At 43.1% G+C, this 54339-nt stretch overlaps 1 protein-coding gene across 1 annotated transcript; it reads right to left on the bottom strand.

The window, feature by feature from the left end:
- Nucleotides 1-1941: 1941 nt before the first annotated feature.
- Nucleotides 1942-52166, bottom strand: si:dkey-92j12.5 (multiple PDZ domain protein). The gene is made up of 44 exons (XM_061061386.1): nucleotides 51897-52166; nucleotides 51032-51141; nucleotides 49867-50033; nucleotides 48221-48457; nucleotides 47867-47935; nucleotides 47581-47703; nucleotides 47346-47429; nucleotides 46257-46364; nucleotides 46005-46107; nucleotides 45708-45799; nucleotides 45036-45249; nucleotides 44601-44675; nucleotides 43901-43980; nucleotides 43622-43768; nucleotides 41380-41565; nucleotides 41016-41177; nucleotides 40097-40306; nucleotides 38774-38950; nucleotides 36320-36443; nucleotides 32577-32775; nucleotides 26642-26974; nucleotides 24051-24245; nucleotides 23247-23424; nucleotides 21929-22039; nucleotides 21491-21556; nucleotides 20272-20343; nucleotides 19690-19789; nucleotides 17118-17326; nucleotides 16596-16687; nucleotides 16393-16507; nucleotides 15599-15691; nucleotides 13795-13869; nucleotides 13348-13692; nucleotides 12788-12871; nucleotides 12329-12522; nucleotides 9102-9249; nucleotides 8935-9006; nucleotides 8621-8744; nucleotides 8418-8461; nucleotides 8051-8173; nucleotides 6774-6878; nucleotides 6046-6149; nucleotides 5045-5168; nucleotides 1942-3353 (listed from the first exon to the last, which is right to left on the bottom strand). Exons 2-44 carry the CDS (start codon nucleotides 51045-51047, stop codon nucleotides 3207-3209), a joined length of 5826 nt encoding a protein of 1941 aa, XP_060917369.1. The 5' UTR covers nucleotides 51048-51141; nucleotides 51897-52166; the 3' UTR covers nucleotides 1942-3206.
- Between the last annotated feature and the right edge of the window lie 2173 nt (nucleotides 52167-54339).

Raw genomic sequence — 54339 nt, 5'->3', positions numbered from 1 at the left:
AACATTTATACTGTAGGTAACACTCTGGTTAAATGCACACCAACTCTCTTAAAAACTGCCGTCATTGCAGCCTGTCGGCGAGGCAGTCGTTCATCTGGAGAGGGATAAACCGGTATGTGATGGCAGGGTTTCAATAAAGCTTGCAATGTGAACAGATGGCTTTGATTAATGCGGAGGCTCCAGACAGGATCTCCCTAGATGCCTCCTATTTTCATAAATGAGACATTTGTGTGCAAATCTATTGTTTGTCAAGTTGTCACCAGGAAAATCCAGTAATTAAAAGTGAGAGTACTGTGCATTTTGAGAAGACAAAAAAAAACAAAAAAACAAGACCCAGGTGCACACTCTCATTGCATTCTCCTGACTCAGGTTGAACACATTATTGTTCCCACTTTAGGCGTCTTTCTTCAGCTCTCTCTCTCTCTCTCTCTCTCTCTTCGCGATGATTTACTCCTCTAAACTAATCCTCCTCTCCGTTTCTGTCTTGTTGTCACTCTTTAATTCCCAGGCTGGGATTTATTGCCGTCCTGTCATTCCATGATATACTATAAGACGCCCACTTCATCCTGCCACCTTGACTAAACCTGAGTGATCCCGTAAATGTATTCACGTTTGACAAAGACGGAGAGAAAGGAGCGAGCGGGCGAGCAGAGCGAGAGACAAGGAGCACAACCACGACTATAAAACATCTTCAAGGCAAAAAAAAAAAAAAAAAAAAATCAGCTCATTGGTTTGGAACTATAGATGCAAAAATATGCAAAAATAAATTCTTGCATCTATCCTTAAAAATATAACTGCAGGCACAGAAGTCCTTGCTTAACAGCTGAGGAATCTCACATTTTTCTCCAACACTTTTTTCTTTTTTTGTGTGTGTGTGTGTGTGTGTGTGGGGGGGGGGGGGGGGGGGGGGGGGGGGGCGCGGCGAGGGGGGCTGCAACTGTGGGCTATGAAAGTCAAACAATGTGATATCCACTGGCTAATCCTTTTAAGTGCTATTCCAGAGAGACGTCAAGAAGCAACACAGTACAAGAAGGATTTCTGGGTCTGTTGTTATCCCGCACTCAAACACGACCATATTTAAGGTCAATGCTGGGTTTCACGCCGGCTTTATGTGCGGAGGATGAATCATAGGAGTCTGGAGCTAAAAGTTTCTGTATAGAAAACTCTACCAAATTGGACGTTTAATAAGATCACTGACAGTACATACAGTTATACATCATCATTACACAACGCCAAACAAGCAGGTGTGGTTCTTCTTAGGACTACAGAGTACTGACACAAATGAAATAAATAACTGAGGAAAACAGTATAAATGAATGAATATAAAACCGTTATGAGAAGTCTTCTATGTAAAGACTGCAAGTTACACTTTAACAATACTTATTTGAAGTCCTACATCATTTTAAACTAAAGAGAATGAAAACCGATAGATGATAAATCAGTCGCTACAGTGACTGTAATGAGCAGCTGCTATTAACAGATGTCACAACCTGCTTTAACATAAGGTGGTCATCCCCGCTGATTATCATTTACTAACCATGAAAACAGAAGAATATGAGCGTAATGAGAGTTACATAATCTTTCAAAGCAAATGTTCCAAAAACTCGATGCCATACAAAAGATTGGCAGAAGCACTTGGCATGTTTTGGGCAAAACTGCAGACCCTCCAGTGTCCGCTTGAGGCAGCCTCTGGAAGTCCCCGTCACACCCTTCTTGAAATGCCCATTATGACAGCAGAATAAACACGTTACAGCCTGGTTAAGAAAAACAAAATAAACTGTGTTGGTCAGAGTAGCTCTTTTTTTTTTTATTAGTTCACACTCCACAGGGGGGTGAATTTTATTTTATATGATTTGATTAAGGCTAAGAGTTACCGTAAAGACTGGAATATAAGTCGCTCTGGTATGTAAGACGCAGACTGCTTTGTGGGGGGGGGGTTACCCAGAAAAAATAAAAAAGGTTTAAACTGTCTACGTGATGATGTCTATTGTGTTCAGGGATGTCTACAACGTGCAGTTTGTGTACAGCTGTGTCGCTCTTCTACTACCATCTGTTTTCACTTTGTGGAGTTTTCACTCCTGTAAGCTCTCAGCCTGCGGGGACAGTTGTGAAGCACCGTCAGCTCGGTACGCTGCCCGACTCCGCTGGTCACTCGTTGACTTCAATAAAGGAGTGTTTCGATCAAAAGAGCGCTCCACAAGTTTTATTTACTGGATAATATGTCACCGTTTGCTTTAAATGCACGATGGAGTGAGAAAAGATGCTAGAAAATGACGCAGCCAGCCTGGTCTGCGTCGCTATGTATCCCAGCACAGCTCGCAATCCACAATGAAATGGGGATGAAACCTCAATCGAGTCGCCTCACATGCAGTGTGCACTCTCGGTAATGTGTCAGCATTTTATACTGGTAAATTGGTCACACAGGTGTTTACGACACAGCAAACTTTTTAGATGAATGAATAGGTATTAAAAGGGCGTCTGATACACCGGATTTTACGGTTTACATAATTAGGGGCTTGGCTGAATTGACTGACAGGCAGGCGTGCTGTAGCTGTTCACCACGAGGCCTAAAGCCCGCCTCAGCTCCGCTACTCTTTATTTGCATCTAGCTAGATTGATCAAAAACTACGTCGAAATAGCATTTCCAATTAGCGCCCACCACTGTGAGCTTCAAAACTCCTCCTCAAAAAACAACAGGTGACATCACTGACACGCCGTCCATAGTGTATACAGTTCAAATTCCTTTTATGTGTAAATGTACTTGGCGATTCTGATTTTGAGTCTGATCATTTTTGGTTTATCTGAGTAGTTAACTCTGACTGAAGTGAAAAAGTGACATTGTGTCTTCAGAGATGTTTCTATGGTCGGCATATTCAGAGGTTAATGATGGTGATTTATGGGTGTATGATTAAAGGGTTGTGATATGGAGATTCACTTCATACATCACATTTATTTAACGGCCTGTGGGTTCATATCAGGAATACTGTTTGTGTGTGTGTGTGTGTGAACACACCCAGGCTGTGTTTGCAGATAGAGGTAGCTTCCCAATAATAAAAAACATTAACACATACAGCATCTACTCCTTTACATAAAACTTTAACCATCAACGTCCTCCTTTTTAGAGTTGTGCGGAGCAGGTTGACCCCGAGGCAGCTAAGACTTTGAAGAGACGTAATGACAGCAGACACAACATTTGGGTTTGTCTCTCAGGAGAGTACAGTTAGGACTACAGTTCCCTTGGTTTTCTTCAGGGTGTCCACAGCCTCGGCGTGCGTCACACCCTCCAGACAGTGTCCGTTCACAGCGATGATCTGATCTCCACGTTTCAGCCTGCCGTCCTCTACGGCCGCCCCCTGTAGAGTACAAAGACCAGACAGTCAGCATGTGCAGAGCAGAGATCACACGCTGTTTGTACAATTAAAGCAACAGTTGCTGTTTTCCTACGCGCACTCCTGAACGTTTCTGGACATTTCACAAAGTTGTTAATTCATACATGTCCCTCACAGCGTGTGTCGGATGAGAGAGTCGCTCTGGAGGAAGGATATCAGGTAAAAAGGATGCTGCCGATGTTAAATTGAAAAGATATCCAAATGCTACAATGACTGTTTTTACCTTTAAATCAAAGCTGTGTGTTACTGGATACATTCACAGTATCGACGATGTGGCAAAAGAACATACTGGTGAGCAGAAAAGAGTATGAAGGAGTATTACATGCATGATGATCGCACCAGTTGCTCACTGGTCGCATGTCATAAAGGTCATCACCCTTGCACCATCCTCTGCAGTGGATTTTCCTGACTTTTACCTGTTGACACGTGTAGCTCACCCAGAAAATTACAGGATATTTAAAGATTAATTTTTGGGGCTTTTTTGTGCCTTTAAGGGAGAGATAGGACAGTGGATGAAGTTGGAAATCAGGGAGAGAGAGAGAGAGAGAGTGGGGAATGATATGCGGAAAAGGGAGCCACAGGTGGGATTTGAACCTGGGCCGCCCGCTTCAAGGACCAAGGCCTCCATACATTTCGCCACCAGCGCCCCATCACGGGATATTTAAAGGAAAAAACCCAAAATATTCAGGAAAATTCATCGTGAGCGAGCAGGAGGGGGTAGTGAGGATTTCAGGAGCACATTCAGTGCCAAGATGATTCCCCCCCCACCTCCGAACGCCACAGGAGGTCAATCCTGCCTGTGGTCATCAAACGTTATAACTCCTCCCTCTGAGTGACAAACACTCCGTCTGACCCTGGACTATTTCAGCCTTAAAAAAAAAACAAAAAAAAACAAAAAAAACTGAAAAACTGTAACCTCCACCATAACTCATTATTTATTAAAACTGCATTATAATAATAATGAATAATATGTCCATGATAACAAAGTGCAATATTGAAACAAACAGTGCAATAACCTTGAATATTTGTGTATATATTCCATCTGACTCTTATTCCTGTAAATATTTCTTGTACCTATTTTTGATATCTTACTTACATTCCTATTCTATTTGATTAATATTTTTATTACTATATTTCTACTGCTATATTTTATATTTTGGAGCAACTGTAACGATCGAATTTCCCTCTGCGATTAATAAAGTATTTCTGATTCTGATTATATCCTGCGACGGACGCATGACCACACACTGTACATGCACGTGACCGGTGAGATATCTGTGCATGTAATGAAACAACTTCACTAAACTTTCTGTGCACCAGTACGTTCTTCTGTGCACTGTTCTTTATACGTCAAGTCTCCCCTCTTGCCTCTTCTGTTCAACAGGAATAGTCTCCTGCTGAGAGGTGCATGTGCGAACAAGAAAAAGTCAGGAAAGTTTCAGGGCCAGTCTGCCAGAAAGTTTCTAGAAGTTCTCCGGAGTGCAAATGTGAAAACTGCTTAAGACAGTTTCTACACTTTATTTACTTAAAGGTGTTGAAAAAACCCTTGAGCATTTTGCAGCTCATAGTTATGTCTTCCAATTTGTGTGTTAAAGATTTGTTAAATCCCAGGATCCTTGTTAAAGATGTTCCCCCTCTGGACAAAGTTCCCTCACCTTGTTGAAGATAGTTTTGATGTAGATGGGCAGGTCGCCGTGCGGGCTGCCGAACCCGCCGACGATGCTGAAGCCGAGGCCTGGCGTTCCCCTCTCCAGAGTGACGGTCTTATACATGCGAGCGCTGTGGAAATACAACGTAAAAGCATGCAGGTGAGTTAGTGGGCTCGCTGGTGCGTAGGGAGTCTTTTTACTTCCTCAACACTGAAATACCTATATATGTGTGTGTGTGTGTGTGTGTGTCTCATCTCAGCAGGATAGATACAAAAGGTTGGAACAGGAAGGAGAATAGCTAATGTGCTCTGTGGCTTAAAACGGGGAATGAAGAATTGTTTCGACTCTCAGAACATGAGTGCAATATTAAAAACTGTTTCTTAACCTTGGGGTTGGATTGAGTCGAGGTTTTTTTTTACATAAAAAGTTGAACAGAGGTAAGACTGATAAAGATGTATCTTGGATGAAAAATGATGTAGAGTTAGAATAAGTTATCTGAAGTTATGGAAGGTTTAATGTATAGTGAGTAGGTTGTTGATATGCGTAATTGGCCAATCGGAATCAAGTATTTAACACAGCCGTGTAATAAAGGTTATTTCAAATTAAAAGTGGATTTTAATGCCAGTTATTAGAATAAGACATTTTACAGCTTCTTCAAATGTTTCTTTTAGTTTCATAAGTTTTCCAAAACACAAAAAATATTTTCACATTCAAATTAAACAAAAGACATTTGGCCTCAGGTAACTTTAGCTGAAAAAAATAATAAATAGAAAACACATCAAAATACAAACAGAGACACATGCATGCACACACACGAAACAAAAACACGAACCAGAGCTTATTTTGGCCAAATGTCCCACTGTCCCATGTCTACTCACACAGTGGCTGCACTTCCTCATTATTATTGAGGAGACTTATTAAGTCTGCCTTGCTCCTGATTCAGTGAATAAACCAAGAGGGAACCGAAGGGAACGACAGCCGGAGACTGTCAGGAAACGGATTCTTACCACAGATTGTTGTGGGAGCAGGGCAGGCTGCTGGGCTGGCCTGACGACCGGGCATGCACATCATTGTGCTCCTTTGTGCTGCACTCACCAGAACCTGCTGCCACCTTTAGACACACACACACACATGCACACACACACAGAGACACGCACACAATGATAAACGTGTGTTATTGTGGGAATACAAAAACACATTTTTAAACCCCTAATTGGGTTTTTTAGCCGTGAACAATTTGCACAATCATCTCATCTCCTACTCCTGTAATATCTTTGTCATGCTTCCAAATTGTAAATACAGAGATCGCATTTGTTTTTTTTCTTTTTAGACAAATGTACTTGTCAGATCGACTGACATCGAGTTTGTAACAAATTTCTGTTAGAGCCAAAATCTTCCCAGAGGCTCGTTAAAATGTTAAGAGTGTTTCCGACAAATTACCGTATTCATATTACGCTGTACTGTTCACATGCAAAATAAAAATAAAAATCCAGAAAGTTGAACACATAATGTCTAAGCTGCATTTCTGTAAAAATGATGTCTCTGCGAGTTCTTATAAAAGTACCAGGGAGACGAGGAGGAGGAGGAGGCAGGATATGGTGATTACTGCCTTTCTGTGACAGCGCAGAACTCAAAAACTTGCTGACATCATGGTAACTGAAAGCCTCACAGCCACTAAAGATAAACTGCAATGTGCCCCCACCCCACCCCCCCCCACCCCCCACAGTGACATCACCTGCAGGCTAATGGTCCCGGTGGCGTTCTTCAGCAGGACTCCAGCCTGGACATGAGTCATTCCCTCCGTGGAGACATTGTTGATACTGAGGATCCGGTCTCCAGTCTGATTGACAAACACACACAATGAACTGAACTGCTATATTTTTGCAGACATGTGGTTTATTTAAAGGGGACATATTATGAAGAATCCACTTGTACAGTGTGTTTGAACATATATTTAGGTAACCTGAGTGTCTACTGATCCACAAAATGTGAAATAAACCCATCCAGTCCTTTGTTTGTGGTCTGCATAAGTCTTACAACACAGAGAAAAATGCTCTGTTTCTAATTTGCTCTCCTTGTGATGTCACAGTGGGATTCTGATTAAAAAAATACCCTCCCCTCCCCTGGTATCTCCACCCATGGACTCCACAACCAGCCTAGAGCAAAACTTTTGCACATGTCTGCCCTTTTTAATTCTCCCTACAGAGGAGTGATGTCTACTGGGAAAACTCAGGGGGGGTCATTACATTTAAAGAGACACACACACCAAAACGGAGCGTTCTGAGAGAGCTGGTTTATACAGCGTCACAAACCTCCTCTGGTGCTTGATTCATGTTATATTTTGAACAAAGCACAGCACAGATGTTTCATTTAGACCACAGGGGGACTGTTTGAAAAGGTGGAGAAGGGGGATAATACATCCTCTTTAAAGAGCACTGAGCCTCCTCCCTGTAAGAACATGCCTAGCGTCCGTGCCTGCACATGGCTGATTAACTTACTATTGACGGGTACATCATACAAACTCACTTTAGATGTATTTAATTTTTAGGCTTTTCATGCCTTTTATTACAGACATGGGACACTAGATAAGGTCGGAAATCTGAGAGAGCTCCAGCTCCTGCAGCAACATGTCCGATGTGTCCTTGGGCAAGACACTTAACCCCAAGTTTCTCTTCCTGCTTCGTCGGCGTATAAATGTCTATGAATGTGATTCACTCTTTCTGATGTTCACTTTACACAGCAGCGTCTACCATCTGTGTGTGAATGTGTAGGTGTGACCTGAGGTGTAAAAGCGCTCTGAGTAATCAGAAGACTACAAAAGCACTCTACAAGCTCAAGTCCATTTACCAATTTTTGATTCACTCCAACTGTTTCTTTTGTATCAAGCCCTTAAATGGATGATCGATTGACGATTGACTTTTCACCCTCAGACATGTGGTCAGTCTTTACAATGTGACGATGATGACATTAACACGTCTGGCCTCACATGTTGAGAATATCAGCTCTCCCCACCTGCAGTTGCTGTGATTTGGCAGCCAGTCCATTGGTATCCATGGTAGCGATGAAAAGATGTACGTTGTCATGGGGACTACCCACTCCTCCTGCTACACTGATGCCCAGAGAGTCACACGGACCCTGTGGGGATATCGCACAAACATTACGGACAATATCAATGAATCACATGGCAGGATGTGCACCTGATATCGTGTTAGTCTGGGAGTCTGAACAGGTGAGGAGCTTTTAGTCGTCTCTTTTTTAAAAGATTTTATAAATGAGGGAAAAGTAGCTTTAAGGACTTTCTGAAAACACACATCACAACACAGGAAGTCAGTGAACCACTTATAAAACAGTATTTTTTTAAAAAGCTTTTATGCCATACCCTTTTTATTATGACTTTTTTGACGCCGGAGAAGTCTTGAAATGCTGTCAGAGGGGAAATACAGGCATTTTACAAAACAAAGCTTCAAGATGTGAACAGCATTCTTTTTTTCACTAAAAATAGAATCCTAAAATGTCTGTAACTCGAGTCCCATTTAATAAGTATTTCTGTGCATCATAATGTCTGGTCATGAGTCGACTCACAGCAGCTCCCAGCTCTGTTGTCTGTCTCCCTCTGGTGGCCGAGAAAAGCGTCGCATCCACTAGAGGGGGTCAGGGTGGAACAGTCGGAGTCTTCGCTCTGGATAAAACACAACTTAAAGTAGTCCTGAGGTCAAAAAGTACTATAGCTGAGGTTATGCAGAAGAAAAGAAGACACACTGCACACTGTATGTAAAATAATTTAGCAGATTTATTGAAAATAATATAAAAGTCAACTGAGAAAAAGGTTGAAAAAAAGGGGTACATTTTTAGCAGCCTCGTGGGTCAGACTCAGAGAATCATTGGACGCTCTTTACCTGACTCCGCTGTGCGTACTGCAGTCCGGCTTTAAAGCGAGCCACCTCCAGGTGAACCGCTCCGCTGCAGCTCTGAGAACAAAACCCGTCATCACACATGAGTTGAACCCACTAAAAACTTTACACAAACACTTTTTTTGCGTGAGTAAACTTGAAACCTGTCACACCTGTAGCAGCTTCTGTGCATGTTCCTGTGATGCCGCACGTACATCCTCGCCATTGATTGACAGAATCTGGTCACCTAGCAACAACCTGCCATCTGAATCCGCTACACCTCCTCTGATGACATCTGACACAAAGATGCCCGTGTCATTACTGTTGGAAGAAAAAAAGAAACAGAGGTCAGAAGCTGAGTCGTCTCCACGCTTGTAGGAGGAATTATATTATATATATATAATTATGTGACCTGTGTATGTTGGCGTCACACTTGATTGTGCAAATGTACGAAGCGGCGTGACAACTCTTTATATATAATGCCTCACATGTCTTCCTGGCAGGGTGACCCTGTGGCCCGATCTTCCAACCTTCACGGTGATTACAGGAGGAAGTAAAGGAATCATTTCATCATGTGTCTCTCCTGGGTTTTTTTTACAATAATGATCCCTGTTGCTACCCACTCACTGACCTCTAACCGCCTGGAGACAGAGGACACTTTCCTCATGTGACACTTGGTAAAGGAAGTCTGCACCTTTACAGCTGTTTTTACATTAGACTTACATAGAGCTGTTCTGTACACTCAAAGACGCTTAAAGTCTTTCTATGTGATTTTTCACACTTAAATATAATATAAATCAAGTATATCCTCTGAAAATAACTCTGTGAGTCATGACTGTCTACAATGGGTGTAACACCCGAGTCCCACTGTCTGTGATGTTTTCAGAGTTTTCAGAGTCCTATCTTCACTTTGTTTACATCGTTGGGACGGCCGGCTGACTCCTCCCCTCGCGTATAAAAGTTGTTTAATTGAGGGACTAGAGAAAAGAAGAATAACATACTGTACTCACTGCTTAACTGTGTTTCTAGATCACGCTCATTTCAGGTAAATTTACATGCAGTGTGAAGATACGAGCATAATAAAGATCGCTAGCATTAGCATGCTAACACAACAATGCAGCGCGAGTTGTTTTGGTTTCATGCTGGTGCTCAAGGGCGACATCTGCTGGATCAAAAAAATCGCATATAAAGCCTTTAACAAAGAAGAACAACGAAACAAAACAATGAGAACAATACAAAGAAGAGAAGGAGGATGAGAACAGAGTTTGTTAGCGGTTGTAGGCGATGTTGAAGAGAGGAGTTTTTTAGGGATTTTTTGAAGGTGGGGAGTGAGGGGAGAGTCTGTAATGTTGTTTGGGAGGAAGTTCCAGGGGGTGGAAGCAGCATTGGGAGAAGGCCCTGTCCCCCCAGGGCCGATGGTTGGTGGTGCAGGGGGGGGAGACAGGAGGTTTGCATCAGCAGACTTGAGAGTGCGGGTGTAAGTGTGTTAAGACAGGTAGGGGGGAGTCAGGTTGTGGAGGGCTGTGTAGGTGATAATAAGAAGTTTGAAGTGGATATGCTGGGGGTTGAGGAGCCATTTGAGATTATGAAAGAGGTGGTCATTGGTGCACGAGTGTGAGTGTGTGTTCTACACCCTTGATTCTACAGAACGCTTCATTTATTTCTCTTTGTATTAAGGTTCGTCAAAATTTCTGATACTTTGATACTGTCGATAATCTCTGATGAGTCAATGATGCAGTACAAAAACTGTTAAAGAACTCCATCAGTGCATCATTTAATTGCAATAGACTTCCATGTGAATTTCTGTCACAGTGAAGCCGTTTTCACACATGCACTCCTGAAAAATGTCTAGAAAATGTCAGGACAGTCTGCCCCTGAAATCTCCCTGGGTTGCTGTATCCCATACTGTGTGTCCCCCACAGTGTGAAGTTTCCCTGTTGGACAAAGAAGGTGGGGGGGGGGGTGTCTGAGGAGGCAGAGCACAGGGTTCCCACTCTTTTCCAGGACATTTTCAGCGATGATCGAGCTGGTATGACAGGCCGTGATCGTGCCACACCCACTGTGAGCTACCGCTTCAAAGGTTAAACATTTAATATCATGTTATGGTCCATTTTTTACCCTTAACAACGCAGTTTTGCATTTGAAGAGACAATGCTAGCAAAGTAAAAGGTTAGCCAGTATTCGGCCCGTGTTTGACTCCTCTCACAGTTGGGCACCTATTTATTGTGCAAATTAACCTTTTTTTTGTTCACGTGACGCAGTTAACTTTCCCGATCTGCAGTTTATAAATATTGCCAATTGGCATTTATCAAACGTATGAAATAGTTGTATTTCACTCTCACCTTTTTCTCAGGCACAAAGTCATAGCAAAACACAGTCCTAGTAAGAAAGACAGACTAGAGAGAGAAATTCAGTGCAAGCTAGCACGCCATTAATAACGTTAATTAACTACTGTTAATGTGTTGACCTCAAACTGAGGAGAAAAGTCTACCTGATAGTTTTTGCCACAATTTACTCTCATGGTGTTTTGTTCTCTTTTTATGAAGGATCTTTTCGCTCCATCCTCTCAACTAAATTGTAAATAAATATCGGCTTTTGACACGAGGGGGAGGCGGAGCCATTACATTATCTACAGACTTCCATTCAATCTGCGTTGTGGATTAATGTAACTAATAGATACTTTTATTAACATGTGGCGGTGAAAGTTACCAACTCTGTAGGAGGGTGTTGGAGTAATTTTCCAGGACATTTGACTTTTTCTGTCATTTTCCAGGTGTTTTCCAGTACTGGAAAATTAGTCAACTGTTTTCCAGGTTTTCAAGGACGAGTGGGAACGCTGAGAGCATGATGTAAAATAGATGATGCAGACATCCAAGATGTTTGCTGATGTCAACAAATAAGTAGAAAAAAAGTATTAAGCATCATTATTTCATGCATGAAGATCAAACAGGTCGCTTATATAAACGTCATCACCCCCTTCCACTCCACCTGTTGTGAAGTTTCCTGAATATCTCCTGCTGTGCTCACACACTAGCTCACCCTGACTTCCCCAGAATATGTACGATGGGGCTGGCAGGAAAAATTCAGGGGCAAGAAAATGGATAATGCAGCTTATCCCAAAAATGTGGGGACAATTTTCAGGAGTTTTGTGCATGTGTGAAAACACCAACAGTGAATGAATTCTTGAGTTATAGCCGAAAACTTTTTATTTGCGACCTTCTCCACCTCCACTCTTGACCTTTAAATTTTTATAAATTCATACTCGAGTCAAAGTGAATATTTTATGCCAGATTCAAACCTCCGGAGGATTTTGTTTTGCTTCTCTTTACCCTTTTGGATCCAGCACCCACTGAGGGGATGTGTGTGTGTCTTTTTTTATATTTTTCATTGAGGATCCTACCTCTTCCCCACAGTGGCGAATCCTAGTCCCTCTCCGGCACGAGGCCTGAGCTCCAGGCCGAACACGTCCCACAGGTCCTCCTCCCTGTACGTCTCCTGATGCCTGAAGACAGAGAGGCGGACGCGCTGGGTGGTGAGCCGCAGCACTGCGATGGACTCGTCGTGAGTGGCCTGCCGCAAGTCTATACCGTTTACCTGAGAGGAAAGAGCGAGAGATGGCTGTTAAGACAGAGACATGTGAGTAATATATTTACTATAACACTTTAAATAGACAGGGACCCCCCTCCCCCTCCCCTCCACCACAGATTGACCAACCATCTGTGGGACATACTGACAATAAAAAAATAAAGATCACAACAGGTTTGCATATATTCTAAAAATTGAAACATATAAAGTTAAATAAATCAATGTGTGTGTGTGTGTGTGTGTGTGTGTGTGTGTGTGTGTGTGTACGTAATACTTCTAAAATCTGGTCTCCAGCCTGCAGCCGCCCGTCTCTCTGTGCTGCTCCTCCATCATTTACTTCATGGACTATTACTGCCCCCTGGTGGAGGGATCAGGAAACACTTATTATTACAGAGAAGCTTACATGTGCACAGGGCTGCCATGTGAGGGGTGGAAAAGAAAGGCGGATTTCTGTCTGTCAGGGGGGGCCTTGAAAAAATAACAGAACATGAAGAAAATTCTGTTCACTTTTAAAAATGTATTTATTTTTTTAATGGCGCTCTCAAGGCTTTACCACGCACACAAAGTGATGAGTAATTTCCACTGAAAAGCAAATCACCTCTCTCACTGAAAATGAAATATTCTTTGGATAAAAACCTTCACGGACTCTCACTGCCTAATTGGACGGGGGAATATCCGGATGTAAAATAATGATTCTGTATTGATAGAATTATGAGTATGATTTTATCCCGTTTCCTGGAAGGTGTTGCAAAAACCAAACATAAGAAAAATGTTTAAAAAATGTCACGTTTCAGTTGATGAAATTAAAAAAAAAAATCAATGTGTTCCTCTCACCAGCAGAGTGTCAGATCCTCCCACGATGCTGAGGCCCAGGCCCACGCTTCCTTTACAGATCTCTACGATGGTTTCCCTTCCAGCCACAACCGGGCAGCTCAGGGGGTCTGAGGACGTTTCACCTGCTGCTTGTGAATCTGACTGTCCAGTTTGAGAAGTCTGCATGTAAGTGAGGGACGACGGGGTGGAGGAGACGACAGGGAGGGGGAGGGGGAGGGGGGAAGCTGAGCGGGGATCCGACGAAGACGACGGGAGAGGCTGAGCAGAAGAGGCAGAGGGGAGACTCTCGGAGCGGCAGATGGAGAGCTTGACAGTGACCCGGTGTTTGAGAATCAAACTGGACACCTGAGCACAGAAGAGACAGGTGAGTCATAAATCATTAAATTAGCTCGACCTTGTCCGGGGGGGGGGGGGAGGGGGAGGGGGCGCGCTTGTGTGTGTTTATACCTTGTCCAATGACAGCGCTGCCACAGGTTCATCACCCACCGCTATGATCCTGTCTCCAGCCTTCATCCTGCCGTCCTACGTGCACAGAGAGAGAAATGAATGAAATGTGTGATGAGCCACAGAGCTGGAAGTGTGTGTGCACCAGAAGGATGGAGAGGAATGACATTAAAAAATCTAACTCACACCCTCTGGAAAAAACACATCGGAAAAACTGTTGCCTGGGGCCTCATATGAAAAATGTATGACTACATGACGACATCACTTACGAACATGACAAAAATCATCCGAAGGTTAACCTGGTGTAAATACGATCTAAAATACTGATCAGCTGAGGGCTTTACAGCGCGGTGTGCGGCTGCCTTAAAGGTACAGTGACGTGCCGCTCATTCTCAACCCTCAGTCTGATTGATTATTGATTCCAAAAGTTACAGTCAGGAGAATGAGGCTCGGTAGATTCAAAGATATGATGAAATCGTGTGCAAACCTGTGTGCTGAAAAAAATCATTCTGAGGTGCAGAGAAGGATGAGGTGATCACCAAGCTGACACTCTTGATAACAGGCTGTCCCAACATTGAGGTCCAGCACCCATATGGGGTCAAGGGGTCTAATTATTGTTTTTTTTTTTAAATGGCTCAGTGGTGTGGGTTCTCTCCAGGTACTCCGGCTTCCTCCCACAGTCCAAAGACATGCTCGTTAGGTTAATTGGTGATTCTGAATTGTCCATAGGTGTGAATGTGAGTGTGGCTGATTGTGTGTCTCTATGTCAGGTCTGTGATTGACTGGAGAACATTGGAGGGTGTACCCAATGAAAGCTGAGAAAGGCTTCAGCCCCCCCATGACCCAGGACAGGAAAAAGCGGTTTATATAATGGATGGATGGGATGGAAAAAATAATCATTGTAGCATTCTTCCTGAAACAAGCTACAAGATGTTCTTCATTTTGCATGCAAAACACTAACAAACTTGCAGTATCTCAGCCTGTCTCTCATCCATTCATCATGCGTCCTGCGTTCATTTCCAGCCTTGTTAATACGAGCTCAACTAGCTGTAAACGTGCATGCTAAACCCGACAGTGGGCATGCACTTCTGGCCCAGGAGGAGGGGCCCAGTTTGACTGTTGTGCGTACAATCTGTGACAAACATTTCTAAAGACTCTATGTCTAAACATCATTTTTTTTCTACATAAAAAGCATTGTAAATGTTGCTTTTGCCCTTTTTTGTTCTTTATGATTACCATTTCCCCCCAGCCTTTCTGTAAAAATGACCCGAGTTCATGTTCAACCTGCAGGTTCTCCATCATGGGGATACCATCTTTGATTAACAGCTGTTGTTCGAGGTTCGGTGTGTCAGTCTTTAGCCAGTTCTTAGTGAGATCTATCTTTGCTGCAGTGAGGAGAATCATGTCTCCTGTGTGCACAGATCCTTTCTAAATGTCAGGAAGGATGTCCCAGGTATAAATGAAGATCACTGTTTTGAACATCACTTGCTTAGAAAGTAAGATGCATCATAACCGCTGTCCAATAGATGAAGTAGTTGAAGCAGATTAAATATTACAGATGCTAATGCCTTCATGTCTCCGTTGTAATAATCCGATAATACAATAAACCACTCTGACAGGGGCCCACTGTATTTCTGTCAGGTGAATAGTTCTTCTCCTGAAGTAAAACAACAACTGCATATCAATAATAAATGAACAGGTGGTGATTCATGCTACAGGCTACACCCAGGAGATGAGCTTCCCTCTGGGAGAAGGCGTATTCATGTTACTGATGACGATGTGGAGGATGCTTCTGATGATGTCACACCTTACTGGCAGTGCCGTGCGGGATTAGGGACCTGACCACCACGCCGTCCTTGGACTCCTCCTCAGCCATGCAGATGCCGAGACCGACGTGGTCCTGGAAATGTTAAGTTAAGACATTGACACAAGATTGACACAAGACCAAAACTTTTTTTTCTATCTTTAAAAGTCCCATCTTTAAAGCTGTTTTATCCCTTACTGTGATGTGAACAAGCAAATCCAAATAGACCAGTGGTACTCAATTGGTGGGTCGGGACCCAAAAGTGGGTCACAGAACTGATATTAGTGGGATGCAAATGTGTGCATGGAAAAAAAAAACCTGTATCAAAGTCTATAAATTGATTTTAAACATATTTGTTTTGTACCATTTCATTGCTCTGCGTCACATGTGTTGTACCGTCTGAGGACAAAACTGTGCAATGAAGATCTGACAAAGTATGTGGACACATCAAGACATTTCATGACCTTTACATTTTAAAATGTTTAGGATCCACAGGAACCCGGTAGATGCTTTTATTTTGGTAGATAACGTGGATATGATTTGTGGATGTGGAAAGGATACATAAATGATTTTCATTCATGTCAAACCTGCATAAGTCAGTGACAAACTTGGGCCACCCCACATTTAACCCCTGACCCTAAAAAACCTGGATCTGCCCCTGCTGGAAGGTCTTTTCATATTCTCTCATTTACATGTATTTTGTGATGGTGAAAGTTTGCTTCCTCTTAACCAGTTGCTCGAGCTGTTAGATAAGAGCAGCTGGAGGATAAACAACAGTTAAAGCCAAGGTATTGCACCTGAGGTAGGATGATGTGTTGGATGTCTCTGGATAATCCTCCACGCTGTGCAGAGTCGACTTCATCCTCGCACTCTGTTCTGGATCCCTGGGTTTGACCCGCAGCTGCTTTATTCCTACGAAGAAAACAATATTAATATAAATAAATAGAAGAAGAAACATGAGATGTATAAACTCCACCAACCAGACCGCTCTCCATGTCACCTGATGAGAATGATCTTGACGTTGGACGGAGTGTTGTTGATAATGGTGGAGGCGTTCTGGTGACTCCGGCCGTACAAGATCTGCCCGTTGATCTGGAAAGAAAGATCAGGGCAAGTTTTGCTTGACACTTTGTTTTGTTTTGGTTTTCCTGTGTTCACTCTTTCCCCACCTTTTCATCGTTTTTTTTCTGCCGTGTTTCTTCTAATTCCCCTCCCCCTCTCTGCTGCTGCCGCCGGAGGCTTCTCGATTTTATTTTTTTCCCCTCATCATCTCTATTACATGGTTTGTTCGCTGTAAGAAATCCAGCACAGCACCAGCCATCTTTCAAATGGTAATTTGTCTGATAAATCTACTGTGCTGGTACTCAACGCTGTCTACTCATCCATGCCTCCTCCTACCCACAACCCACTGCTCTCTTCATGCTGCTCTCGATTTTAAATCTGATATTTTTTGTCTCTCTAGGATTGCATTCCTTCTCCACCACTAAAAAAAATCCCTCCAATCTGTTAATCTCCGCCTTACCTCCAGTAGCTCATCCCCAACCCATATCCTCCCATCTACACCAGCAGGTCCTCGAGGGTCTATATCTGCCACGTAGACACCCATGCGGGCCCTCGAATCCTCCTTGTTCCCCGTGAGGCTGATTCCCAGGCCCTGTGCCGCGGGGCTCTTCTCCAGCTCAATCATCTGGAGCTTCCCAGACAGGCTGCCATAACGCTGGAGCATCTTTTCTAGGAGAGGCAAGGGTTTAACAAACACGAGGGGCTGTTAGGAAGGAAGATGTGACGGGTATGTCAAAGAAAGAGTGAGGAGAAAAGCTACACGTAATGACTGACACTTCAGGCGGAGACGAGGCGTCACAGCCCAGAGGAGCTCGTGTGAGTGTGTGTGTTGCTGCAATTTGTCTGGAAGGGATGTCAGTCATGTCGACGGATGTCTATGTTTTTTTTTTGGTATACAGCACGTATAGAGAGTGACTGGATTCAGCTTGCATGTGAAAGCGAAAGTGTATGTGTGGGCTTGCATGTGTACATGTGCATGTGTGTACAGTATTGTGAGTGTGCATCATTAAAAAAAAGAAGAGAGAAAAATGTGTGTGTTTGGGTTCCTGAGTGCTCGCTAATGAATCCATGTGTGTGCACGCCTGTCAACCTGTCCGCGTGCTTTAACATATGTACATGTGTGTGTTTGCAGGACTTACATTTAATGTGTGAAAAGGAGAACGGTTGACACAGTCTCTACTGAAGGTATCATGTGGAGATTGATCATTGTTGTTGTGAGTTGTTTTTTTAAAATTGTTTTATCACACTCGTTTATCTGTTGAGTCTGGGTTCAGCAGTACGATATGTTAAAGGCTTTATGTGTGATTTTTTTTGATCCAGCAGATGTCGCCCTTGAGCACCAGCATGAAACCAAAACAACTCGCGCTGCATTGTTGTGTTAGCATGCTAATGCTAGCGATCTTTATTATGCTCGTATCTTCACACTGCATGTAAATTTACCTGAAATGAGCGTGATCTAGAAACACAGTTAAGCAGTGAGTACAGTATGTTATTCTTCTTTTCTCTAGTCCCTCAATTAAACAACTTTTATACGAGAGGGGAGGAGTCAGCCGCTGTCCCGACGATGTAAACAAACTGAAGATAGGACTCTGAAAACTCTGAAAACATCACAGGCAGTGGGACTCGGGTGTTACACCCATTGTAGACAGTCATGACTCACAGAGTTATTTTCAGAGGATATACTTGATTTCTATTATATTTAAGTGTGAAAAAAAATCACATATAGACGGCGGCTTTGTTCGGGCCAAATCAGCGGTAAGAGCAAGAAAAGAATCCGATTTTTCTTTTGATGTACTTGCAATTGAAGGGAATAAAGTTTGCCGGTGTGACATCATCATGATGCGGATTTGTAAGAAGGAAATAAGTCAAGATTATCACATCATTTAAAGACATGTATATAGGGAATGTAGTAGCATTGTTTAAAAATATTGACTTTGTAAATCACAATTCTTTAGATACAGGCAAATCTGTACTTTTCTCCAAAACAGAAACCCAGATTTTCCCAACCTTCCAGACTGAACTCTTATCCACCAACCCATGAAACCTGCACAATGTACAAAGGGTTCTAGTCCTGTAATATGTGTTCTTATCCCCCTCACTGCGCCCCTCCTCTTTAGAAAAATATAAAGATGAGATAGGAGGAGGACCTGGGCGAGGCAATTACTGAAAACATGTGGGAGGTGAATCTGCATCGAGTTCCACTCCTCTTCAATTTGCACTTTTTTTTTTGGTAATCAGAGATTTGCTGAACGGCTGCCATGACGCAGCGTCGAGCGAGATTTGTGTCTCAAGTTGGTTCAAATTTCATTTCTAATGGATTGCTGACTGCACTTTCATGTAGATATCTTCTTCTCCCTCGTGAACTAAAGCTTTCTGATGCGTTATTGGTCAACACAGCTCGGACTACAAACGTCCCGCTGACAAAAACATGCTGAAAATCCAAGCTCCCTGTGTACAGATTCTACATTTTGATGCAGAACCTGTCCATAGAGACGACTCTTTATACTGCTCGTTGGTTTTTGCAGCTCATACAGAGATATCAGCATCAATTTCAGACTGTTTCAGAGCCAGCTAAAAACTTTCTCACAGGAGTTTTACATTTCAGCAACATGTTTTTTTTTTTTTTTTTTATGCCGGGGGGGAAAAAAACTTGAATTCTAAAAGATGAACATTCATACGTCTGCACACGGGCTCTCCAAGAACATATTAAGCCAAGGTCGACTTAATATTCGAATGGCATGAAAATCATTTGCTCATATAGCTCTTGGTGACTTTCAAAAGTAGACTATTAAATGCTGTTGGTCATTGTGATAACTCACAGAGTAATTCCTGACTGTGTTTGACACAGCTGACATGTTTATCACAGTATTACAGCTCTGTCTTTTATAATGGATGTGTGTGGAAAGGTGGGCCCCTACACTAAATTTTCTAACACAGCTCCTTTCGCTAGGGGGGCTTCGAGGGATCCCTGTGTGTGTGTGTGTGTGTGTGTGTGTGTGTGTGTGTCTGACATCTTTATGGTGCAGACTCACTCCTGCCGGCGTCGTCCTTGTCCTCAGCCGCAGCTGTGATTGCCGTCGTGACCGTAACGGGGCTCCTTCGATGCTTCCTCTCCGACGCCGGCGAGGGTACCTTTGGGAGACGTTTTTTGCATTATTGAACAGGCAGAGTTGGGGATGCCTCAGGGGTCCTTCAGGCAGGAGTTGGACTACCCCTGAGGCTTTGCTCAGCGTGCTTGATGTAGCAGTGGGGAAACTGATGAACGGGATGAATTAATGAACACAGTTTTAATGTCGGCTAAAAATAACATGAAAGATGACCAGAATCATGCATTATTTTGTATCCGACTTATAAGTGCAGGGGGGGAAAAAATAACATCAAACGACTGTGCTGTCTATTTAGAGAGTTAGGCATCTCCACCAAAGAGAAAAACAAAAGGGCTTAAACAAACAAGGTAGCTGCGAGGGACTTTGAACTACAAGGGTTCTATCTACAAATATGCACGTTAATTAAGTTTTTGGAAGTTGGCCCTCAGTGCAAATGCTAATGCAAGGGTTCTTTTAAGATGCTGCAAACTCACAATATCACACACACACACGCACATTTGTACTGACCTTAAAGGGGGTGGGAGTGAAGGGGTTTGTAGGGGAGAGACTAAGGAACAGACCACTGAGCTTCTCTGATTCCTATAATCACGAGGCGGGGGGGGGGGGAGAAGGCACAGATAAGAGGACGACACACATCATCATCACCACCCAAACACAAGTCTTCCTCTTGAAATCTCTTTTTTTTTGGAATGCCATGTGGGTGTCAGTGATTCATCTCTCTCTATATATACAATAGCGTATACATAAGATTCTCTATACAATACAGGACACACAGCCAAACATCAGCTCGTGTGTGGGAACAGAAACGGACAAAAAAAAACGATTTGTACAGCTTGTCATCTGCTCCTCAAGCTGCGGTCACGACTTTAAAAAAAACACAACAAAAAGCAGACGACTGCTGTTTGACGTCATCGCACAGAATATATTATAATCATCATTTTCTTTACTTAACCTTCATAATCCTGTGGATGGAGTGGATTTATCACATCCTTAAACTGACCTTTCTAAACAAACTTTTAATGTGTGATTGTTTGTGGTCATTGGCTGCTGTCGAATGTGCTGTATGTAATGTTGCTATGTTAGTTAGTTTGTACTACACTGTCTATGTTATCTTGATCTTTCTATTTTCAACTAATGTACAGTGTCTTCGAGTGTCTTGAAAAGCATAAAATGCATTATTATTAGCAATGTTTATCGGCCACAAGAAGGCCACAATATTCACCATTAGCTAGTTGCTAATTAGCATGCTAATTAGTAGCATACTGGCTGCGAAACAAATCTGGAAATTGCGTCTCCACGGTCAGTTATTTCCTGAGCAATGCCGACGTGCCCTTGAGCCAGACACAAGACGCTGGCGATTTGAGTAATCAGAAGACTAGAAAAGCGCCATACAAGCTCAAGTGGTTGTGTCCATTTACTGCAGCGGGCGTCTCCCTACAACATCGGCGGGTTTTATCCCAGTTGATCTGAGAGGTGAACAATTCAAGTTCTATAACTTCCTGACTTATTATCCATAAGCCGTAGTGAGGAGGGTAATGAAGGTAAACTCTTAGACTATGGTCATGTAGAATATGAAACTAATAAGAGCTCAATAAAGACCAATAAGCAGCCAGTATGATAATTAGCATGCTAATAAGCAACTAGTGAACATTGTGTTGCCTGACTTGTATTATTAAAGCAGAAACCAGCAGAGTGAAGCTCAAAGTGTCCGGAGGATCAGTGTTACCTTGCTGCAGTTGGAGTTGGGCTGCGGTGCTGGAGTCAGTCTCTCGTGGTTGGTGAGCATAGGGGACTGTGGGCGAAACACAAGATGCAGAGTAGGCAGATGAACAATCTATACCACTGTGAAACAAAAAAAAATGCTTCAAATGTTGTTACATCAAATATGTTATGCTATATGCATTTGTGTCCAGAGGACGTTATATCGTATAGCTACAAACTCCCACACGCTACCTCGCAGAAAACTTATGATGGAGTCGTCCAACAGAACATAAAGTGCACCTTCTGTTTGCTTTTGTCGAAGACTGAATCAGTGTGTAAGAACCTTAGAGCCTCGGGAGAATCCCCGGACACAGTGTGTGATGTTTACACACCTGAACATACATTGCACTATGGAGCCGAGGTGAGTTCATAATGTGCTATGGGGGGCTGTTCTCTGAAGTACCTGAGATCTGTGCTGCCCAGACTGAACCAGGAAGACGAGAGAGTACCCTGCCCTGCGGATGGCCTCCACCGCATGCTCGTGGCTCGCGTCTCTAAGGTCCACACCGCTCACCTTGACCGAGTCAGAACACACAGATCAGATATTTAGAACATGTGTTCACTTTGTTCACTGTCATTGTGGGGCTAATAGTAGTAGCCTTTGTGCGCTAATGCCAGGAAGCAGATTCTTAACTTCAATAACTAACCCTGACGAGTTCAAGAGCCACAGAGATTACTACAAGTATCAGTGTTTTAAGAACGAGGGCTGATGATGAACACGTTAGAGCCAGTTGTAAAGACTCAGTGTTTATGAAGGGTCTTTTGTCAAGAAAAATCTGAATCTTTTAAAAGCTTCCTGTGCTTCAATGCCAGAAACACAAGGCTGCACAATTTCTTTTAAAAAAGTTAGAAATCATGTTCAATTTTATAAATCCAGTTTTGTGATATGTAGCTAGGGTTGGAAAGGGGTGGAAAATTTCTGGTAAATTTCCGGAATCTTTCCATGGGAAGTTAAGCTTGGTGATTTTTTGGAAATATTCCACATCAGAAACTTCCATGGGAATTTTTGGGAATTTATAGGAATTGACTGGAAATTGAGGGTCATTTAATGGAACTGCATCATATCCAAGCATAAATATAAACATTTTGTTTTGTCATAGGCAGACATCCATGACAAAATAGTACAATTAAAAAACATGACATCTGTGCATGTGATGGAGGAATGCACAGCGCATGTAGGGGGCGTGGCCTCAATAGCCCTGCGGTAAGCAGCGTGCTATGTGCATGTGATTGAGGAACAGCGTAGATATTCAAGTGTACCTGCATGAAATCTGGTTGTTTTAGTCAAGATTATGCTAAAATATATTATCCCCAATGATATTTAAGTTCCCTGTTAAGGGCCAACCTTCAATTTAGTTAAATTCCCGTTTATTCCCATTAATTCCTGTGAATTCCCATGGAAAGTTTCCAACTATGAAAACTCCCAGAATTTTGAAACCCTATATGTATCACATCATGAGTTGAGTATATTTCTACATCCAGAGATAAAAAAAAAAAGACAGATGCCAATAAGCAGCAGATACGCGGAATCAGATTTAGCTTTACTTACTTTTGAGTTTTTCTAACGCTCAAAAGCTCTCATCAAGAATGAAAAGGCATTACCACACACATGCACAAACACACACACACGCGCACACACACACACACACACACACACACACACACGCACACACACACACACACACACACACACACACACACACACACAAACACACTAATACCTCCAGTATCCTGTCTCCAGTCCGGAGGGTGCCATTATGTGCTGCCGGGCTGTCGGGGCTGATGCTCTTGATGAAGACTCCCCTCATCATCTCCCCACTGCTCAGTCTGCGGCCCATGCCTCTGCCTCCCATTATGCTGATACCCAGGGACTGACCTGGTGCTCGAGTCAGCCGCACACTGCAACACACAGCGCCCAAATGAGGCACATCCACACATACTCCAGAGGAAAAAAAGCCTCCTCACAGTGTGTGTGTACGGCGGTGATCAATGTATGTCTTATGTATACTCTCTACTCTGTTTGAAGCATTACTGCAGAAACGCACAAGAAGGAGAATTAATCCAGTGGCTGTGCCTTTTTTTTTTTTATTCCTTTCACTTTATCCTCTGCTTAGGGCTGCGGATAGAGTTTCAGAGATTAAGTCAAAACAATAGATTATTATACCTGCCGGGGAGAGACACACAAAAGCTGCTCTTTGCATGCAGCGCAGCTTATGTGATTTATCCGAGCAGGATGCAGTCGTAAACGCGATAAGTACAGCGCGTGGAAGTATTCGCCCGTCTTCCAGGCAAGAGAAATGTGAACGTGGTTGAGTCCTGCGTTGTGCTACTCTAACCCCTCCCGTGAACATAACCTCAGCACACGAGGATTTCGCTAAGCCTTTCGGGGGCGGGGGGGGGGGGGGGGCAGCAGGAGGATAAAGGCCATCATGGGTCGGGGTTTTGATAAAAGTGGGAGAAGATGGAAAAACTCTAATGACAAAAAAAAGCGAATGACTTAATACTTACATCACGGATTCACTAACCTTCTGGGTTGATCCCACGATACCGCCGCTTGAGAATAAAGCTCCTCTTCTCCCTCGCACTGACCGTCCACCTTTACCTCCAGCTTTGGTACTTTCACATCTCCACTAGGCGCGCCCTTCTTCTCCTCTGACCTCCCTTCAACTTGTTTTGTTTCCTGCCTTTTCATGTGAGGCAGAGATTTTGGAATCTGCCAACTGATAGCAAAAAGAAAGGAACATACAATAATTAGATGTGTGTGATGGTAAATGGGGGAAAGAAAAATCATGATTATGAACAACAGTTCTTATTTTTTTTTTAGGTATTTTTTGGGCATTTTTTGCCTTTTTTCGATAGGACAGCTGTAGAGAAACAGGAAATGCTGGGAGGAGAGAGAGAGAGGGGGCCGACATTCCGCAGAGGGCCGAGGTCGAGGTCGGATTTGAACCCACAGCCGCTATGATTGGGACTATAGCCTCTGTACATGGGGTGCAACATTTCTTTCAAATTTTACGACAAAACTAACTCCAAAACACACCAGAAGCCAGAAATGGTGGACGGTTGGGCTTAGGGCTAGCGACCCCAACTTGAAAAGAACATATATGCTACATTAACAGATAGACGGACTCAAACCCTGGCAGTTTCTCAGAAAGTGGAATTATTATACAACCGGCACCCTGGTCTTAATAATGTTCCCCAGATCGCTTCATTAAGGCTCCTTCATCTGCAGCTGTGTGACGTTTTTAATCAAACATCATCATATCCATGCTGCTGTCACAGTCAGCGCCCAAGAAATGGTCGTCGTATTCCTCTATACCAGGGGTCATCAACTACATTTGTACAAGGGCCAGCTTTATTTCTTGACAGACCCTGTGGGGGCCGGACTTTAAAATATGCTTGCACATAAGCCTGACTGCTGTCAGTGTCGAAGGGGAAATGTTATTTCTGCCATTAATGTGAGTATTTCAGCTTTGGGATTTTATTTCTATGTGTTTCGTTTAACCGCTCGAGATAAATTATATTCTGTAGGGACGGATGGGAAGCTTTTGGGGGGCCGGATGTGGCTAGCGGGGGCACAGGTTGATGATCACTGCTCTATACGGTACAGTCAGTGGCAGAAACAAAGCATCTCTCAAGATATCATCTTGAGTTTTGGAAAATGATTCCAGGCCATCCTTCTTCATTTTCCGACTAAAAAGGGTCTCACCTATCCAAAGAAACATCCCATGGATTTTTCTCTGGAGTAAGTAATGGTTACTTAAAGCGCCCACACTGTGAATAAAGTGGCCTTCCACTGGATCACACTTGAAGGAAATGCTGCGGATAACAAGAAACCTTGGTGTACTTTGTTATTTTTTTAAGTCCTGACCCACTGTGACACTCGGCCAGAAATGACTTTTATTGGCCGGGCCTTGAGAAGATCCACTTCTTCAGGTCCAAATGGCCCTGAAAATACGCATTTTCTGCCAGCGAGTTCACATTAAGGTTGTGTCTTTGTGTGCATGTCTGTGTGAGTGAGGGGGTGTTAACACAAATACACACACATATATATATATAGAGAGAGCGTATCTGTATATATACACTGTATATATGTGTGTGTGTATGTGTGAAAGTGTGGAAGAAAAAGGTAGAGAAGGAGAGAATTTTTCATGAATATATTTAACGGTGGAGAGCTGTAATAAGCCCGTGGAGGTGAGTGATAGTGGTGCTATCTGCACAGCAGGAGCCTATAGCCAGTTAAGTTACAGAAGAGGCCAGAACAAATGGTTCCACCAGGCCCTGAAAGAGAGCGGCCAAGAGAGGGGGGGGGGGGTTGGGCCGTGGTTAGCGAGGAGGGTGGGGGGGGCAAAGAGAAAAAAAAAAGACCAGAGCGAGATGACCGAGGGAGAGAGAGAGACATGAGAGACAGATGTAAGACACAAAGAGTCAAGAGAGCGGTCCAGCAGAGGAGGAGACAATGTACTGAAAGATAAGAGAAGAAGAAAAGGCTGCGGAGAGAGAAATGGGAGTGAGGGGAGGAAGGAGAAAGGCAGAGAGAGGGCAGGAAGATGGAGCGAAAGCGGCGTCAGACAGAAGCGAAACAATTCATTTTCGCTGACAGTCAGCACTGAGATCCATAAGCGGACGGCTAAATATAACTCAGAGACATTCAACATTCAGAGACGTGCGTGTGCTTTTTTTTTTTTTTTTCACCACCGAGAAGAATGGAGAAGGGGAAACGATGGACTGGAAGAGACTCGCGGCCGAGCTGGTTGCAGACGCTCTGAAAAACACTTTGTTTCCTCACGGACACGCTTAATTAAAGTGGCAAGATAATAACTCTGATCATTAGCGTGACTTAATCTGCCGGGTAATTGAATTATGTGATGTGTTGCAGTCATAAAACGCTCTCTGCTGTAAAAAGATCTCAAGCCTGAGGTGAACGCTTTGAAACGACTGCCATCAGGTAGAACATTTCAAAGGTGTGAAATCTCTGCTGCAAACAACATGTAATAAACCGGAGCCTTGATGTCTAATAAACCCTGAGACGGGTTTATCTCGCACTCTGGGGGCCTGAGTAAGGATTAGCCGACCATAAATAATATCTATATAACATCTTGATTTTTTACATTACCTTGAGTCAGGGGCCGGCGTGATGGTGTGGACCACAGCTGAGCCTTTGGACGCAGCGCTGAAGGACCCCGAGGCTCGGACGGCGGCCGGATTTGGGGCCGCGGCTCTGGCTTTGAACGAGGCGGAAGGTTGGAGGGCGGATGAAGACGGAGTGAAAGCCGCGGCTCTGACTCGACCGAGGGATCTGGTCGAGGCCGAGGCCGAGGCAGGTTCTGGAGATGGGGCAGCCGGAGTAGGGGAGGGTGGGGTGCTGTCTACTGAGATGGACGCCAGAGGGGGTAAACACAGGCGGCTGCGGTGCTCGTCCACCTGGTGGGCTGGGACATATGTTACGCTGAGGGTAGGGGGGGTGTGGGAGAAGAAAAAAAGTGAGGGCGGGGTGGAAAGAATTAAAATACTGACATGACTTCCATTTTTTAGGTCAAAGTTGCACAAAAAAACGTACAAATATGATGACAAGGAAACAGACAAATGAATGGTTTGATGGATTATTTCTTCTGCCAGTGAGGGACAAACTAATAGTGTTATGTTTTCTCATGTCCCGGAAAGTAAGCCTTTATTACTTTGCTTATTGACCACTAATTAGGGCTGGGTATATTGATACCATTATTGAGACTCTGTAACGACCCGAAACTTTATTGATACCACTTTTCTATAATTTGGGGGAAAGATGAGGAGACGAAAAGCTTTTAACAGAACTGAAATTGTCTTTATTGATTTAGAACTGTAATTTAATTTTAAGGAGATCTATAATGCTGATCCATATTTAAATACTTACATGTAATGTTTAGAGCCCGACTAATTCATCAGCCAGCCGATAATATCGGCCGATATCAGCTTATTGATATGACTATCTGTATCGGCTAAATCTTAAATATGCACAGAACGTCTTCACACGTTTGCCGTCCTTCAGTTTGATTTTGAATAACTTTATTCGACAATGGATGTATGTTTGTGCATCACTGATTTGACTTAAAAGTTTTAACTTTTTTTACACGAGATGTAGCGTTACGTTACCACGTTATCCACAAGACTTGATAGCGGTTTTGATAAGCTAAAAGAGTATTGATTTTTGTGTTTTGAAAAGTTAGTAACTTAATAGAACCAGGTTTTGCAATCCATCCCTACCTCAAGAGAAGAAGAGAGAGGATTTTATACCACTCGTTACACCGTTTTGTACAGTAAATATAACAAGGCCCGACCGATATGGAATTTTCGGGAGAGAAATAAATCTGATACCGATGTATTGGTCAGATATCAATAGTCATGGATAAGCTAATATCGGCTGGCTGATTAATCGGTCGGGCTCTAAACTGTAGAGCAGTTGTATACGGAGGTATATGGAGTATACCCACTTCTAAATCTCCTCTGAGTCACACCAATGACTGATTGACAATATTCAGCAATATGCCGCAATTTTTTCACCTATGGATGAAGACGGGATACCCTCACTTCCCTGTCTCTAATTGGCTAGTTACTAGTCCACATTAACTAAATATGCAGGCGCAGTCTTACATGCCGATGTTTATAACAGACGCTGTTTATCCTCTGCTGGACGGGACACTTAAAAACAAACATTTAGGGGTAAAACTAAGAGTTTACCTTCTTATTTAGGCACCACTACGCCAGCAGATGGTTAGCCTAGCTTAGCCAAAAGACTGGGCAGGGGAAAACAGCCAACCTGGCTCCATCAAGTAATATAATCTGTGTTTGAGTACTTCTAAAGCTCATTTATCAACACTGTATCTTAATCAACACCTTCTGGAGCCGTATGGTTAACAGAAAATGGTCTTCCATATTCTTAAATTACTCCTCACAAGAAACTAATTGAGGAGGTTTCCCAAAGCGTCAAAGCTTAAAGTCTTGTTTTAAAAATGAAAATAGACAGATTTAGGTTCGAAAATAGAAAATAGACAGATTTTAGTGGTCAAACTTTATTTTAATGGTGGCAAAGTGTGTTTCAGATTTTTAGCAGTCAGTTGTTAACACCATTAAAGAGGTCATATTCTGCCCTTTTTGGGGTTCGTATATTTAATCTATGTACCTACTAAAGTATGTTCACAACATCTAAAGTTCGAAAAAAGTGTCTGTTTTCATGTACTGCCGCTCCATGCACCGGCTCGCTTCTGACTCTCTCTCTAAGGCTCTGAAGTGCCCACATTCAGAGTCCCCACGTGTGCCAAGTCTGATCTGATTGGTCGGCCTGTCGGCTCTGCCGTAATTGGTCAGACGCTCAGCACGGTTCTTGGAAATGTCACGCCCCTTTTACCATATTGGGAATGCAGCCACTTTGGCTCCAAGGGGAGTGCTACAGAAGTTAATGGGCATACAACATGAGCTGCTGGGCTTGCCACAATGAGCCAATGGGCTTAGATCAGTGATATCACACTGACAAGACGTCACATTTTTTTCGAGGGGGGCTAGAACCGAGCGTTACATGCAGCTAACGCTGCAGCTAACAGGAGGACGTAGGACAAGCTGCGTTTACGCGGACTTTGAATTTTTGCACATAGATGTGCCTAAACATGCACAGGACACATGGAAAACACACTAAAGAGCATATAAAACCAGAAAAAGCATAATATGACCCCTTTAAGATTTTTTACTAAGCACTGTTTAATAATGCTACATGACATGAAACAAACGGACTGAGGCTGCCGTCTTACATGTCAAATGTTTGATAAGCTCTGATATTAGAGATGTACCCCACTTCTTTAACAACGCTTGTTTATGTAGAAAAAGATGGCGGAAAAAAATGTTAATTTTAACGTCACTATGAGAAACATTTTTTTGGATTTATGACAGCGAGGTTTCTGAAAAAGAAAAACATTTATGATAATGTGTGTTTTGCATAAGCCAGGATCTATGTAAGCCATGGCGTAAACGATGTCATTTAGCCGAAGTGTCAAGGACATCATTAAGCCTCCCCCATCCTCCTGCCTCCATTCTTGTGTGACGCCAGCAGAAGACATGGTTCTCGAAAAATCAGCCGAAAGGAAGGAGCCCGATGTCTCTGTTCCGTTTTTTTTGCGGTGGCAGACTGAATATGGAGGTCCTCTGCGCTAAGCTGTTGTGACTGAGCTGTGCGGACGGCCTGTCTTGTCTCAACAGAGGCGGTTTGATAGTGACAAGCCCTCATCCTTCTATGTCTGTCTTATTCTGAGGCTGCCAAAGCAACTCATCTGCCTCCACTCTGCTCCTCTGCTAGTTTGTCTGCAGCGCTATCAGGAGGAGGCAGCAGCGTGTGCGGCTGAGTGTTTTTTTTTCTGTGTGTGCTTATGATAGAGGAAGATACAGCATGCATGCGTGTGTTCGTCTGTGTGTGTGTGCATCTACGAGAGACTCTTTAAAAAGCTCTTTTATTCAGAAGCACACTGTTCAAGGTGAGATGAGTGATGAATTATTCAGAGATATTTCCCTGTGCTGTTAAAAAAAAGAGGTGTTTTTGGAGGTTAGACCATTGAAAGTCGGTGTGTGTGTGTAAGTGTAGAAAGCCAGAGAGAAACATAGAGGTGGAGAGAGAGCGCGAGTGGGTGTTTTGCAGGGGCGACAGGGGTGGTTGGAGGTGGGGCACGTCTCCAATCAGCCAAACAAGCATTGTCAACGTGGAGCCATAACTGCTGATGTTAGAGCAAGTAATAATTTACCCCGATGTTCCCTCGGGGGCGATCTTTAAAATTTCATCATCTAATCTAATTTAACGCGACTGCAGCGCCTCAGTCAACTCTGACTGCGGAGTCGAAGAAGAAAAAACAAGGTTGTGATGGAGATCCAAAGTGAGATGGTAAACACGAGGAGATGCAGTGAAAGTCATGTCGAGCGACGGCGGACGAGACGTTTATTTTGTTGTTTACAATGAACATGCTGTATACTCACTCATTCCAGTCACACGGACTGTGGAGATCTGCACGGGTAGATCTAGAAAATGTGAGCAGTCAATTCCATTACTTTTTTTTTTTTTTTTATGTCGGTGGTTGATTGTTCTCTGAAATTCCCGAAGGAGCTTTTTTTTTTTTTTTTCCCATTCTTTCTCACATGAAAAATTCAGCCTCTCTCGGTTTTCAAGCAAAGACGTGTTTGAACTGTGGCATGAGAGAAAGTGTATGAGAATGAAATCTGACTAAGTGCCTTGATATTTGACTAGAATCTGTTTAAGATGTGCCTCCCACAAGTACTTTTTGAATTCTGTTGGCCTAATGCACGACCCTCGGTTTACTGCAGGGCCTCTGTGTCAGAGGTTAAGCCTTTCAGCCAAATTTTTGAAGTTTGATGGAATCTAAAAACATCCCTTAATCACACAGTGTCAGCAACATGACCAACCGCAGATTTCATTTTCGAGGTAGTCAGACGTGTCTCACCGTGTCAAACCCTCAAATATTGAATTACAATTTCTTTTAATCTGTTTCCTTAAAATCAGCTGTGCCGTCCCTGTGCACCTTTTGTATTGTTGTTAATGTTTATTACTGTTGTTTGGATTTCTTAAGCCATGTGTCCACTTAACATTTATTTCTGAGCACCAGCGTCTTTTTTCAATTGTTTCTATGAGTGAAGTTGAACACTTTCAACTTTTCAGAAAGGCGCTGTTGGCGCTCTTTTCAAAATGTTAAATATTCCCCGTAGTTTTGCCGCCTACAGATAGAATAGAATTACTTTATTGATCCCAAACTGGGAAATTGTGGCGTTACAGCAGCAGGTTATCCAAACACACAATATTAGCAAAAAACACAATGTTAGCAAATTTAAACACAATATAAATTGAGCTGTGGCTCAGTTGGTAGAGTCGTCGCCTCTTGGGCAAGACACTTAACCCTGCATTGCTCCTGCTGCTTCGGTGGCGGTGTATGAATGGATTACTGTTGTACTTAATCTCTGATGTACGTCGCTTTGGATAAAAGCGTCTGCTAAGTGAATTGTAACATTGTAACAAATACAAAGTAAATGAGCACTAAAAATATCAAAACTAAGAATGGGAATATATACAACCAGGATTTAACTAAGCATAGTCTCAAGGTCGTGTCTTGTACCCACATCCTCTTTGCTCTGCCTCTGATTGGGAAAATAAACGATTAAAAAGTGGATGAGTATCATCATGGCAAACTAAATCTGCTCTTCAACCTCATCTGAAAGCAGTTTCATTTCCTCTAATGGCTTTCTGATAGTTTCATAACATTCAGTTGAGATTTGACTTGAGGTGGGATGATGTCGTTTTCCCGGTATTTTTGATCACACTTATTGGCTTTATTTATAAGACCTCTATCATTTGTGCTGGTAGTCTTATTAAACCCAATATAGCGCCTCCCAACTTTAAAGGAAGGATGTGCGACATTTAACACATAAATACGGCAGAAATCCATATCCTCAGTAAGAGTCATGACTGTCTACAATGAGTGAGAAGCTCGAGCCATGTTTACATGGACGGGACGGCCTTGTGTATGAAGCTGTTTCAGCCAAGGACTAGAGAAAAGAATTGGATTCATTTTACACTCACATGAAGTCATAATATCTGCTGTGAAAAAGACCTTCACTGCAGTTTTTTTTGCTGTATATATTTTCTGTAAAAATCAAAATAATATCATTCTAGCGTCGAGTCCGTAAAAGCTGCTCCAGCCCTCGATGATGCCATGAGGTGTGTCAGAGTCATTTGTGTGTCTCTACTTTGCAACAGTTAAGAAACGTGAAGGCTTCGAGCAGCACTTGAGCCACTGTGAAGAGGATGACGCACGGAGTAATGCACACAAGGCCACGCAGAGGGTTTTTTTTTTTTAAACTGATGAGGATTATTCTGATGGAGGAATTAAAAAGAGCTGCTTGGCATATAAGAGTTGTGCAGTTCACAATGTGACGCCACAATATGGATCACCTGTTCTTTTATCAGCCCAGAACAAAAACCCTCATATACATATTGTGAAGCTGTTGGACAGACGCCGGCTCCTCACCTCATCTCTGGCCCTATGACAGAGAGTCTGCGGAGCATGGCCCTGGCCCTGGCGTTGGTCAGGTTGGAGGTAGGTTCTCCATTGATGGCCAAGATGGCATCCCCAACCCCCAGCCTGCCATCCTGGCTAACAGAGCCCCCCTGGACCACACTGCGCACCAGCATGCCTGAGCCGTCCTTGATAGCACTCACCGACATCCCTGCCAACACGTACACACACACACACACACACACACACACACACAAGCACAGGTGAGTGGAGGGGCTGGCTAAGGCTGCTTTGACTGCATGCCAAACAGACAAGTCGCCCCAAACAAACACCTGACAGCGGCATAATCAGCATAATCAAGACAGACACTAGGCAGATTAGCACACAAACATGGCTACACATGCTTGACATTTACACAGCATCCTCCTTCACAGTCACACCGGCATAAGGTGCACAAACACAAACACATACACACACACACACACATACACACACACACACACACGGAGGGCAGAGGGCACAGGTGAGAGGAGGGGAAACACATGCCAGTCTCATGGACACTTGACTTTGGCATTATCAAGTCAGACACTAGGCGGATTACACACACACACTTCATTAATGCAAACAGGCAGAAGCAGGTAAATCAGGCATCAAACACAGGTACGCACACACCTCATGCACACACACACACACACACACACACACGCTAACGCACACACACACACACAACCTGCAGTCCATAGCTCTCTGCACTATACTACCATGTGAACACATCCACAACACTATGGTTGTACATAATTTGAATTGGTCAAAGAAATGACTTTGAAATGGGGGTTTTTGATTAAATAAATAGTTTATTTTGTTTTTTTGGAGTTACATTCAAATTACAATACAATCATAGTGCATGGAATACATTCACACTGGACACAGATACCGACGCTGACAAAACAAACAGAAGACAAACATTTTAAAGACACGAGAGGAAGCTTGAAGTAGGTAATGATGTCAGTCTCTTGTGTTTAAGTCTATAACACAGTATCAATATATTTATTCTCTACTACTTACATTAGTGCAAAAACTTTAAAGGTCACATATTGTGCAAAATTGACTTTCATACGTCTCCCTAGTCCGTCTACAAACCCCCCAATTATGAGAAAAGTCCATCTTCCCCGTCTTTTGCATGCTCCACTTTTCAGAAAATGTGTGCTCAAACAGGCGGTTTGGAGATTTTCCCTTCATGACATCACAAAGGGCAGTAGCCCCTCCCCCCCCCCCCCCCCCCCCCCCCCCAGGTGGGTGACACTCCCACAGCTAGGTGTTTGTTCTGCCCTCTGAGTCTGCCTTCTCACCGTAAACAACAGGACATGGAGCAAGAAAGCCCAAGCCCTTCCAGAGAGGGGGCGTGGTCAGACACAGCTCATTTACATATTTAAAGGTACAGACACAGAAACAGCCTGTTCTGAGCAGGGCTGAAATAGAGGGGTTTATAGACATGATCAAATACAGGATCAGAGTTGATTTAGAACAAGAAACTTCACACACATGTTTTAGGGAACTCTGAGACTTGTTTAAACTTTTTTGAAAAGGAGAATAATAATATGTGACCTTTAACTATTTATACTAAAATTCCACACAAAAATGTAAAATAGAATTGTGTTGCCCTTAATAAAACCTCTTTAGGATATTATAATCTAACATTTAGTGGGACAGGTTTACAATATTCTTCATATAAGTAAAAACCTCAAGATTAAAATAATCTTTTTTTTTTTTTTTTTATACAAGCAAGGCAAAACATTTTTTTTTGTCTATTTATTCTGTCAAACCTTTTTCTTAAACAATCTGTTCTGTCAGTTGTTGTTGTACAAATGTACAAATCTCTGCACATACAGAACATGTTCCCATGTCTCATCTCCAAAATTGAGCATTAAGTCATAGTAGCACAGACATGGCACCTCATTATTAGAAGATCTTTATATAATGCAAATAAATATTGTACCACAATTAGTGGTGCAATGGATCACATGACTGTTCTGATCACTCCTCACAGTTTGGACCGCATGTGATCGCACATCGATGGAAAATGTTTTGTCAGTATGTGAAATAAAGGTACAGCCTCTAAATCCCTGTGCAGAGTGAAAAGAAGGCAGTGTTTATGTAGTGCAGCCATGTAGGAGCCAATTTAGTCTTTAAAATAAAAAGTGTTTGTGCAGGATTTTTGCAGACTTTCATACAGAAAAAGTGTTTATAAAGTGTATGGATACTTTCTGTCACACGATGCTTTGACTTTTCTCCTCCCGCTCTCCCCGTGTCTGCATTTATCATGCATGCATCAGCTGGTGGTCATTGGATAACAATCAGAAACTTAGCGTTAGTAACATTACCCCGCAGTCTGCTTCACTCTGTAGCTGAACACTTAAGCCAAATAAACTCAGAGCGCCATGTTGGGCTGAAGACTGAAGCTTTTAGTCCCAGAATGCACGCTCCCTGTTTGTTGTTTAGTCTGACTCTCACAAGAACACAAGCTGCAGGAGCAGCCAGTGTGAAGACAGAAAATGAACTGTGTGTATATGTTGCATGTTCAAAATGGTCAAAGCTACAGAAAAAAAAGACCACAACCACACAATAAGTGGTCTTCCTGGACTCCTCCTTCCTTTTACATTCTGTCTTTTGTTTGATTGGGATGCGAGGATTTCTGAGCTTGTAATGCAAGACAAATTTCAGTGCAAACGGACATTAAAGTGTTATCTTAATCTCATCTTATTAAGATAAATGATGCAGCTTTTTACATGTCAGTCTTTTTTACTCTGAGTTTTAAATAATACTTAAGAAATATCTTCTTTTGTTTTGGCAAAATCGGAAAAAAAATATCTGATCCGTGACAAAAAAAATCCATAATCCGATCCAAACTGTGAGATCTGTGATCCATTGCACCCCTCACCACGAGAAGATTGCTCAATAAAAAAAAAGTCCCAGGCCCTGACAGACAAAAGACCATAACTCAGCCCGAGCTCAAGCTTTTGCTTAGAATTCTTATACACTGAAATCAACCAAAAACACAGAACATCTTTCAACCCTCCACATGACCATGCTACACCAAAATAACAAAAAAATACCTATTTCATATTTAAAACAGATACATACTAAAGATTTCAAAGACACAAGGACTGCAGGTAAGGACCTTGGTTTTCTTTTTCCGCAAAACATTTACATAATTTCAAACTTTCTCACACTCACACAACAAGTGCGGTGTCTTATTAGAGTTCGTTTTCAGAATACAAATGACTTGGGTCCTCTGTGTTTTGCAAAGTGCCCTGAGATGAAAGAGCAAGAACGCTTAAGATCCTGTTGTTTCCTGTCAGACATGTAGGAATAGAAAAACTTGCTCTTGGAGCAGTAAAAAGGATGTACTCTCAGCAGCAGTGGAGTAAAAACTAGTGTATAAACTCTGCATTAGATTGAATAAAGACATCTTAAGATTCTTCAGAATATTATTTTACAGGACTTTGACCAACAGACTAGCCACTCGGACAAACACACACACACAAACATAGGCACAAACACACACAAACATAGGCACAAACACACACAAGCACACACAAACTAGTCCTCTCCTCTCGCTGATAAAACAAGCTCATCACATCACCATTCCTCTTCGGGGCAGTCTTCATCACCACCGCCTATCAGAGTCATTAGCGCCATGCCAGCGACGTACACACACCAAGAAACCATCACCACGAGAAAGACGGAGAACATACCAAGGCTACGGTTGCCCCGGACAACAGTGATTGTCCTCTCAAAGCTGGTGCGGGGGGGCAGAGGTGGCGCCTGCTGCCTATCATTGTCTCCCATGACGCCAAAGCGACGATGCAGCTCGCTTTCCTGAAACATAAATGTCGGAGGGAGTCAGTGAGAAAGAGAATGTTACAACGACAGAAAAACTAGAGTTAAGTGTGCAGTCATGCTAGCAGCAGGTAGGATGCAGCATTGAGATACATGCTACCATTAGAATGCTAATTTTAGCATGCTAATATAACTACAATAGCAATGGGAACAAAGTAACATAATCATATTTAATACAATTAATACCGTGTTCAAAATCTTAGTGAACCATGTTAGCATGCTAACATCTGCTGATTAGAAGACATTAGCATGCTAATATCCACTAAGTAGCAGATGTTAGCATGCTGAAATTCGATAACTAGCTGAAAGCAGGGTACAATAATCAAAGCCCAAATGTCAATAAGGACATTAGAATATTTGCTTACAGGGACCTTGGATATATGTAGAAAAAAAAACAAGAAAATTCTCAATGTAGTTGTTGAAACAAATCTCTCTCAACGTCCACATGTTTAAATGTAGATCAGCTTTCTGAATGTATACAATTATATCCATTACACATGGGACTCTTCAGCTGGGCTTCGGCTTTCCACCAAGCCGTCTGGTTTAGTTCAGAACATGTTGGTACAGATTGCTACGATAAACTATTGCTTTTCTTTTTGTTTGCCATTTTTTGTGCATTTGCTTGTTTTCTTCTCCTATCTTTTGTTTGTATAATCTTGAGTTTTTGAAAACTCTAAAACAGATATTTTGATACACACAGCTGTACTGCTTGCAAAGGTAGCAGAATTATGTAGCAAAATGTTATAAAAACCCACAATATAAATGTTATTCATTTCCATACAAAAAAAGAGAAGAACTAAAGTGTAGGTTAAACTTATTAATAATGTTTCTATTAATACAGGAATGCAAAGCTGGTCAAATGTTGTGTGTAAGCTGTAAGCAGGGTTATGGCTCCGGTTAATGGCTACTGCCATATTGTTCTACTACCAAGATGTAAACAAGCACAATGGACAGATAGCATTTGGTAGCGCAGAGGTTTGGAAGTATTATTATTGTCATGAAAATGGAGATAAAGTCGTATATGTGTCAGATTAAACCAGCATGTCAACCAGAACAATCCATTACCAGCACTTTAACGTGCAAAGAGGATTGAAGGCAGGTGGTTGTGCTGCTAATGTTAGCCACACTTGCCAAACCTATTTAACCCTGTTTACCCAAAGCCGCTGTGATACCACTCGATGTGTAAAGACAACAAAGCATATCAGAACAAGAAGTACAAAAGGTATGTTTCTCTTCAACTTCAATGTATGAGTGTTTTCTTAACTTTGGACTGGGTGACTAGTCTGTATTTAATCAATAGGGGAATTCGTTGTCAGGAACATCCACCAAAATCACTCAAACCAACCACTGTCTCTCCTGGGCTTAGGCCTTTGGAGCAATTACGTGATGTCAAACGTCCAGGACGCTAGTCTTCTTTGGTCCCGCGGGCACTTCCAAAAGTAAAAGGTCTCTTCTTTGAACCTTCACAGGAAGTACAAGCAGCACTGAAGTTCTTAAGCTACCTCTGCATCAAGCCCGGCTTTGATGAAACACTGACACCGCTGTGCTCTGAGTCTCTTTGTTTTCTGTGTATGGGAGACATCGGGACAGTACTGCGTGTCCTTGTGCTAGACCAGGTGCCAATGTCGTGCAAAGCTGTAAGAGCTTTTCATTAAGAGGCTGTTGTTGGTAATTAAGCAAACGCGAGAACAAAAGGCCGCCTCAATAGGATTGAGTTGAGACCACAATGGATGAACAAGTCTTTGACACTGAGCACTTTCTCTCTACCTGACCCGGTGATACTGATACAGCCGCTTGTTTAAGCTCCTCACTCTGTGAGCATGGACAGAGGGGGGAAAAATACACTGCCACAGACACACTCCTCCAAAAGAGAGGCTAAAATGGCAACCAGCAGAATGTCAGGTCTGCATGATAATGAGTAATGCTTTCTGGGTGATGGACTGCAAGATTCACACCACTGCAGTGTAACTGTTACTGTCAGTGCAAAGACATTTCCTGCTGAGTCTAAAGCATCAAACAAATGCTCTTTTACAGCTTCCTCGTTGGATGACTGTGCATGGATTGGACGGTTTACCAATGAATGAACAAAATTGCACATTTTAAGATATATGTTCTGCACACAGACATTTACAGAAAGACATACTTCCAGCATTTTTTCAAACAATCACATTTGCAATTTACAATTTAAACAATCCTGCAGTATAACACATAACCGTACTATATGTAAATCAAATTGTAGTTCTACCAAAAAGTGTCAGAAAGTATGAACAAAAGTTTGATAATTGTTCAGTTTGTGCTGTCTGACATACCGTTGTAGTGTGACGTGGGTGTACGGCGCCGATGCCCTCAAAGTTGCAGGTGAAGCTGTTGGTGTTTGCCTCTGCTGCCTCAGCTAGCAGGCTGACCTGAGTGTGGCTGTCCGTGTCATCGCAGGAAGCCCGGGTGCTTCTCTCAGAGATGGGCGTCAAGCCACCGCACAGCTCCAGCTACAGGGGGGAGAAAAAAAAAAATAATCCAAAATTGAAATTTGGACGATTACAAAAAAAAAAGAAAACCTGTGAGTAAATTCACAAGGAGGCAAAAAACAGACTAAAGAAGGTGACTGTAAATTAGACACCCTCTTCTCCTTCCCCCACTTCTCTCTCTCTCTCTCCATCTGTGGTGTGGTCGAGCATTGTGTTCATCTCTAGGCCGCATTAAAAATTCAGACAGCCTGTAACTGGATTCTCTGTACCTTGTTACTAAGCCACAGTCCACAACAAAAGGGAAAGAAATACTGTACTGCCTACATACATATAAGTATGAGTGCTGTATATCTGTAAATACAGATCTTATTGACATCATTTTGAGATAATTCTGAAAAACACTTTCTGGGTATCTACAGTTTGCTGTAAAAGAAGAAGATATCCTTCATTCATCCCATGAGGGGAAATTACTTTTACACTCTGTTATTGCGACAGGCTACACACAAATACGCTTGAATACTCGCACATGCACAAACAGGATCCTGTGGACATGCACTAATGGAGCGATGTCAGAGTGAGGGAGCTGCACATGACAGAGCACCTGCGCTGTTAGGGGTTCAGCGCCTTGCTTAAGGGCACCTCAGCAGTTCTCGGGAGGTGAGCTGGCACCTCTCCAGCTACCAATCCAAGTCCAGGCTTGAACCAGTGACCCTTCGGTTCCCGACACAAGTCCCTATAGACTGAGCTACTGTAGCCTCTGATAATGAAGCATTTCAGAATAAAAGCCCTCATAAAGTATGGGGTTTGGAAATATGATGATATATATGGTATAACAATAGAGATATGTCCATTGTTAGTGACTTAACAATAACATGTATAGCATTATAATCATTGCATTGATTCTTCTGGTTGTATTACACCATTGTGAGCAATGTTGACATTCAATGAGCTGGAAGTCCTTGAAGCAGTCCTGGATTTTTCTTGTGCTCAAGTAGCCAAAAAAACCAAAACAACTACTTTATTTTTACATTTTCACATTTATTTCATCATGATTTTAGAATATATCGATCTCTGGATTCTGGATGTAGATTTGCCCACCTCTGCTTGCTAGAAGGAATACATTTACAGCCCTAGGAAATTTTACAATCTCAACATCTCTTTACATACTGGCAGTGGTTTGGCAACTCCAATGCGGACAGGGCCGTATCCGGTGGATTTCAGGACGTGCACGGCATAATCCAGACTGGAGCCTTCCAGGTCGGTCTCATTAACAAACATGAGCCGGTCACCGGGAAGGAGGCGACCGTCTCGATCTGCTACGCCGCCGGACACCAGGGAGCGGATTACCAGGACTGTTCTCGCGGCATCCTCGGGATCCTGAGATTGGAAATAATAATGAGAGCATCGGTTTATTGGATATATTTGGGGAATGTTTGACGAGTTAAGATATATTTTCAATGGAATCAATTCAATCAAAGGAATGAGCAGGGCTGGGGCTTCACACAAATGTGTTTTTAAAGCTCCTGTGAGGAACTTTTCAGTTTGTGTCGATTTTGGCGTCCCCTGTGGACAAATCGGAATCCTATTATCCCTACACTGATCATGTCCTACACCTGTGTTAGTGGAGTTTTGTGTCAAGAATTCTTAACCTGCTTTGTTTAAACAGTCAGTCCTCGTGAATCTTCTTAAGAAAATGTAACCAAAGGCTGTTTCAGCAGCTTAGTGAAAATTGCGTCACCTACCCTGTGGCTGCATATACAGACATTACAAATCACGTTATAGACAGAACAAATCTAGGCTCTGATGGTTTTATGTGCAATTTTGAGCTCATAAAAAGGCATCAGAATTATTTTCAGTATGCATCATAACCAGCTAAAAACTTCTCACAGGAGCTTTAACCCTACATGGCTTTTTACCAAGTCTATCATTATAAACTGCCAGTCTCAAATTCAATGTGTGGTGGTTAATATGCCTCTAAGTTGTCTTAGTGTTCACCCTATCTAACCCAGCAGTGATAATCTTTCAAAAAAACAACCTTATTACTGTCTGTTCTATTTAAAGAAAGGCTCAGGGGCACGGCTCTCACCTGGTAGTCCAGGATACTGAAGCCCAGTCCCGACTCGCCTTTCTCCAGCTCGACCACCTGGGCGTCTCTCTCCCACATGGCCAGTGGAGGTGACATCGGGGGCACACCACGCTTGGTGATGTCCTCAGCCGTAGGACAGGGAATGACACAACCCTGGTCCAACTGGGAGGAGGAGAGAGGAGAGAGAGAGGGGAAACAGGGAAGGGGAGGGAACACCAAGAGAAGAGCACGTCAGAGGAATGCTTCAGTTCAAATGTAGAAGTAACAAATCAAATAAAAGGGTCAGTATTGTTTAAGAGAACAGATTAGTGCTTAATCCCCCCCCCCTCCCCCCTCTTTGGCACTTCAGTCAGTGTGCCTTCACCTTGTCATTGAACTCAGCCAGCAGCTCCTTCAGCGTGAGACCGACCTCTTCGTCATCTTCCTCATCGCTGTCAGGAATAACAGGGGCTACGATTCGAGAGCACACCAGGCAGACATTCACAGGCAGCTCCTTCAGGATGTTGACCACCTCCTTATGAGTTTCTCCAATCAAAGGGATCCCATTAATCTGCCATGAAGATACAGCATATAAAGCACACATATGCAAACATTAGTAATTACATGTTTCTATTTATTTCCAGTGATTGCTGAGATTTAACACAGAGATGCAGGTTAACAGTTTTCACTTGAAACTATCAGTGTTTCTGTTAAAGGCAGCTAAATGTGTGCAGCATTTGAGATCATAAAGTAAAGTGATGACCCAAATCGTATCACAAAACATCATATCGCAGCATATTGTATTGCATCATATAGAGCCTGACTGATAAATCCGCCAGCCGATAAATCTTGGCCGATATTAGCTTATTTAGTGCCTATTGGTATCGGTTAATTTTATTGCAGATATGCGCCAATATTATTCGATTTTTCCACCAGTTCAGTTGAGAGACCATCTTGTCTTCATTATGAATCTTTTCCATAAGTGTTTGATAACGGCAGTTCCGGGATCAGCCATCTGTTACTGCAGGGGGCTCTGGAGGCTCATCGGCAGCAGCCGCCATGTTGGAAATCCTGTCTCAGCCTAACTTTCAGTCAACCTAACGACAGGCTGAGAGCTGGAGCTGAGGCGGGTTTTAAGCCTCTTGGCGAACTGTTACATCGCTCCCACCTGTCAGTCATGTCAGCTACACGCCTACTGTAACTATGGATAACACGTATCGTTCATAAAATCAATGCAGATGTGTTTGCCCATGATGACAACGACTAATCAGACATATTTGGGTTTTTTTTGTACCAGGCTGTAAACATGTTAATCTCTGCTGGAAAAACTGCTTTTTTGGCCTGTGGTGTGTATGTGACTTCCAGTGTTCCAGCAGCCAGCCTCTAGTGGACACTCGACGTACTGCAGGATTTTTCTTCAACTTCCCAATTGGCTTCTTTTTTCAAAACCGGAGGCTGCCGCTTGGGATCAACACAATAATTGAGTATATCCATCTCTAAAGATCTGAGAAAATAGATCGAAGAAAGATATCGGCCGATATATCGGTATCAGATTTCTCTCCCCAATATCGATATGACCATATATCAGTCGTGCCCTAGTGTCATATGTATCGCATTGTATTGTACTGCATCGTATCATATTGTGCAATACCATATTGTACTGCATCATACTGTGTTGTGTTGCACAGTACTGCATCTTATCATACCATACAGTATCATATTGTAACTTTCCATTCAGTATGGTATTGTACAAAATCATATAGAATGGTATCATAGCATATCATATGGTACCGCATCACATCCAGCCATAGCATGTAATCTTTGTTGGATAATATGGACCATTTAAGTCTCTGTGAAACCTGGTTTCTATGACCGTCTGTGTGTAGGAGAGACAGACCTAAAAGTCGATATTTTTGTGGCGTTTCAGTTGTGGGTATCATGCAGCAATTAGCCGCCGGAGTACATCAAACCACAAGGAGAACAATTAAATCTGAAAGTGGCGAATAAACCGAGCGAGGCTCATTTAAATACAGCGAGGAACAATAGCTTCTCTTCTGCCATCTGAAAGAGATCAGAGGGTTGAGCTGCGTTACAGATGCTGGGCTCACAGATATGCAGTACACGCAAGGCGGTATCCAGTGTCTTCTATAGAGAGAGAGCAAAAAGAGCGTACGTCGAAAAAGTTAATCAGACTGCTAATCATGATGAGTGATACGTGTGGGTGCATGAACTCGCCCCGGTGGAGGGGGAGGAGGGCGAGAGCTCACTCTACAGTATGAGAACAAATGCACAGAGGCAACACATCCTCACACCCACCATCTCATGACTGTTTGTGTTGCCTTGAGGGGAAACTCGCACACTGTACTGCGATTGAGTTTGTGTCTGCAGAAAAAAACTCTTTAACTATCTCAAATCGTTCAAAGTTTAAGTCTCAAACTGATGACTTAATTATTGTCTAACAGATAACTTCCATTGCAGGGTTACAGCCGTGCACATTTAACACTTTTAAAGAACAACCACTGCAAGTTGTTGGAATGAAAGTGCAACTGGAACTGCAGATAATCTAGTTTTTACATCTCCTAGATAATTAGTCCTGCACAGATCATGGTTGGGTATCAGCAGGTCACCTCAAGTATCTGGTCTCCAGCTAAGATCTTGCCGCTTTGACCGACGGGCCCCTCGGGTAAAACGGAGCACAGGTAGTGGTGACCTGCTCGGGCATCCAGACTGATGCCGAGGCCACTTGTCTCGGAGTAACGCTCCAGATGACACACCTTCAAAAAAATGTAAAAAAAAGGATGTGAAGGAAACATAGGAATAGGATAAAAGTCATACAGGGTAAGAAGGATTTGGAGTCAGATCAATAATCATTTCATGTGTCAAATATTCCTTAAAGACGGACGTACGATGACTTCATATCGTGGCCCGACTGCATGCTGCCACCTATACCTCAGATTTTCCTCCTCAGCTGGGGTCAATTTCACACCTGTAAAATTAGCACACACAGAGACCTCCTGACGTCACAAAGACACGTATGCACACAGGGATAAATCACACATCCACATCCTTTTCCTTAAATCATCCAGTGAAATGAGACCAACACCTCTGCATTATAAAGATACAAGACATCATAATCCTCCCTGTTGCAGAGCAGGATGTCATCCACATCCACTCAGAGAGGGGCACATACACACACACACACACACACACACACACAAGGTAACAGCACACATGCATGCATACATTTGCGACCCACCATCTTGCGATGTCTTGGCAAACTAATGTTTTCCTGTTCATCTATTAAAGCCTCGCAGCAATCAGGGCTTATTTGGCTGTGCTCTCTAATCAAGCCTGAAAAAATCCTCGTCTAAATAAAGCCAGATATGCAGGCGGGGCGAGAGAGAGAGAGAGAGACAAATCATCTGGAATGAGCTGAATGAGTTGGATAAACACATGACTGCACAGCACTATAAATAGACTCTCATCAAAGAGCACGCTTCACTGCCACACTGCCGTTTCCCTGAGCCCAATCAGCATATCAGACTTAAGTCCCATGAGCCAGTTCCAGACTTGCGGTGCAGCACGGAAAAAAAGGAGCGAGCGTACCGTTCCTGGAGTCGTGTCGGGGTCGCCTGTTGGCATATGCCGCTCGCCGGGAGATTTCACGCAGCGAGCAGATTCCTGGAAGACGAAGGAAATGTGTTTGAGCAAAACATGGAAAGATCCAAACGCTCACACGCGTGCACTCGGGTTAAGGAGTATCATGATTAGAAATCCCAAGCTGACGTTTTTGGAAATGAGAACATGCACAACATGGTTAAGTTCATCTTCAGGCAAAATGAAATCAACAAAATGTTTTAATTGTAATTTGATGTATTTAAGACAGACAGTGCAGGTAGCATCTGTGGTTAATTAGTTGCAGGATGAATTCCCCTGTGAAAACGGTTAAATCATCTTTTAACTCATTTACTTCAAAAACAATCCCCTCATGATCGCAGTGAGACAATCATTTCCCCCGCTCTCTCTTTTTGCACAAAGCACCTGTCTCCTGAATCTTGTTGAGGCCCATTCTGTAGGGATTGCCCTCGTGGAAGCTGTGCGAGTGTCGCAGAGGCTGCAGCGGGGGAACGGGCGGCAGGATGTGACTCAGACGGACAGCCTTCCTCAGCAACTTCAGCCTGACCAGGGGGGCGGTCCTCCTCAGCATCTCCATGGCACGCTGCTCACTGCAGCCCTGCAGGCTCGTCCCGTCCACCTGAAAAGAAAAAAAAGGGACAAGTGATGGTGAAGCAGGGGGAAAAGAGCCAGGATGACAAAAAAACAACAACAAAACAAACAAGGAGGATGGAAACAGAAGCAAACTTTTTATTGATAGATTGGAAGAAATTGAGGTACTGAAAGTACAGGTAAATACAATAAAAAAATCAATAGTAATCAAAATAGGAATAGAATAAAACAGAACGCACGGGTCAAGAAAGGCTGCTTCTAAAACAAAGTAAAAGTAATACTAAAGTTGTTCCCTTTCATCAGCTGAAACAGACCCTAATTGGTGAGTATGAAACGACTCCAAGCTGCACACTGTGCAGATTTTTAGTTGCAAAAAAAAATCGTTACGGCTCAGCAGAGAATATATTTGAAAAAAAAAACAACACAAGGTATTTGTCAACAGAGAGCACAGTAAAAAACCTTTCTCTGTTATTTAGTGGAACTCACAGCCAGAATGATGTCTCCGATGCGGATGCGTCCATCTTGATCCACCGTGCTGCCTTTCACTATGCTCTTCACTGTCACACCGGCGCTGTAGACTGAAGAGGAGATCAATCAGAGACAAGGGTTAGCATTAATTGGGAAAGTGTTGCTGTAGTCACAGAAATCATGAATAATGCCTCACATAAGGAAGGTGTTATTAACAGTTTTGTTATTTCCCAAGTGACTCCCATAAACTTAGCCTGGGATGATGATAATTGGCTCGTTTTTCACAAAGTTACAACTTGGTGGGTGTTGTGTTACCTGAGTTTAGGTCACCTATGTAGCTGGAAATGGTAAATCCCAGGCCTCGATTGTTCTTAGTGAACTGCACAGTGAACTCGTAGTCGTCAATCAAGTCGTTGAGCTGGAAGAGAAGCATGGAGAGAAACGTTTAATGCACACCTTTTGGATTTATATCATTATTAAACATGTGATATTTCTGATTTTATTGTGCCTTTGTACTGTCAACACACACACACACACACACACACACATGCACACACGCGGACAAACCTTGTCGTCTAAGCTGTCCTGGCCAAGGGCGGGAGAGGAAAGGTGGTTGTCCTTGGTTACATCCCTGGCGATGAGCAGTTTCACCTTGCTACCAGCGTTTCGCAGTACCTGAGCCAGGTGGTCATTTGTGAACAAATCAAAGCGTGAACGAGTGTGTGACATGAATACAAAATGACATAAAACACTAAATCTGATAAAGACAGCTGCCCTGGAAAGAGAGAGAATAAGCTACGTTTTGAAATGTGTCACTGAATGCACAGGAGACACTTTCAAATCGATACAAACATTAAAATCACAAATCTGATTTTTTTTGTGTATTCTAGTCGGAGCATATTCTTTTTTCTTTATAGTGGCTTTTTTACAGTCTATGAGGCTGATGCTGTTGGCAAGCACACACACACACACACACACACACACACACACACACACACACACACACAGGTGCTCTACTGAGCAGAAGTTACAACAAGTGTTTTTTCACAAAATGGCCACAAGGGGCAATCATGAGCTCATTCAACACAAAGGTGCAACATTTTTGTTTTTCGGCGCGGTTCAAAAACGACTGTGTGTGTGTGTGTGTGTGTGTGTGTGTGTGTTTGTGTTTGTGTTTATGGGGGGAGGGGGGGGGGTATAACTCTTCTGTTCAGATTTGATCAAGGCTAAAGGTTATTCATACATTTGCATAATGAAGGGCATGACTGAGTTGATTGACAGGTGGGTGCGTTGTATCTTTAAGGCCCACCTCAGCTCAAATGTTTTGCCTGTTACTCAGTTGATCCTAAGTTGGAATAGCACTTCCAGTATGGCACATTTGAGCTTTGAAAATTCCTCTTCAGTGACGTCACTGAGACTATGAACATCTTTTATTAATCACATGTATCTTATCTGACAAAAGAGAAGACTCTAACCAGTCACACTAACAAATCACCTCTGCTTCTCTGAACTGTTCTGTGGAAGTAACTGAGCTTTCAAAGGATTAAAGCAGTAACTTTTACACTGTGAACACTAATGATGCATTACCATTATGGACGTGGAAACCATCTGGACTTATCTTTCACTTTTGACAATTTTGACAAATAAATACCTCACCTGTGCGACCTGCTCGCTGTTCATGCCCGCCAGATCTGTATCTCCAATACGCAAGATCTGATCCCCGCTCCGCAGACGCTTATCCTGAAGAACATGGAAAACAATCAGTGCGTATAATTTCTACCCTACTCTAAATTTAAGGGACAGACATACTGTATCTGTGGAATCAAACTTTTTAATCTAACTCTTCTTTTACCAGCTTTTCACAGTTTAGGTGTGTGGGTGGTGGATTTACCCGTCCAGCAGCTCCACCAGGAAGGATCGTCTTGACCATGACTCCTGTGCTGCGCCCTCCAATGATGCCGAAACCGAGGCCTTTCCCGTCGTTGATCAGCTCGATCATTTCCACATGACGCTTCTGACACGGCAAGGAAGTGCAATAAAAGAAAATGGGTCGTTACAGAAACTGATTTAACAGAGAACACACGCTGTGTTACACACGCTGTGTTACACACGCTGTGTTACACATGCTGTGTTACATATGTTTAATCTACATCCACAGCTCCACAGTCACTCTGTACCTCATGAGCGATAGCAGACAGGTTTCTCCCCATGGACATGGTGCGGGAGATCCTGGGCGGCGTGCAGTACTAAAAAAAAGAAACGCCATGTGTAAAACAAAGGCAAACCTGAAGTGACACTGAGTTAGCCGAGCAGCCTGTTACGATCAAATGAAACCCTGAGACGATATAACATCCAACTGTGCTTCAGTTTTACAATGAAATGTTCTACTCTCAAATGTAAAAACGTGACATTTAGAACAGCAATGGCTTATATTTTACAGCCATGGTCCATGCAAGGAGGAGAATAAATTACTCCTTGTTACGACAATCTCCTAAAACGATCCTTTATTTTATGACGCATGTTTTACACACCTGCGATTCAGTTTGAATGCTGTTCTCCTGGTAGAAGTCCGAGAAGGCCAGATCCTGCGAGTCCAGAGAGGAGATGCTGCTGTCCTTGTGGTGGGACCTGGCAGTGCTGGGCCTCCGGTTCTCCATGGCCCACGTGTAGGAGTCACTGTGGCTCAGGGTTTTCAGGCTCAGCGCCGGGCCCTGGTAGGGGCCGCAGTTCATGGAAACCGATTTGGAAACCGCCTTCGCCTTGATGGCCTGACAGAGCAGTAAGGGGATGGGAGAGATGGAGATGGGGGGGAGAAGGAGTGTAAAAAAAAAAATTGAGGGGATGTAAGTAAAAGAGATTGATTGGTTGGGATGGAGAAAACAGACGAGGGAGAGGAGAGTCGAAAGGATGCCAGGAGGGGGGCGAGATAAAGAGATGGGGAAATGGGTTGATAGAGAGGTGGAGACATTAATTGAAGAAGAGAGATATGGAGACAAAGAGGAATAGGATGAGGGTGAGAGAGTGATGGAGGGAAATGGAAAGGATAAAGAAATTGAAAAAAAAAGAGAGGGGCATGTGAGACAATGAGGAAAGATGTGAGAGCGGGGAGAGAGAGAGAGAGAGAGTAAATGTGTGTTAGCCGAGAGAAAAGAAAGTACAGAAAGATAGCTTTAAAACGGAGCAGGGAGGGAGAAGATAGCAGAGCAGGAACACGAGGATCTGAGATAAACGCTTTCTGCTCAATACCCCCCCTAAAACCCACAAAAACTGATCCCTTTTGTCTTATAAGGTTCCCCCCCCCCCCCCCCTGGTTGGAAGGTATGGAAAGCGAAAGTCTCAGAAGACGCTTAGTTCTGATCTGTATGCTTTTCAATTCGTACAACTTTGACACCTGTTAAAATAGCAGTAGTGGAATAAAAAGACAAGAGCACTATCAAAATACTAATGAGCAAAATTCACACTCCTTTGATTTGCAGACTTATATGTAATGCACAAAAGGAAAGAAAAAAAACTTTGTGGATTTTTTATTACAACTTCAACTCATAAAAACTTTTTTGCCAGAGTCTTGCGCTGGTAAAAAAAAATAATAATCCAGGAGCGGTTCCTATAATCCAGTGCCGTGTATTCCTGGAATGCAGAGGCGTTGAATGACTCGAGGCTCACACATTCAGCTAATGTAATAATGCAGATCTGTGGCGCTTTTGGGGTTTAGCCCATTACAGCACGGCAACAACAGACTTACAAAGCCATTGGTTACCGCTAACAAACAGGTTAAATACCCTGATGGTCACCATATTTGTCTCGCCACCATGCGCACAGATAATGTACATGTGTTACAGGATTGTCATGGAGCACGTAAGTCACTGTTTGGGCGCCGTTCATAAGCCGCCGCAGGTTGCCAAATCCGGGCGACCATATTGCCTACACAAATTATGGGCAAAGTTACAGATGACTTCTGCAAAACTCCCCCAGACGTGATGCGTTGCCACCCCCTCTCCCTCTCTCTAACTCGATCTCTCTCTCTCTCTTTCTCAGGGCTTTAGTGATAAGCTTAGGTAAGCTGATTACTCATCCAGTTTGGTTCCCGCGTTCAGTATTTTGGGAGCGATTCCGGCTCCTTTTGCCACCATTCAATGTACACCCCGAAATCGCCCACGCGCTCACACTCAGGCTGTACCTTCGCCGGGGGCTTCTGCTGAGCTTGCTGTAAGCTGAGGATGTGATGGAACAGGGGGCTCTGCAGGACGGTCTTCAGCAGGGAGAGCTTCTCCTGCGCGGGGGCCTCGCCTCTCTCCTTCAGTTTGGCCTGCAGCCTCTCCACAGCCTCCAAGGCACGCTGAGCATCTGCAGGGAGAGAGCGTATATATCATCTGTGACATTCAGAATCAGCATTTCTCCCGTTTTTGCCTTCTACATGGTGTAGCTAACTACTGGGGGGGGGGGGGGGGCAGACCATGACACAAAACCTCAGACCTTTCAAAGTAGCGTTTAAAAAACATCAAAAAACTCAACTGGGACCGGCGGAGGAAATCAAGGACGTTTTCTGAAGTCTTGCAAAGTGCATTTTTTGCAACAAAAAAAACCCCACAACATCTATCATTTGAATCCAATATGGCAGCCTCTGTCAGAACTGATCCACAGTGTGATAAGTATAAAAAAAACAATCTGTGTTTTGGAGGTTTAAGCGAATAGGATTTGAATTCAAATATCCCTGAACTATGGCTTCTGGAGTGAGTTTTTTCAGTTTCATATTTTTTTTATTTTTTTTATTTTTTTAATGTTTTCATATTCCTGTCTTTTTTCATTTCTGGGCAAAGCTACTGACTTCCCTGCTGCAAAACCTTGAGTTCACCCGTGGTCAAACCCCGGAGCAAAATGTTCCTTTTTGCAGGCCAGGCAGAGACTTAATCAGGGAAATATGAAGATAGTGCTAAATGAGGATGTGATGTCCAATGTGCAGCACTTAAAAGCAAAGGCCACATCTCAGAGGTTGCGTCAGGACACACTGCCCTTGTTTATTTAGTGGAGCAGCCGCTAATGAGCGCAAGCCACAGTCGCAGTAATTGTATGTGGCAGAGGGTCACGACCTTGTAAACTCTTCACCACAAAGTTTTTGCCCATCGACCAGACTGCGAGTGCTCTGCCACCTGCACATGTCGCTCCCCCCACCCCCACCTCCTGTCTGGCCGCAGCTGCCGTTGCCGGACACATTAATTGTTAAGCCTCTGATGATGGTGGTGACAGAGAGTCTAAGTGAGGTAAGGGAGAGTCTAACTGAGGTTACTGGAACATATCAGGCTTTAAACAAGTCGACACGTCGGCCGCTCGCTGAACACACTTACCCATGATCTCCATCATAGTCTGACGGCTCGTTCAGCTCAAGTGTTCTCGTATTGGGACTTCTTTTTTTGTTTGTTGTTTCAGTTAAATGTCATTCTTCTCCGTTCGGCACCTGCAACAAGAAAAACAAACAAACAACAACAAAAAAAACAAAAACAGGAGATTTCTGATTTAATGTGACCTTTTACAGCGTTTAGTCACTTTTCTCTGACAGTGTATCTGCAGAAATTGACACCATATCTGTTGACTAAACATAACCAGGGTGAAGTTTCACATGTGATATTTAACACGTCCACAACCTCTACATCCTCTCTCTTCCGAGGCCTTGGCCGTGGGTTGTATGCAAGCACCTTGCTTGTGGACTTAAGCTCTTTAGGGCAGGATTTAAATCTTCTCCAAAAGGCTTTATCAGCCACTGATGATGATTAGCAGCGACACATGGCCTCCAGACCATTTCTGACTACTAGAGGGGGAAGCCTGTAAAGCATCAAAGCATGATGCCAATGACATGATTTGATTTGCAAAACGATGGGGCTGGAAACGACAACGGCTCATCTGAAATCTAATAAGAAGCCTTTGATAGGTCTAGCACTCCTTATATGCCCTTCACGGCAGCCTAATGAAATCTATATGTTATACCTGCTGATGTTAAAGCGATAGTGACTGCTGCAGAAAAAAAAAACATCATTACAGATAAATGATTTACAGTAATTACAGAGCCCCATTAGCAACTAATTTGATATGTAATGTGGAAGGCAGATTGTTAATTATTTTAAAAATGACCGGGGCGCATTAGAGCTATTACTGTGACGAACAGACGGACATCATGGACAGCTCAGAAGCGCTCGCAGTAAAGCCTCATCTCACCTCCATTGCAGCGCCGGTGGGCTATCAACAGGTTCCCCCCCACCCCCCTTCAGCTCCAAGCACAGCACCATCCACCGCCTCCAACAGTCCGCAGGGGAAGTTTACGTGCGCCGAATACCGAGAATGACAGCCTCCTGACGGGACAAGTCATGGCAGCTTATCGAAAGGTCGGCAACATATCAAGAAGCAAGCAGTGCGCTTTATTTTTCCCAGCATTGTGTCCGCGGCTTGAGAGCGCTCCGTGCAAGTGCGCATGTCACCCTGTGATCTTCAGAGACAGAGGGTTCATCCCCCTTATGGGAAAAGGAACTCGCCTCAGATAATCCTGTAACACACACACATGTCAAGAGAAAGGCTGTCAATAACTCTTTTATTATGAATATCAGAGTGGCAGCAAAATAAAGTCAAAAAGTCAACAAGGCCAACAATCTCTGGCTAGAATACGTCAGGAGAGAAAAACATGTAAAAAAAAATCACACCATAATGCGTTTTATTCTACTTATGAAACAGTGACATTTAGGCTTATGTTAAGAAGTTTTAGTTAATTTCCCCCCTTTTATTTTTGAAGCTATTTTGACAAGGTTAACGTGTTTGGTGACGTCATTTCCAACAATAGTTATCTTTATTGACCGTATTTGTCACTTATTGCATGATCCATATTTTGGATAGATGTAGAGGGTTCAAAGCACGACTGGCTTAACTGTTAAAATGAAAGAAAATTATATATTTTTTTCTACGAAAAGAGTGGAATGGAAAATATTAATCTCGAATTTATGAATTTTTTATGGGAAGTATTACATCCACTAATGTAAATGAAATCAAAAACATACCTAAAATACAGAAATTCTGAATAGAAATGGATCACTACATTCAACCATTACATGGAATGAAATACAGAAAAGCAGAGACAACATTGGACTGTTGTAAAAATTTAAATATATTACTTTAATTTGTTTTTTGATACCCCTATGTAAAGTTATAGTTGACCTCCTTCTTATTTATTTTTTTTGTTTGTATGCGCTCATCTCTTGTGGTATTTCGCTTTAAATACGTGATGTCCCTTTATCTAAAAAAATTAAATAATGAAAAGTCGCGGGTATCCTTTTTGGCTCCCCCCCCCCCCCCCCTCAGAATCCTAGCGGCGAATGAGTTCTCGCGATAGAAAGTCAGCTTTACCACTTTTCCAGTTATCCTCGTTTATCTCAAAAACTATTATCTCTGGGTCAACTTGACTGGTTGAATGTGAGCAGGTAAAATGTATTTAAGGTTTTCTTTAGATTACGTTAGTGTTATCTCGTGTATTAAAAAAAATGCACCAACCAAGTAGCTTAAAATAAAATGATCTGCTGGCGAAGTATCGTCCTGCCTTCACAGTAGTTATTTTGTCATTTCTTCTCGGTTCTCTTTGGGGTTTCTGTGAGCGACTCCTAGTGGCCATTCAGGGCATTGTGCGTACACGGGGAGGCGACAACACGATATTGTTTTTAATCACTTGGTAAACAAAAATACACAAACTATTTGTTTTGCCTTATATTCTTGTGTTGCCTAGCTATGTATTATATTAGGTTTACAATTATTATATTATTATATTAGGTCACAATTAATCCCCACCAAAATACATTAAAGTGATCTTCATTAGCCTACAAATAAACAAAAATAAATACAAATTCATGGCTATAATTAAGTGAAAATATTTCTAAAATCTTTCTGAGGGCCATTTACTGTAAAACACATTTTATTTCGCCATTTTTCTTTCTTGTCACTAAATTTAGCTGAGAATGGCACATAACAGTACAACTTGTCACCTAGAGGTGCCGTATAGCAGTTGTTTGCCAGTTCATGACTTGCACCTCTCAGTCAGGAGCCTCTCTTGTGTAAATCATATCCAGTGAGGGGTCTAATGGGGTTTATGTAAATGACTTGCTGTTGAAACTTTGGGCGCCCCTGTGTGCTTTCTCACGGCAGGTGGAGCCCTCGGTCCAGAGATTTGGGAGCCAGATCCAGTTCCGTGTTTTCCACCAGACACCCCCACACACTTCATCTCTCCCTCTTTCCCCTCTCTGCATCCCCCAGGCTGGAATCATCACCCCCCTCTCCTCCTCCTCCTCCTCCTCCTCCTCCTCCCCAGCACCTCCTTCCACCCTCGGCTCCCCGCCCGCCTTGCAACGCGACGCTCCTCTCGCCGGGCTGCGCTCGATCAACCGAGCATCCACCGCGCCTCCAAATTGGTTTGTCATTTCTGACCCTTCTCTCTCTCTCTCTCTCTTTCTCTCTCTCTCTCTCTCTCTCTCCCACCCTCGCTCGCACCGTGTTGACCACGCTCCTCTGCTCCGCTGCGCCCTGCGTCTGTGGACTTCAGCAGAAGTCAGTAAGAACATAGAGGCAGCCGACAAAGATAAAGAGAGAGAGGAAGGAGAGGGAGGGAGTGAAGGATACAGACTGA

Source organism: Labrus mixtus, chromosome 2, assembly GCF_963584025.1.
Source record: "Labrus mixtus chromosome 2, fLabMix1.1, whole genome shotgun sequence".
In the NCBI taxonomy this organism is placed as follows: domain Eukaryota; kingdom Metazoa; phylum Chordata; class Actinopteri; order Labriformes; family Labridae; genus Labrus; species Labrus mixtus.
Note: the sequence above shows the minus strand (reverse complement) of the source record. Positions and strands in the feature narration are given on the sequence as shown.

Bases quoted from the DNA above. Each gene is read 5' to 3' on its own strand.
- si:dkey-92j12.5 (XM_061061386.1), bottom strand. The intron at 45,250-45,707 runs GTGAGTTCCACT...TTTTCTTTTCAG, and splicing joins TCGGAGACATCATTCTGGCT to GTGGACGGGACGAGCCTGCA. The intron at 12,872-13,347 runs GTGAGAGGAACA...TCCCTCCACCAG, and splicing joins GAGGATCTGACACTCTGCTG to GGGGCAGTAATAGTCCATGA.